Raw genomic sequence first — 72,089 nt, forward strand, 5'->3', positions numbered from 1 at the left:
TAGACATGCAAAACCCTATCTTTAAGCATTTAAATGTGAACGTTGATTTAAGGATTTTGGTATTACGTTATACTCTGCAAAATGTAATATGGGAAAAAGAAAATGACCTCCGACATTGTATTGTTTTGTGTGTTTTTTGTGCACTTATATTTTTTTGTATACCTTTTCTCCTTTTGTTTGTATTATTCGGTGTTAAGTAAAGTTTAGAAGAAATATACAGTAGTATCGCAGCTACTAAAACCCCGAAGCATGCGACCACCGGAAGCTTCATTCTAGATTCCGCCTACATTGGCTGCGTGGATTGGCTAGTTCTCTCTTGTATAACCACATCCGGTAAAAACAGGAAGTAATTAAAGAGTGTTGTTTTTTTTTGTTGGTTGGTAGATCCACGCATTTGTTTTTATGTATTTTATGCCCATTATTTACAACTTGTATCATACATAGGATTAATTTTTAAAAACTTTTTAGGTTTTTGCTAATGCTTTCCAAACGGAAACTGGTAAGTAGCTGGAACTGCTAATGTAAACCTGATACTGTTATCATCTACAACAAATTTTGTATTTGTGCACGGAAGACCCGGCGTTCAGGTGATTTCAGAGTTGTTTTACGCCAGCTTCCTAGTGGAGCATGGATTGAAAACTAATCAGAGAGGATTTATACAGAGGTATTTGTTAGGATGACGTTTTTTTTAGATTTTCGATAAGCAGTATTTTGTTAGTAGCGGTGCCAATGTTGTAGGCTGCCGCTTCCTGTTTAAAGGTCTTTATAGCTGACTAAAAAAAATGATCTACACTACGTGTCGGCATTAGTATATGTTGGTTCCGTGGAATATTTCACATATAGCCTTTTTATAGTTTAATACTGCATTTTCATTACTATTGTATGTTTTTCGTACTTCTGTTAAATACTAGTGTCGACCCTCAAATAATACGATTGTACTATTAGCTACATTACATTCTATAAAACCCCAGTTCTAAAAAATGTCCATGGTAAACTGCTCAATCCTTTTTATGTTATGAAAACTTGTTTGAATGTTTCATTTAAAGTTGTTCAAGTTTCTTCAATCATATGGTTTCATTTTCACAGGCTGTTCTGTTAGTGATAGAAGGTTTCATTTCAAAGTAAATGATTAATGATTTGACTTCCGTTCAAAGGCTACAAATGTCACATTACGTTTCAATAGGAGTCTGTTAATTCTGAAGTATCCAGTGAATCTGACCGTAATAATAAATAGGCATTTAATAATTAATAATGTACGTTTTTTATTAACACTATTAATAATATTGATCTGTTACAGGTTTTAATTTATCATTTGAATTTGCAGACCATACTAAGGTGTTAATTTTACACTTGGAAGTAACTTCTGTCTGTCCATCAAGTCCTTGAAATTAACTTCATGTATATTTAGAAGCTAGCTAATCAGCTGTTTTAAAGGCAGTATTTTGTATAATATCCAAGTTGGTATACTAAATGCATATTCCTTGTCTTGAATCTTGTGATTGCGATATATGCTGCATGTTGGTAACCCTCACAATACGATCTGCCTTCTGTATCCAGGCAGATTGTCATATGTTTTTATATGCACAGTCTTATGTAATAATAAAGGTGTTTTGTGTATTTGAACCCGTGTGGGTATTCCAGTTATTATTCTGGGATGATTCCGATTGAATCCTAATAGCCAAATACCATGTGAATTACTGTTACAATTAGTAAATTGTTCCAGTAAATTCACAGAACTCCTACAGCACCTGCTTTGAATACATTTCAGATGTAGCGATTGTTCAGTTCATGAGGATGATGAAAGTCTTGGCTGTGTCCTTCAAGCCAAGCACATGATGCCTGTCACTGTCAGTGTAGAGTAGCTGGGAGTTCCTAATATTTTGGCCATCAAGTGTGGAATACTTGATTAGAGTGAGAATTATTAGATGACACAGAATGCTTTAAAGAAGATGCAACAAATGAAAATGCATGGATATAAACTGCTCCTTTGATCAGTGTCTAAGTATTATTGTATTTAAACATGATGGATACATGTGTTTAAACATGATGGATGGCATATGTTAATATGTTGCTTTGTATTGACTAGCCTGAATAAATGTAATACTAACATTTCACAGGTCTTCAGGAGGGGTGCTCATCAGGATTAAAATTAACTAAACATTTTCAGCATTGTTCTAAATAACCTAAAAACATTTCAGATGCTTTTGTTTATCAGCTGCCTAAGGGAGATTATTTCCTGTTTTTTTTTGCACAAGAAAATGCAACATGCATTCCTAGTATTGTCTTCATGGTTATAATAAAATATACCCTTTTCTGCTTCAATAACAGTGACCTTCCCTGAAGATTTTTGGACTTGCTCTGAGGAGATACTTGTATTAAACTCTGTGAGACGTGAGGTCAGCAATGGATCACAGGAAAGTGCTGGGTCTTTCACCTTTGCAGGACAAATTGGGGAGTCCTAAGGTTTGTTTTCAGAACTGGTCTTATTCATGAGAACCCATGACAGTTTGATGGTTTTGGGGCAGAAATCGGATGCTTTTTGTTTGAAATGTGGGGTGTTTCTTGTAAATTGTCCTAACTGGTAGTCATACAACAATAGCAAGGTTTTTTGGATGCATCTCTGATAGGCAATATTAAACTACGTTCCTGACACTAGTTTGCAGTTGAGATTGGTTTACGTCATAGTGGTCATTCATTTTCCTGTAACATTTACATCTTATATTACTGAATTCAGCCAAGGGCCAAGTCAGTACATGCACATAAAATAATTTTATTAGTAGGTCTCAAAGTTTATATTTACTGAGACAGTATGCTTTTCAAGGTTTCCTCTCATCGTGTTTGTGTTAATTGTTCTGCTTTAGCCTTTAAAGGGTACAACTAAATTAAAACAAAATGTGAGGAGAAAAAATATTCCCAGCTAAAAATATATAAGGTCATCTTTAAAGCGATACTTGTTCTTTAGAGTGTATGCTTATTATGGAAAGAAAATAGTTTAATTGGAGCAGCGGTTTGGGTTTGTTAAATTTTGTACCATTTAAACTCAAGTATAATTTATAAACAGAAGCCAACATAAATATGATAAAAGTTGTTGTTGCTTAAGTTGTCCCCTAGCTGCTTACTAACAAAAACGATAGTGAGGAAGAATCTATGTAGCGGTGACATATCAGGGACCCCCTCTATATACCTTTCTATCTAGTCTAGATTCATATGTAACAGAAAATGGAAATATCAGGCCTGTGCCCACCATTCTGTTTTTCAGTTGAAAGGGAGTTTCAGGATTCCCAAAAGGAAGTCATCCTCTGACTCTCCGAGCGTGGTGATGCAGTCTCCTCTTTCTCAGACCTCAGGTTCAGGTTACAAAAAGGTTAGTGCAATCTAACTGAATTCCAAGGGGCATCATAAGTATCTTACCCACGGGGAGGAGTCTATTTAAAAGTGGTAAATGATTAACACTTGAATACGTCTTTTTTTGCATTTGACGTTTTCATGTCAAATGCATGTTTTTTTCTGCTCCTTAGGAGAACTGTGATGTTCTGACGTGTAGATCTCAAGCCATATTTTTGTTTCACGTTTTGTTGCTGTAAGGCTTGCAGTCATGACTTTGAAGTAGCAATTAATATTTGTAAATATATAAATAGAGAAGACATGTTATATACAGAGATATTTCAGTCACTGAGCTAATCCATTCCACCTTCATTCTCTAGAAAAATTAAAATCCCGTCCAGAGTACAAACAGTACAGTTTTTTTTTCCTAATAGTCATTTTGTTTTTTAATAGCTACACTGGAGTCAGATTTCTAACAGTGGCAGAAGATCTCAAGCCTTGATTTCTCTCAACCGGCACAACAGCCCAAATGCAGCAGACAGAGAGATGCGAGTATGGTAAGAATCAGGATGGCACCATCAGGATATTTACCAACATTAATATTGAACTGTTGGTGCTTTGAACTAATTTTTCTAAATCAAAATTTCATTACTACTAGTATCGTGGAGTATTTGTGTATATATAAGTTCATGCAAGTTTTTTAAACATATATGTTAGTTGACTGCTGATTTAGTGGTCAGCGCAAAATGAAAACTCCAGTCTAAAATCACCATGTGGTTGGTGTTCTCCTGATATTGGACTGCGATCATCCCTTTTCTCTCTGATTATCGTAAAAGTTCTATCGTTTTTGTTTTTTATTTTTGCCTGGCAGGAGCCTTTCATCCTGTTCATTATGGGTGTACGGTTTTCAAAACACAGTTTTAGTATTATGTACTTTTGTAATTACGTCAGTGTTTATTGTGCTCTGACATTTTGTTAGAACTTGGCTCGCGCATGTTCCAGCACTTGTCGAATCCTGATAGTGTGTGCCTGTACCCCCGCGCAGGTTGAGTTGTGTGATCAGGGGTCCAATGTGGATTCCCCAAGTGGTGACGCACAGTTTGCCTTGCCCGCCAAGAGTATAGTGGGATGACAGGGGCTCCTTAGGCTTTCGGTGACCACTGTGTCCTCCTGGGTGCTTGTAGCCTTGTGGTGCGGCCAGTAAGGCATGTGCCTCATCTCCATTCAGTGCTGGTCCTCCGCTCCTGGGATCTTGCCCGTGCTGCGTTAAAAGATAGGTGGCTCGAAGGTGGGCAGGTCAGAGGTGTCAGCCTGCACTTCCTCATTCTCCTTTGTGCATCGTCTCGGAGTTTGTAGCCGTGAGCCGAGACTCAAAAAACAAACATGCATTTGGCATTTCCAAATTGGCTGGGTAGAACAAAAAATAATTGGCAGTTCTTAACTGATTGTGTTTCTGATTAGTTTGGAACATACATGAAATGTTCATATTTCATTATTCAGAAATTAGAAATCAGAAAGTTACAAATGTAAAATGTGCTCTGATTTTTTGGGCCCCATAGTAGGAACTGTATTCAGGAACAGCTAAACACAGAAACCTTATATGAGGGTGCTGTTTTTTCATCATACACCAGATGGGGCACATCCTCTATTAAATGCAGAAAAGGGCTGTTTATTCTTGCACCTCTCAGAATTTCCAAACAAACGTCAGAGAAGTCCAAGCTCAAGGAGAATGCTGTTTAGGTAGTGATGTGGCAGTTCTGCAGCCAGTTAAGGAAAGTGTCATCAAGGGTGATACTTGCAGACTTGTGACACGTGGGGGGTGGAGAATTTTAATGCAAAATCTGGCATGTATTTATGTCTTATGTTGCGAGATTCTCAGTGCAGTCATATATTATAAAAGCTCATGGTTTAGAGCTACGTAGCAGAAGGTAATCTTGCAAGCAGTGTTACTCTTCATTGCTTTTTGCTAGCTTGAAAAGAAGTCACAGTACTTTATATTTTGATACAAAATGTAAGGTCAAAGTTTAGAAACAGCTGGGATCCATTTTTATGCAGATTGTTGTTTTTCTTGTTTTTAATCCCAACAAATCTCATGTGTAGTCCAGTATCCATATTCCATAGATTATTGAGAAAACTCAAAATGTTGTTTCTGATAAAAATGGTAAGCAAAACATTAAAGGAAATGCTTGATTTTAGTTTACCTTAATTTTTAAGGAAGGTGAAGACTAAATTTCAGTTTACAACTCCTTAGAACAATGAAATAGAATAATATGATGACACAAGTATCTTTCTGTGTCTGGGCCATCCAATTCTTATTTTATTATGAATTAGCAAGATCATACACAACTCGGAGGAGACAGCAATAATTCTTGCACATTACTCCTACTGGGAGGTGGTTAATTAAATGATTCTATCTCTTGTGTTTCTCCATCTCATTTCTGTCTAGTTCCAGTTGGTTTAAGATATCAAAATCACACAGACAAGGCTAGGGCAGGCCTGTTAAGGGCTTGATTTAGTTGCTTGAAGTTGCATTTTTGAATGGCAACTTGAGCCGCATGGGATATAAATGCATGATTGTCAAGCAATATGAATGTGAGCAAGACATTTCTTAATGAAAGATCTCAGTTTCTTAAACATTTAGGTTTGTCTTTGCACATCTGTAATAAACTGCAATGCTTACAGTTTGTCCATACAGTAAGGTCTTGACATCTTCAAATTCCTTCACAAATTTACTTATTCACAATTTGGTCTGGCTGACAGGGTCTTGAAAGGGCAGAGGGAGATGAAACCAAGCTGAAGGCTGAAACCGCAGCTTTCAAATTCACGATGCAACAAACTAGGCTCGCAAGATGAGCTAAGCCTCTCCCTGTCCCCTGCCTGAGTACCCGTGACAAAGAATCAGCATCTCAGTGTGGTCTTGTTCCTGTATTGCAGCGAACGTGCCGAGTTGGTTCTGTGTGGACTGACAAGCTGCAGATGGCTTTACAGGCTCACTGACAGTTATATTGCCCTTGTTAATCACTGAGGCAGAGGGAGAAACTGGGGTTGGACACTGATGAGGAATTCCTGTTGTTTATTTTAACCGATTACTATAAGTTTGTGATTATTATTGTTTGTTTTAAGTTACCAGTGTTATTTTATTTAACGTAAAGCCAATGCATCAGTACTTTCATTATCATATAAGAGAGGGTTACAAATGTCATTTAACTAGACATACTATATGTACTCTAGTACATTATGCGATGGTGTAGAGGTAGACTTGATTAAATGTACATTTTCTCGATGTGTCTCTGCATCAAACACTTGCAAATGTCGAGACAATACTCCATACATTAACAGAATATTACAGTCTAATATTGAATAACCACACACTATCGTGCATCCTGTTCTGGGTCTGTCCATAAGAAAGCTTCATCTTATTCAAAGACAACTCATTCAGCGATCTTTCTCTTGCTCATACTGAGCTGCAGTAGGAAAGAGGTATTCTAAAATTACTTCCACCTTGTATGTGGTTATCTGCCTGGAAGAAACAAAAGATTAGGAGAGAAGAAAATCCTTTTTTATTACTTTTCATAGTAGACTTGGGACAGCTAAATACTACCCAGTATTTTTTAGCATTTGGGCAAAAATGTACTCTTCTGCCCCAAAGCAGTCAGAGCACTCAGTGGGCTGAGTATTTATGCATTTTATAGCCCTTGACCCAGACCTTTTTTTCCATATTTTTTTGCATATTTAAAGAAATAGAACTTAAATCCTTTGAGCCTTTTGTTTATGCTTTTACAGGTCTGGGTCATGCACCATAAAACTCAAATCCCAGCCCTCTGAACAGTGCTTTGGGGTCGAAGAGTACAATCACACTCAAAGGTAAATAAAATACTGGATAGTTTTTAGTAGAACATTAAAAAATTTGGAGGTGGTTAACCTGTTCAATAGCATACTGTCCCACTTCTGTGTTGGGCAGCATCAGTACTGTTAATTGTAACAGGCTGGGAATATTAATGAAAATAAGTAGCAAAGTAATTGGAGCAAATCAGATCACCTTAAATATCCTCTACAAACAAAGGTTATAACGATTTCAGAGAGTGTTATGAAATGTGTAACTCAATGTCTGCCTTGTTGTATTGAACTATGCTGCAAAACAAATTTTCTCCAGAGGATGATAAAGCTTGAATTGACTATCTTAATACAGTAGCATGTAATCATTTTGGATTGGAGTTATTGTCAGACTGTTTTTGATGAGACTGGCTGCTCATGCCCCAGGTTGAAAAAGCTTGCAGCCGGCTGATCTGAAGTTGCTTGTCTGTTTTGCCTTGCACTTTGAATTAATGCACAGACATCATGATGCTGGAGTATGCGCTGTTGCTTTCAGTATACCTGGTGTCCCTCATTTACCCAGATAATTCAATTTTCTGCCAAATAGCTATATGTTCACAAAGTCACCAAACATTTATGCCACTGTTCTGCACAACTGTATCCATATAGCAAGGATGCCAGACTTGTCTTAACGGATGTCTTGAGGACTGAATTAGGACGGGATTATTTAAACCGGGAGAAGGGCAATAAGGAGTCAGACTCTCGAGCACGCCCTACTGCCTCGCGTGAGATTTCGGAACAGAACTCCCTGGCTCTCACACCACATCGGCTAAATTGCCATCTCAGAAGGTAAGTAATACTATGACATGGCCTGCCACTAACTCAGCTGCTTTGCTTGGTAGCTGATTGATGGTTTAATTGCCCTTTGTTCAAGATTTAAAAACTACTCTTGCATTTTAACTTCTTTTAGCAACTAATCCGGTTCTGATGCTAAGACATTTTCCTGCGTCTGTCTTCTAAGGGACGAGATTCAAAGTGGTGTGCAAGAGAGAAAAAGACACTTAACTTTCATCTACGTGTCCTGTACATGCAGTTCCTCAGCTTGACATTGTCAGATTTAACTTACATTAAAATAAGATATCTTGTAAAAAAAAAAAAGGCAAAACTTTTTGCATTGACAGTTTTATGTCTACATCCCTGTCTGCATTTGTAAAAGTGAATGAAGGGACGGAGATATTTCCAAAATAAAAACATGAATGCAGGTAGAATTAGTTTTATGGTTTAAATCCTACCAAGGACAGAGAGAGGCAGGATAGTCCACCTCTCCAAGTTAGTTTGAATGCGTTTTAGAGGTTTTGGTTAACTGGCTTTCTAGATGCTATTAATATTTGAAGGAATAACGACTCCTATATATAACCCTCCTTACACCCCGTGGGAGAGTAAAGTTTGTTTCAGCTGGGAAGATTTTATAAGGCGGAGAACTTGTTTTATTAAGATTACATTTAAAAAATGAAATCCTTCCTTCTCTTTTACAAAGTATCTTGCAGAGGAGAGACAGACATTTCTGGGTCAGTAATGTAGATGAGGAAATGATGAATGTCATGTCATGATTAATGTCATGAAAACCTAAGGATGCAGTTGTGATACGGTAACCTCTTGGATTTCTGCTTAATAAAATGAAGAAGGGTGCTATGGACTAATCTTTCAGCTGCAAGGGTGGTATTTTTGAAATCTATATAAATGTATATTGAAGATGGACTAATTTATCTAAGAGCTCTAGTAGTTTGACACCAACAGTGCTACAGATCTTCATACAATTTGTGACCCAGATTTATAAAGGATCACAGAAAACTTTCGATATACTAAAACTATGATCCTTATTCTAATATTAATTTATCAGTTGAGTGCTGAATCTTTAAGTTATTGTGCTATGGCTATTACATAAGCTTGTGTTTGAGCTTAAGGGGGCATCTGACGCTCCTTTATTTAGATAGATAATACTTTATTAATCCCGTAGGGAAATTGATGTGTTACAGCAGTCCAGCCCAAGACAAGCAAGAACAGACATCAGAACAGTTACAAAACAAAAGACAACAAAATAAATAAAAATAAATAAATAAAAAATAATTACATAGGTGTGTGCAAAATGTGATGATCATAGTCACAGTAAAAACAATAAAATATGTGCAAAATGTGCATAGGTTTATACAGACTGATTGTCCAAAAAGTACAATGGAACAACATGCTGTCCATAGAGGAGCAAATGAAGGGCTAACAGTCCTAGCCTAGGGCAGCGTTATACACCCTGACAGCCGCCGGGAGGAAAGACCTGCGGAAATGTTCCCTTGAGCACCGTAGCTGGAGCAGTCTGTTGCTAAAAGTGCTCCGCTGCCCAGTAACAGTCCCATGAAGCGGATGAGAGGTGTTGTTCATGATGGCTGTGAGCTTGGTCAGCATTCTCCTCTCAGCCACCACCTCCATGGGGTCAAGGCTCATCCCCAACAGAGAGCCAGTCTTCTTGATAAGTTTATTGAGCCTATTTGCATCTTTTGTCATGATGCTGCTGCCCCAGCACACAACAGCGTATAAGATGGCCGCCACCACCACTGATTCATAAAAAACAAATTTATGAGGTAAAAAAAAAAGTTGGAGGTAAAAACATGTTCTCTTTGCAAGCTCTGTCTCCGCACTCATCCTGTAGTCCTGACAGAAACTCAACAGGTAAATTCCTACGCAAATACTCATAACAGAGACATTCATGTTAATAATAATAATAATTGCTTACACTTATATAGCGCTTTTCTGGGCACTCCACTCAAAACTCTTTACAGGTAATGGGGACTCCACCACCACCAGTGTGCAGCCCCACCTGGATGATGTGATGGCAGCCATAGTGTGCCAGAATGCTCACCACACATCAGCTATCAGTGGGGAGGAGAGCAGAGTAATGAAGCCATTACTGGGATTACTGGGAGGCCATGATTGGTAAATGCCAATGGGAATTATGGCTAGGACACCGGGGTTACACCCCTACTCTTTTTGAGAAATGCCCTGGGATTTTTAATGACCACAGAGAGTCGGGACTTCGGTTTTACGTCTCATCCGAAGGACGGCACCTGTTTACAGTATAGTGTCCCCATCACTATACTGGGGCATTAGGACCCACATGGACCACAGGGTGAGCGCCCCCTACTGGCCCCACTAACACCTCTTCCAGCAGCAACCTTAGTTTTTCCCAGGAGTCTCCCATCCAGGTACTGACCAGGCTCACACCTGCTGAGCTTCAGTGGGCTGCTAGTTATGAGTTGCAGAGTGATATGGCTGCTGGCTATGTTCCAGTTCATATGTATTTCTGAACTGTTCAGAAAAGGTTGGATGTCAAGTTTTAGAGTTCTTACATTTCATACTTTGCCTTTTTGCTAAATCTTTATAATATAAAGCATTAGAGTTGTATTAAGTATTTGATGAAATCGTAAGCTCTTTCAATTCAAAGAGCTGATAAGTAGGTTTATATATGGTAAAGGTTTAATTTGCATAGAGGCAACACTTTTAATGCTCCCATTGTTATATTATTCAAGACATCATAGAGTCCTTGTAATGCGATGATGCTGTATAACTGACCTTTGTTTAGCTTCTAGCAGCATCTGGACCTATTTATCGATAATCGTGGATTGTTTAAGTGACATTGAAACATAATTGGAAAAAAAGGATCCAACTGTTTTTCTTTGAGGCTGAGGAAAATATTCTGCAATTAATATTTTCAAATAATTGGACTCTTCAGTTACTATAGTTTTCAGGATAATTTTCATTGTGATTATGATTTACAGTTTTATGCGGCATTTCAAATTTGCATTGGAAGTTTTCAGGAAATTAATTTATATAAATGAGGCTAGCTCTGAAAAGTTGTATATTAGACCAGTGTTAATTTCTAACCTTGGCTTTTCTGCATCAAAGGCATTTGAGCGGGCAGGAAGCCCTCTGTCCACTTCTATTTGACCTTTTCCGTCATATGCTCATTCTCCCTTTGCATGTGTTGAAATCCCAGTTTATAATTTTTCCATGACACACAATTGCTATAGTTAAAAATAGAAAATATGAAATGTTTTCAAGTGCAGTGACTGTTTTCAATTTCAAGTCATTTTTCTACAGTTTATTTTGAGCTTTGAGCTTTTTAATCAGGGGCCGAGAAAAATCTAAAGCTTTTAATATTTGAAGTTTGCTACAGGTTATTGTTCATTTTGTAAATGAGTGTTTTCAAATACAATACTGATAATGTGCTGCAAGAAATGTATAGTTTTGAAATCCACCTTTATGTCCTATGGATTCATATAGGTAAAAGTAGTGGGGAAAAAATGCTAACATCAATGTAAAGTTATTAAATGGGACTTTGGGTCACCACATGTATGACCATGTGTGGGCCACCATATGGCCTGTATGCACTGGAGTTTATAATCTGCCAGCATCTGGAATTGTGCAGGACGGATATACAGCTCCATTCTTCTATGAGAAAGTCGGTTAACTCAGGCCTGGTTGATGGAGTTGAAAAACTTTGTCTCGGGCATTGTTGTAGAATTCTTTAAATGTTCTGTGGGTTCAGATCTGATGACTGAGAAGGCCATGAGATAAGGATAACATCAGTGTCATGCTCATTTAACCATTGGGTGACCACATGTGCCCTGGGGATGAGTGTAGTGCCATCCTGGAAGAGACCCTCCCCTGCAGAAAAGAATATTAATAATAATAAATAATAATAATAATAATAATGACAGAAATAATTCCATACACCTATATAGCGCTTTTCTGGACACTCCGCTCAAAGCTCTTTGCAGGTAATTTCCCTTCGCCATCACCAATGCACAGCCCCTCCTGGATGATATGATGGCAGCCGTAGAGTGCACAGTACACTTACCACGCACCAGCTCTCAGTGGGGAGAGAACAAAGTGATGAAGCCAGATCAGAGATGGGGATTATTAGGAGGCCATGACTGGTAAAGGCCAATGGGTAATTTGGCCTTATTCTTTTCGAGAAACACCCTGGGATTTTTAATGACCAAAGAGTCAGGACCTCGATTTGATGTCTTATCTGAAGGACGCCGTCTTTTTACAGTATACTGTCCCTGTCACTATACTGTGTCATTAGGACTCACACAGGCTGCAGGATGAGCGCTCCCTACTGGCCCCACTAACACTTCTGCAGCAACATGGGGTGAAGAAGATCACTGAGTGCCATTATGTCATGATTAACATTAATCTTGCCCTCTGAGAGAATGAGTGTACCCAAACCATTCCTGGAAAACGCACCTCACTACATTCTGAAAGTGCCTGAATGCAACACAGGTCTGCAGAGTGCTTTAGGTTGGTGACACAGGTGCACTTGTCCGTTTGTCGCGATCATGGTGAAGGCTGATTTATCTTAGATTTCTCCACTGCACAGTAGTTCCTCTTGTGTTGGGAGGCCGGTCTGGGTGCTGACAGCCTGCAGGAGGACCGAAGAAGTCACAGACCCCAAGGCGTCCAGGGGGCCCCATGGGCCCAAAATCTTCTCTTTTAAGAAACGTCTGGATGAAGTTTACATTCACTTTCTTATGCAGGGACCTCTGTGCTTTGAAGCTTAGTTTTTCTCTCAGTTTTCAAGTTATTTTCCTGTTTCTTTTTATGTATTCAATCAGTTGTGGTCTGTTTTTATGGTTTCCTTCGCTTTTAACACTGCACAGCTTGTCCGCACATTTTAGTTTTCTTTTGCCTTTCGAGTAATATTTTGATTAAAAAAACACTTTATACTTTAAAGAAAGACATCTTTCATTTGCCATCCACATCTATTTCATTGTTCTAAGCTGTTGTGCCATTTAAAGGATTTAAAATCTCATGTTTGTCCCATGCATACCTTCCTGTAGTTGTACTGTTATTAAACTATTATGTGTAGTCTCATGTCCTCAACAAGCCAAGCACAGCCTGCAGATTAAACATTTATTTCACTTTGACCTATGAACAGAAGACTGAAAGTACAGTGCCTATAGAGAGTATACACACCCTTTCAAAAGTATAATTTGGTGGAAAGACAGTCTGAAATCAAGATGTATTAAATCAGAATTTATCTTTACACAGGGTAACACGCATCCTCCAAGTGAAACACAAACATTCTGATAGGTGATGACAAATAGAAACTTAGAAATGTGGGCCGGACAGGTGTAAATACTCCTTAGTAAAAACGAATGTAAACTAGCTCTGGTGTAACGAGTTGCCTTCCACATTGCACCAATTCCACATCGATATATGGGTCTGTATGGGGTGGTGGTATGAAGAATGTCTTTACTCAAAAAAGCCTCTGTTGAGTTTTCTTTGAGGCGGGGAAAAAACACTGGAACTGTCGGGGATCCATGGGTTTGGAGCCCAGCTTGCCCACCTTTGCAACAGTTTGGTAGATGTACAGCACAGTTGCAGGAGCAACTGAGCAGGATTCTCAAGACGTGTAGAAAAAGACAGTCGTGGTCCCAGTGAGACCAGGATACACCTTTCTGGCCTAATTGTACAACCATTTCCATTGGCAAAAGCCCGATACAAGATCACCCAACTGACATCCAATTCTTGAAGAGGAGCTGCTGCCCTCTGCAAGGAAGCAGAAATTGGGAAGGACGTTTACTTTTCAACATGAAGGTGGCCCTACGCTCAGAGCCAAACCCAGCAGTGGAGTTGCTATTGAAAAAAGTCAGTGTCTTGGCGTGGCCCTGTCAGAGCCCCGGCTTCAATCTAATTGGCATTCTGTTTAATAACTTGAAGGTTTGCAGTCCATCAGTGGTCCCCTCGCAATTTAATTGAGCTTGAGCAGTTTTCTAAGGAGGAATAGGGAAACAGCCAGATCTAGGTGTGCTACATTGGAACAGACTTATCCAAACAGAAATATGGCCGTAATTCAAGCAAAATGTGCTTCCACCAAGTTCTAATTCAGGCGTGTGTACGGTACACTTATGCAACTAATTTTTCCTGGTTCTCATTTTCAGTTACTTTTCAGAATGATTTTCACATGGAGGTTGTATAGATGCACTGTATATGATGGTCTGCTGATTATTCTGATGCCATTTGATGATTGTTTTGCGTCATAACATAATTTGTTATAAAAAGATAAAGCTGAAATAAAGCTGAGTGAGGGTGGATGCCTGACCCATTCGTTTAAAAAAGTTGTGCATTTGCTCTTCTGCCACATTAGGAGACCGTGTGACCGACTTCTTATGAAGGATATATATTTTTGTACTTTTAGCAAAATTATGTTGCAAATTTTTATTATTGTTTAAAAATTAGGTTTGTTATTTACACCAGTTTTTTTCATGGTTGCTCATGATTCGTGTCGAGACAAACAGACCTTTGCGCGGTGTATTTATTCAGTGTGCTTACTGTGACTGGTGCACAGCCTGGGTGTCTTTGTTTTCGTCGCTGCCCACACGGTGTTTTCTTTCTGTCGTAAGAGTTATCTGTATGCTTTGTTTTTTCCTGTTTCCCTCTTCCTTGCTCCCTTTCCACTAATGAAGTGCTTTGAATAAACTGAGGATCCTTTGTTTCAGTGGGTGGCCCAAGAGAACATCTGATTCTTCGTTGCTGCAGCCGAGTGAGAACTTGACAAAGACCCGTCTTTCTGTGCCCTTGAGGGGAACCGAAGTGGAATCAAAAGGTTAGAACTCAAGTTCCAGCGGATTTACATCTTTAATGCTGTGGCACGCAGTGTCCGTTGAAATTAAAGGATTGATCTTTTTTTTTTTTCCAGGATACTTCAAATGTGTTATGGGCAAGTGGTTGAGTTTTTCATTCGCCTCAGCCATGAAATGTTTTCAGTGTGTAGTACAATTGATGCAGTTGCAGTATATACCAGGAATTTCAAGGATAAGAGTATTATTTAAAATTAGGATCTGTTTGTTTTGCTTTAAAGCCATGAGCTAAAATGATCTGGGAGAAATGAAGACAACTGCACACACAATGGTAGACTTGCACTGCCCAACGTTTGGTTTTGATTTGCATTGCAAAACTAGACCATTTCAAGACATCAGGCCACAGTCCCTGGCTTTCAACTGGCAGCTGGTGGCAACTCCTTGTCCGGCTCTTATTAGCCGCTCTAGAGAATATTTTTCAGTGGTTGATTCTCTGGTGAAAACATCATCTTGTTTTCAGATTCCATGAAAAATATGGAGTGTTGTAATTATGGCATTTTACTTCTGCACACACAATGGATTTGGGGCCATATTAATAAAATGAATACTGTATATAGTGTTACATTTGCAATAATTTTGATAAAAATGTGAAACAGACTCCTAAATTTACAGATCAGAAAGAAAATTTAAACAAGTCTTCAGCGCTCTTGAATTAGTGCTCCGGAAAGTTATATCTGTCACTCATTGATTTGTTTTCTCACTGGAGAAAAATTGAGCATTTTAATGGAGCGATAAAGGCTATATGAACACAGTTGTTATACACTGAAATCTGCACGTGTAAATCTTGTAGGTAGGAAGTTTTCTGAACAAGGTCCCTGTTCAAAGTACATACATTTGTTTTGGGATTTTCAGCAAAACATTTAAAAAAATACAGAACATTTACGCTTTTAAATAATTTCTATGGCAAGATTTTTATAACAAGATGTTGCCCATGACTGGTTATTGTTTCACTTTGTTGAATTAGCACATGACAGCCATACAAACGAAAAAATTCAGTTAGAAAAAAAAAAAAGTGGACCGGAGCCTGACCTAGATAATCAAGTTTTAAATAAAAGGAAATTGTGGTCTATAAAAATCATGTATGAAGCTCATTTATATTGCAAGTGCTTGTTCTTTAGCATATTTTCTGTTTTTGTTGTGCTTGCTTGAGGCGGTTGGCACTTGAGGCACTAACCCTAACCTTCCCCCAGACCTTTTTAAAATGAAATGGAAAGATCCTTGTCATTTTCCTGGCAAACAATCTGAGGTAGCTTGGACAAATTAAGCTTAACTTTATTGACCTGTTAAATCTCAGCAGATCCTGGTTTAATGATGTGTGCTTGTTCTGTGACATGTTGTCGTCCGAGTGATGCATCCCATGTCGCATGAGGTTTTGCACTAAAGCCTTGTCTTGAATTAATTTAATGAAGGAATAATTTTAGCTCATCTCAGATTTGTATCTTTCATCAGCATTAATCAGATATTAGTACAGATAAGTTTAGATATTAAAATCATGTGTTTGCAGAACACATGCCAAGTTTAACATATGAAACCTTAAGCTTTGAAAGAGTTTGAGGTATTCTTTCTACAGGACATGCGAAACCCAGGTCAAAGAGTCATTGTCTTGACATTTGTTGTCTATTATAGGCAGTTTCCATAAGAATAATTGTTACCTTACCTGAACATTAAGCTTTTAAATAAACCTCCTTACTTTAGAATTTAAATTCAGATGTTAAAAATTGGAAAACCCCATTATCTTCTGTGGGCATACTTATTTACACCTTATGTTTTGTATTTTTAAAATATAAATGTAAATTACCCTCTCAGTAGGTTTCCTTCTTTGTAAGTTAGCAAAAGATAATTCTTACCAGATACTCAGAAATAAGACCTTTAATACAAAGGCTGAATGACAATCTGATCTGAGCAGTTCAGTCAGTATTACCTTGCAAAGATCTTATTTCATGTCTTATATTCCCGCTTGGGTTCTCTGATATTTCAAAGTTTAAACATACCATTTGTGATTTTTCAGATTCGCTACCAAGTTGCAGAGTGGCTCGGAGATTGATTGAGAATAATAATAGAATAAAGAATGAGGCACAGGATCCAGCAGACGCAAAAAAGTCCCTCTCGGAGAGCAACAGGAAGAGAAAGACAGGTGTGGAAACGGAGGAGCCCCAGGTAAAGATGTTTGTCAGAGCTAAATCCTAAATATCAGTTACCTTCATAGTTGAAGTTCTTAAAGGAAATTGTGTGAAGTATTTAGTTTTTCATGTCTACCTTTATTTGTTGTCTTCTTTTTTAAACGTTACGTCTCAATAATTCACATTAATACTGTACTGCACATTAGCTACATTAAACTTTGAGGATTAGTTTTCTTTTAAGTATTTTTATTCACATTATAATACATATCCTCATATAGTCTAATACATTCTAAATACATTGATCTCAGATCGCTACCAACATTTCCAGGTTCATGCTACACTTTGGGCTATTCTGCCTGTTTGTGTTTTGGCCTACATCATTTTTTCCCTTGAGGTGCAATTCCTCTTTAGTCACCACTGTCCAAAAATATAACATAACACTTATTTTATAATTTGTCTTTTTGTAGGGGGAGAATAGAAATGATTCTCTAGTACCTCGTGGTGGCAATGAGACCGCAGACAGTATTGAGAACTGCCAGACCCCAGGCAGGAGAGCTGTTCTGGAACAGACATGTCAAGTTTCTAGCTCTGCAAAGAAGCTCTGTCTGCGAAGGTCAGGCAATAGTGTGACTCCTGAAAGCCCAACAGGGCAGAAGACAGATCCCGTACAGAGTAACAGCACAGAGAACAGTACCCAGGCTGGAGAGAAGCCCCCCTGCAGTGACCAGCCTGAGCAGAGGACTGAGGAAAGGGAAATGAGTGTGAGAACACGTCACTCTGCCTCCAGATCAAAGTCCCCGCCTGCTCCCAGCGAGCCAAGTAAGTGCAGGTTGACAGGACAGGCAGGATCTGAAGGAGCTTCAGATTCACGTTCATGGATTAATCGGGAAATTGGTGTGATGAATAGTGTGGGTACTTCCATGCAGTTACTAGTTCTCTTCTAATTAAGAATGTTTGTTGTTTAGGTGTCAAGTTTTCAAATATACATTTCTGAACTGAATGTTACCCTGTAGAGTTACTTGTTTGAGTTATTGAATTTGTATTGAACCCTCATCCTCACAAGGCTCGTTACCAAGTAGACAGGGTGGATGGTGTCTTTAATGTGTATCAGGCACATTATTTGTAGTAGTTTGTGCTTTTTTGTTTGGAGCATCGGTATAATCTTAACAACAAGTCTAATAAAACGTTTCATAGTGGCATGTAATTGGAGCACAATTCGAATATATTGCTTCAATCAAAGTAGAAAAAAATGCGCACAATTGACGTTTTAATCCGAGTCTGTATAAATGTCAGTTTTAAAAGTTACTTGAAGATAATGAAGAAAAATTGTAATTGTTCATGACTGAGCCCTGCTGCTCCTTCCTGCTGTAGATCAGATGTACTACCTCAGGGTGATTGGGATTATTTCCACCTGTGACATTTTCCCAAAGCCCATTAAAGCATCCTGCCGCAGACGGGCACCCTGTGATGCTGTGGCTTGCAGAACATGCCTGCAAAAGTACACATTTCCTCTTGTTGGAGTTGTGGTCTCTACAGAGCAGATGAAGCACAGTACAGAGCTACATCTTGAGCAGAGTTGCTGAATGTGCTGCTTTGTTATCTGGACACCTGCCTTTTTTTAATACATAATAAGGATATAAATATCTTTCATAGATCTGCCACTGTCTAAAATTGGAAGCTGTGTGCCTAAATTCCCTTGTTTGAGCCGTGAATGTGAATAAATAGCATCAAAATAGGTATTTTTGATGTAAGGATTAGTTTAGATTCAAAAAGATTCTAAATTTCACAGTTCTGTAAAAGTTCAAGTTGACCATCTGAGCTACTGAACTGAAAAAGAATAGTTCTATAATTTTTCATATCACTGGTTCCCTTCTTGCATTTCTGTTCCCTTTCGAAATATAACTTTTCTACCTGAATCCCTTCCCCCCCGCCTCCTTGTTTTAAACCTTTCTTACCAGTGTAGAATAAGACCAAATCACAGAACATTTTTAAACACTTAATAGGTTTAATCCATGCTGAATACTTGTTCCTTTGAAGCCTACGCATGTGGACGCAGCTACCCACCTGAACTACATTTTTAAACACTTAATGGACACGGTCCCCCAGTGTGTAAGCGTGCACGTGACTGCAAGGGATCCACATGGTTTCTGCACTAAAAGAGTCTTTCTGTGTGTCTCAGTCGTTCTCTCCAGTGATGAAGAAGAGGGGAACAGCTGCACCCCTGAGTCCACCACCTCTCTGACCCCAGCTACTAAGCAGCTTCGGACAAGTAACAGTGAGATGGAGGAGAAGGAAAGGCAAAAAGACGTCAGAGAGTTGGAGTACCAGGTACACCAATAATCATAAATTGTTTTTTTATATAGCGCCTTTAAAAGTGGCTCTTCGAAGCACTTCGCAGAACAGCAACGAAAAAAAGACATTGAGAGGAGATAGTAGAATGGGGTATGGAATACTTGTAGAAAATCAAAAGGGCACGCAGAACCAGTTAAATTAAATAATGAAATCCCTTATGAAAAAGAAGGTTTTTACAAGACTCCAGTATTGATGCAAGATTCATTACTGTACCAATGGCTGCTGTGAAAAATCCCATTTCCTATGAAACTTAGATGCTAGAAATGATTGTCAGATTGTCAGCTCATTGGCATGTTGCATAGTGCCCCTAGGAACTAGCCCGAGTTAACGGTGTTCTGTCGAGGGTGGGGAGATGATGCTCAAATCACTGGCAAGCCTGGACGTACTTGTAAAGCTTCTAGCAGTGTCTTTCTTGCTTGAAGGCAGTCCCCCATTCAGCTGCCATAGAACACGTTCAACATCAGAAGCCCTTGCACACATAGTATATTGAATTTCAAGAGTGTTTTGTTGAGTTAGAGATGACTTGAATCTTGATCACTGAACTTGGGCTGCAATTAAAAAGTGTTTCACAGTTGTTAGATTAATGGTTATTAATCAAAAACCTGTTTCACTACTTTGTTTTGAAGGTATGCAAGGTTGTAAGCCTTGCAGTTCTTTAAATTGTATTTTATAAAAGTAATTCCCTCTGCTCTATCATATTGGAGTCATCCACAACATCTAAAAAGGTTCATTATTGCAGTACATTTCTGTCTGTATTTAGTAAAAGTGTGTCTCGGAAGTGAGTAGCGGTTTGTATCTGAAGGTACAGGTTGAACTTCTCTATTCCACCTAGAAACAGGTCCTTAGAAACTGACAGGTATAAAATGAGAGAATTAGCAGAACCATGGGAGGTCAGTATTGTAGTGAGCAAACTCTTTTTATTTAATTTTGTTGCGACACTCCTGTATGATGGGATACATCCTCTATAAGCCTACTCTACTCTAGCTGAGGCTTGTCAACATTCTTCATTGCTTTTTGCTGTTACACAGTTTCGGTGTTTTGCCACAAGAACATTTTTTTTGTCCTACCATCTTGCCTGAAATACTAACGCCTTCGTTCTGAGAAAACTTTTCAGTACACTGCTTTTCCTTTCCTTCAATATCTTATGAACTCTCACACTTTTTTTACTTTCGTTTTTGAAAAAATAACTCATTTTGCTCATTCAGATCATCTACTGTACATTGTAACACACTAGGCACATACAGATGTGCCATTTCTGATTTTTGCAGTAAGAAAAAATTGCATTTTTTTTGCTGTATTCATATTGACACATGCTTAAGATTTAGTAACGTTGCCAACACCTTCGCAATCACAAATCACTAATCACATAATGTGCATCTCATTGTGGGAGTCTTGACAGTGTCTTGGCTGTGGTAAAGAGGCAGGTGGCATAGTTAACTAGGGGTGATGTAATTACCGGAGCTTGGTGGAACATGTACCTAATAGTATTCAGCTATTGCTTGTAATTATTCTTTAGTGAGGTAAAAAGGTCTTTGTGCTATAATAAAGGGAGTTGTGTGGAATCAAATAGGATTGGTATTGACACATCTAGAAAGAAAATGTTATAAGTTAATAAATAAAAAGTAGGCAATAAAAATGGTCTTGTGCCCTTTGCACTATCGACAGGATATTATGGTCTCTGAAAGGAGAAGCAGACCTCTGAGGAAAAAAAATAGTTTGAATGAGGGGTGGTGGTATTTGTTTTTGGAGAAAATGTGAACAGCGAAAAGAAATCCTGGTTATCATTCGGACATGCTCCGTCCAAAGATCTATGTCCTGTTTTATATATTTGTTTTAAAAAGCTCTGACACTTTGAATTTCTTGATCTCTGCTTCAGAAATTGGATGAAGAAATTTCCCTGGGTGTGAAGTCTGCAGAGTCGGATGAAAAGGAGAGGGGTCTCTATGTGGAACTGAAGTTTTCTGAATTTCACTTTGGGAAAATAAAAGGAGAGCCCCATGGCTGTCTTCAAGTAAGTGCATTTTTCAGTGACCTGAGCTGCTGTATTGTGAGGCCAGCAGCAAAGGTCATGTTGTGTCCACCACCCCCCTTGATACCACCTGTTGATACCTTCCCCTTTCTTGGAGTGGTAACAGCGAGTTGTAACTATACACAGGTTATAGCTAGAAAATTATCTAGATATTTTATGTAGGTGAATATCTTTTGTGTAGTTTGTTTCAGACACAGAAAACAACCTGAAACTTAAAATTGCATCTATTCACTGTCGGCATGCAAACCCACAGTGCCAAAAGAAAGCTTGTGCACTCCTTAGGATGGTTCATATAACTGTTTATTTAAGACCTAAAATGTAATTATGTTTCTATTCAAAAAGTCTTAATAAAACACAAAACTAACCTGATTAAACATGATTAAACACCATTTAACCAAACTGCAGGCTATTAAAAAATGAATGCACAAAAAGTATGCATTATATAAGCAAGAAAACAGTAGTGTTTTTTTCCAGCCTGTTATATTTTACATAGTATATTCTGTATAACAGGCACAGTCAGATTTCTGTTTATATCACATGGATAAAAACAGTGCAGTAGTTGAAAATTGAACTGAACAGGGTTTCTTCTCTGTTTTGTAGTTCTGTATTTCCATGCCTTCTTCCAGACTTTTTTTATTGCCCAAACGTACAGTTCTTTTGCAGTTTATTTTAATACATGACATCTGTTTTTCCAGTGTTGCTTTATTACGCCCGTATTGGTGCAGGTCTGTGTGTGTATATATATACAGATTCACAGACTGTAGCCTTAAATATGCTAAGCAATAACACATAGTAAATGAAAAATCAAAATAGCTGTTAACATTTTGTCTGTAAAGTGCCAAAACATATTTTACAGTTAAATAAAAACACTCTTAACGGTCTCAGAATTGCACATATTGTTCTGTATAAAAAAATACAGAAACAGCAATGAAGAATCTCAGACCTGGCCACAGCAATCTGGCTGAGAATGCAAGAGGCTGTTTGTCTAGAGATTTTTAAGATTTTTTGGAAAAGCCTATTTTCTTTCTCCTTAGACCATGACGACTTCAAATAAGACTATATTTTCTTTTCTTTTTAATGAGAAGTGAGGAAATACTGCTTACGCAATGAAAAAAGACAGACACATTTTTACAACCTCTTATTGTTATGAACGTCTTTCCAAAACACCTTGCGTTGGGATCTGAACGTTTCTATTTCTAATGCAAAACAGGGATCTGACACTCTCACAATCCGTTTGTAATCTGCCTGTTGTGCCCACAGCTTTAACGCACCAGATTTTGGAGAAATGTTCATAATGCCTTTTGTGTTTGCTGCTTTGTGCGCTAAAGAAAATTCCAGCTAGTAGGTGGTCTACACATCTGAAACTTTTAGGGTTATTGCAGTAGTGGCACTTAAAAAGAGGCTCATTAACACTATTATTCATCTGCTAACCAGCGTCTTGGAGGTGTTCACGAAAGAGCAATGCAGAATTATTGCTGAAATCCCCAGTAATGTTTTTGCATTGCTCTTATGCACATAAGGGCAATTTGTATCTGCTGCGGAATTGCAGAGCAAGGTTCTTCCTATTAGTAAGTAATTTCACATCACGTCTCCTCGCAGTTTTTAGATTTCAGAATCTTTTTTCATATTCTCCTCCCAGACGTAGGTGCTGCCAAAGGGCCTAAAGACATATTCACAGATAATTCAAGCCTTGTACTTCTGCACCTTCTGTACGTCTTGTCAACTACACCTTTGAAGCAAACAAAAGCTCATTCTAATTGGTATCATCTAGATAAAACAGATCATCACAACAGGCGACTTTGTTATACTAAAGAATTAATGGGGGAGCTAAGCAAGGACAAAGTGTTTCCAGCAAATACAGGCTCGGAATGCTATAGTCGGTCGAGAATGAATTCCAAGATGTGCCTTACCTGCTGCACATCAATGCATACCACAGTCCAGAGCAAATCCTTGGCTTGCTCGAAACCCAATTAGACTGATTGATGGTCAGTGTTTCTTACAAGCAGTCACTCCCGTGAGAGCATTGTGCATACTTTTATTCTCCTGGTTCCATTTTCTTTTTATTGCTTATATCCATATTAAATAATACAGAGTTATAAGGGAACTTTGATGCAAGAATGCACCTTCTTCCCTGGCTAATAGTCTCCTGCTGTGATATTTTTTTGTGAGGTTCCCGCACTCATGTTTCCCATATATTTACCCAGTAATCAAGAATCCTATTAAAAATGTAATTATTTTCATGCAGTAGTCATACCAAGTATGGCATTTTTGCTGACTTTATATTTTCTTTTTCTGTTTGTTTTATAGGTTACAGGAGAAAGTATCATAATACCACTGAAAGGTAATCTTTGTAAATTTTACAGTAATTTAACTATTCTAGACTGTAGAAATTTAGTTTGGGTGATCATTGAGTAATCTTTAATAAACATTGCCCAGTTTCTTCACAAACTGAAGTTGCTGGTTAGGACTTCTTGCTGGTCGGCACCAGGCCTCCGCCACAGTGACCAGCTACTGTGTCTTTCAATATGTTATTTATTTTTACTCTTGGTCTTATTGGTTCTCTTTGCTTTTTTCATTTTTGTTCTCAAATTTTAAACCATTTAACAGTTATAGAGCTTATGTATCGTTTGACTGACAAGCAGGAGCTATACTAAACAGGGTAAAATAGTATATTTTCAAAATGAAAAATTCAGATATCTTGTAATTAACCTGTTTGACCTTAGAAAACGTATAACTACTAATAGACAGTACAAAGAGAAAAAGCAAACAGGCAGCAATCATTAATATTTTAGCTAGATGATCCAGTTCAGCTGTACCTTTTAGCAAATGTTTTTTTTGGTGCGCTGTTTTCCAAATTAGAACTTGACTTTACCACAAAACATATGCTTTCGTAAAGCAGTTTGATGAGTAAGAACCTATGTTCACATTTAATTTGTGCTAACAGTAATTCTATTCTAATAATAATTGAATACAGCATAACAGATTTGTTTCATGATATAATCCTTGAGATGCCATAACTGTGCACAGCTCATCAGTGTGCTTCAAAAAGTAGTGTAATATTATAGCATAATTTTTCTGTGTGTATCTCAGTGCCTGGCAAAATCAGCCAGCTACAGTACTGAGACTTAATAAAGAGGAACATGATCTATGCTGTCAGTCTGTGATAATAACAGCATTAATGAGTATATTAGTGACAGGACTCACAAGTAATCATGTGCTGCAGATTTGTTCTTTTATTATCCTTTTTTTACAATGTTGTTACTGTATTAGTTGTGAGATGTTTTTAGTTTCATTGGCTGATTTCAGTCATCTTTAATCTCTCAAATTTAGAGTACGGTTCCTTACATGTTCCCTTTTCACGTTACAGCACAAGAGGAGTTGCTTATCTTGGCATGTTGTATGCTTGTTTTGATATGCAGGGTGGCTGTTAATAAACTAGGATCAACACAAAGAACTGACAATTCCAGATAAGAAAAGAGAGAAAATATTTTGAGTCCTGCATCTCATTTGCCAAAATACATTATCTTTCCAGCACCCCAATTCAGGTTTTTTAAGCACCGTCTTGTTTCACCCCAGACCCAGACAATCGAGGTGAGACCCTCTCTCTGACAGTGGTGCAGTCCGAACTGAGGAGGTACGGTGTGTGGCAGTGCAGCCCCGTGGGCGATGGCAGTGAGGCCTGCACGCTCATCTTTCTGTGGGTTTCCGAGGCTCAAGCACAACTTATCCAGAAGGAGTTATCTCCAGTTTATCCTGTCGAACAGGCAGGTAAGGCTTTGACGAATAACATTTTGCGTTCCATCTGTATTCTTTTTTGTGCAGTTTTTTTTATCTGCATTAGAAGTTAGTTTTTTCTAGGTGCAAAAAGTAATGATTTTAATCAACACAAGAGGAGCAAAAGATTTGACTTTGCCTCTGTTGGGTAATAAACATTACTTTGTGCTATTGGTATAATTGAAAGTAACTGGGCTTTGAGAGACATTGACCAGAGAATGAGAGAAGGTCTGCTTCAGTCATCAAACCAGTCCGGAGAAGCCAAAAAACTGGCTGCATGAGGCATCTGCCACATTGACCCAAGGCCATCTCTTTCATCTTATTCAGCGGCAAAACCATTTACAGACTGCATCAGCTGTTCCATGAGAAATTCCAGGAAGACGTAACTCGCATATCAGTAGACTGACTGTAAACTTGCCATCGTGTCTACATGTTAACATGGGTAACATGGTGGTAACTGAGGTCTTGGCCACTGGTGATGATGGAGGGAACGCTGGAGTATTTTAATCATTTGGCAGACAAAAGGCAATGCTGTCTTCAGAGGGGCAACGGATGGCACTGTGAATCCAGCAGTAACTGGGAAAGGTTTCTCAAAGGTCTGTGTCTGAAAGAGGAGTCCGTGTTCTTACCTTGACAACATCTCAGTACCTTCACAAATCTAGTCCGTTTTTATGACACGGCAAGAAAGAAGCCATTACTGACAACCCGTACTTAAATCTTGTATGGGATACACTGCAGACATGTGGCAGAACATTTTATGGTCAGACAAGACAAAAATTGAACCTTTGGAGGCAGCATCATGTTAGGAGGGTGTCAGCAGGGACCGACTGAGGGAAAGCATCTGGCAATGAGGGATGACTGAGCAAAGTACAGCTGAATTGGAGAGAGAAACCTGCTTGAGTCACCTCAAGAATTCAAAGCTGTGTCGCAAATTTACATTTTATCACGACAATGATCTGACTCACAAGGCAAGAACCAAATTGGAATTGCTTTGGCAAGAAGTAAAGAGTAAATGTTCTTGATTGGCCCAAAGTCCTCCCTTAAATCCAATAGAATGTTCATGACCAGGCATGAAGATTGCCGACCATCAATGATCCCAACATAATTGTTAGAACAGGAGGAATTGTGCCAAGAAGAATGAAGAAAAATCATCCCATTGTGCAAAGCCAGTGCAGACCTATCCAAAAAGATTGAGAGCGGATACTGCCAAAAATGTTTCTACCAAGTACTGACATAGGAGATACAATACTTATGCAATTGGAAAATTGCACTTTTTCTAACTTCTTACAGGTTTTGCTGACATACAGCCTGGTTTGCAAATAAGTCTTCTTTTATCTTGACTGTATATAATAAAAACAGTTCATCTAAACCAAAATGTTACTGGTAATTAATCAAAATGCGATATATGTTGAATATGTGATTAATTTGCACCTCTTTCCTTTGTGTTTTTAGTTGCAAACATATTTAAAACATAACTTTGTTCTCTGTTCAATGCTGTGGGCCAACAGTAGCTCTTTATTTTTGTTCTCATAAACATCTGCCTTGCAATGATATATTGACAATCATTGTTAATCATCAAAAACGAGTTAAGCATCCTAAAGCCAAATCCTGTGTAACATTAGTGCTGAGTGCCTCCTCCTGAATAATAATAAATCATAAATATTATTTTACATAATACCTTTAGAAAGAAAAAGAAAAATGTTTAGTGGACTGTCTAACAAATACTTCAAAACCTTTGCTCACTAATTAATAGCCAGTTCTCCTGTTGTCTTGTGTTCATGTTCCTGTTGGTCAGCTAAAGCCAGCGAGTTTGTGCTGCTGAAGCTGCGTGCAAAGGAAGATGAACAGCATTGCAAACGTCTGGGCAAGCTGATGGGCTGGAGAAACGGGAGCTCGGAGCTGCTGGACCCCCTGTCTCAGTCTGAGGGCCTGTCTCTGCTCAGAAGGTTTGAAAGGAACAGCCCACTCTTGTCTGTCCTGAAACAGTGCGAGGCACAGAGAGCAGAACCAGAGGACCATCGTCCACAGAGCGGTCACACCCGCCATTCCCCAGCCTCTCCACAGGTGACTCCTGGTTTACGGGCTTGCTTTCTTTCTGCTCTTGCCCGTTTTCTTCATGTCTTCCTTTTTTGTCAAGACCAAGGCCCTCCTGCTGAACGTGGCACAAAAAATCGTTGATTTAATTCCTTCCTTCTATTTTCTAAGTGCTTCTTCCAGTTAAGGGTTGCGGGGGAGCCAGCTTGAGGGGGCACATGGCAGGATACATCCTGGACAGGACGTCAGACACAAACACACAAAGACCATTAGATAGATAGATACTTTATTGATCCCGTGAGGGAAATTGCAGTGCAACAGCAGCTTAACACACACAACACAGCCACAGTGTAACGAATTATATAATAATAGTACAATACATACAATACAATACAAGAGTTACTCACAGTCCGGACACACAAGAGGAAACTAGAACAGAACAGTCCACAGAAAATCGTATCACACGTATGAATATAAATATAGATGTAACCATAGATATAAATATAAATATAAATGTATTGCACAGGTCCCTGGCATATATTGCACAAAAGTGGTTGTAAACGGGAAAAAGAAAAAGAAAAAGAAAGAGAACAGATGTAGCAGTAGATGTGTATATGCGTTTAGTCCAGAAACAGGTCACTGTCGCTGTTGCCTCTGCCAAGACGCAAGGTGGATGCGTTGTACAGTCTTATGGCAGACGGCAAGAATGACCTCCTGTAGCGCTCCCTGTCGCACCGTGGATGAATCAGTCTATTGCTGAACGTGCTCTTCATTCATTAACAGCGCGCACAAACACACAAACTCACACCAGTTTCCCCAGAAGCGAACTTACCCACCAGTATGGCTTTGAACCGCGGGAGGAAATTGGAGCACACGAAGGAAACCCACGAGATCGAAATAGAGAACATACAAACTCCACGCAGACAGCACCCCAGGGCTGAATTGAACCCAGGGCCCCAGCACTGCGTGGCAGCCATGCTGACCATTGTGCCACCCTTTGTTTTAGTTGTAAATTTTAATTTTCCATTTCGTAACAGAACATATTTATGGAGGCAAGAGTTTAGAAATGCTTTTGGGTCCTTTTGATTATTGCTGGAATTAATGTTGGTTCTTTTCCCAGCCATCTGGAAAACTGGGATTGGTCCTCATCTATCAGTTAAAATCAGCAGCATCAGCTAGGGAGAAAATATTAACATTCCCTGTTTGATGAAACCAGGGGTAAACACCACTTATTATAAAGCCAGCTGGCACTGAGAAGAATAAGCCACCTCAGCCTGCTCATTAGGAGCTGGCTTTCTTTGTAATCTGTGGTTTGATTTTCTGTGGTCTTCAGGAGAGGCGATCAACAGGCATTAGGCACTAATTACAACAAATACTTTCAAAAGGGATGCAAATTATTGCATAACATTATTTATCCCCTAGTTAAATATAATCTTGCATTTTTAATAGAAATTCTCAAGGAAATAAATTACCATCATTCAGCTAAGGAAAATGTGATTAATAAAATAATCACATTTTATTGAAATTGGTAAAGATATCCTTTCACTTAATGAAAAAAATATTTAGTGCGTTGTTTGCGGATTGTTGTTTTGCAACATGAGCTTGAAGCAGTTGATAGACTTGATAGTGAGGGAACATGAAAAAAATGCTTTGGAAACGTAGTTGAAAGAAATGCATCCATGAAAAACATGCTTTGAATATTTATTTCAAGAAACGACATGGAATCTTTGCATTTCATTAGATAAGAAACCTTTTATGAATGCTAATACAGAAATAATATTTTGTTCTGTTTTGATATAGAAAAATAAATGGTTTATCCATTTTCATTGCCCCATTAGTGATGTCCTGTTATCCAAGGTTCGAGATGTGATAGGGAGGTCATTATTCCACATTTTGGTAAATTGAAGTTACTGAAATGGCTTTGGACCTGAAGGGCTGGCAAATGGGTGAATTCAGGCAAAAAGAGATGTATGAGGAGTTCAGTAGCTTTGTGCTGACGCAGATGTCTGAGGGAGGTGTGGAAATCAGCAGGAAGGTGAAACAAGGACAGTTACTGGAGATAACTGCCAGCATACAAACCTAAATATGTCTTTTTGAGTAGAGAGTAAAAGAATTCCAAGTGAATTGCAGCTTAAATGGTTATGAAATGAAAATTCAAAACATTATTTGAGGTGGGAGTGAAACCTTGTGCTTGTGTACCTACAGGAGGGTGCCAGTCTGCCCAAGCCCTGCTATACCCTTTGTCACAACAGGGTAAATGACTCCTATTCAGTGTCTGTAGCTGCAAAGCCAGACAAGTGCTGGAGCCAACACAGTTACAGAGGACCACCTACAAGGTGAGATCGTCACTCGGAAAAGCTGAAAGTCTCTGCAAAGATCATGCCACCACCTTTCTCAGTGTAATCAAAGTCCTCGTAGTCACTTGGTGTGAAATGTTAATTTAGGGATAGGTTCTATTTTTAATGCTGAACCTTTTGATTTGGGAATGCAGTATGATTTGGAGTTTAAAATGATTTGAATTGCTACCTCTTACTGTGTATCACGTGAGTATTAAAACCGACCTAAGAAGTTGAAAGATGTATGATTTCCCTGTAACGGTCATAATACGGGTTACAGCTAATACTAACTGAAAAAAAAAACATCCTTTACCACTGTGTCTATCTATCTATCAATAGAAAGAAAATGTTTTATATGACTTTTTTATGTATTTATCTTCTTGTCATTGCTGTAGGTTTTATTTTAAAATAATTTATATGAATGCACAAGGCCTGTCGTCCCTTTGGCAGGTTAATTCTTTACCCTCCACCCCCATCCAAAGGAGGGATTGCTGTCACCTCTGAGGATCTAGAATGCCTGGACAACGGAGAGTTTCTGAATGACGTCATAATCGACTTTTATCTCAAGTAAATACAACACAGTTTCCAAGAGCGTTCTTTTTCTGTGGTGCATCACTGACTTGATGACTCCACAGAAATATGTTTGATTCAGAGATCAGGTCAATTTGAATATTCTTATCTTCCTTTCATCTATACAGAAGCTGTTCTTTGTAAGTCTTTATCTTAAAACAACAAGTTTGCATGAATCAGTTTGCCACCCTAGACGTCTTACAAAAAGAGTTGAAGCCTTTCAATAAGTGCATATGAAAATATATGTGAGGGTCAGTACAAAAATAATATTTTTTATTTTAACGATAATTAAGTAGAGCAAAAGGTATTGCCTTGGTTTTAACCCTTATACATCCAGTTTTAAGGGGATATATTGTATGTATGTTATTTATCTGTGTTCTAGAACTACTACATCTTTTCACAGAATTGAAACTGGATTCATTTTTGCTGTTGTACTGTTTGTAACATCTTTGAGTTTGGGTGTGATTGCATATATTTCTTCCTTCTTGTCAGATATTTAATGCTTGAGAAGGCACCAAAAGAGGTGACAGGGCGTGCGCACGTCTTTAGCAGTTTCTTCTACAAGCAGCTCACCCGGAAAGACACCCCCAATGAAGAGATGGCCAACATTTCGTAAGCAGGAGACCCCAACTTCTCAGCTTTGAGGAGCTGGTTTTTCTATATCAAGTGCTTGAGCTACTTCCTTGTACAGTTGCTCATAAATATGTGTATCTGCGTATTGCACAAGAATGCATATATAAAATGTATGTAAACATTGTGTAGCTAGGACATTGTAGGTGTAGGTAGGAGCATCTAACTTACTCACTAGAGAGCTGTTTGGTGATACCCTGAGATGGGCTAAAAGGGTGATTAAGAGACATGAGAGTCTGATGAACGTTCTCCTGCTGGCTGCTGGAAAAATCTGGCTCTTTATTAAATTTGTATTTATCTTGGGACTCAGCAGGGAAAACCGTCAAATATTGTTAAAGGAATTTGTTTTCACTGTTGTGTTCTTGGCTATCACTACCTCTTTAGTTTGAGTGTTTATTCTAATAGAAGTCAGTGGCATATGGTGAAAAGGTATACAGTTCATAACTGATTGCTTAATAAAAAAACTTGGATTCTTTCAGAAAGGTGTGGAGATTGCTCTGATTGACTAACAGCTGAAACCACACTGGGAATACGTGGTATCAGTTTAGCCAATTTGGCCACTCATGTAGTTACCACACAGTCCACTATTGGCGCAGATGTAGGCAGACACCTGCACTGACATATAGCGTACTAATATGCAGGATTTATAATACAAGTGTTTTAATATTTGATAAGTCGTCATGTTTCATAGTTGTGAAATCAGATAGGTCATTTAAATTAAAGGATCGTTTGAAAAAAGCATGTGTATAATTGGAATTATATTATCTGTGGAGTTTTAAATGTGTTTAGGCCAGCCTGATCATATTTGATGTTTCTTTTCAGTAACATTGCTTTGACCTTCTTAGTCGTCTTTGCATTCAGTGTAAGAATCACTACTGCTGGCTGTAGTTCTGATGTTTGATGCAGTTCAGTTAATTGAAAGGGTAATCTTGATTGTAAATCACAAATCTGGTCTGCAGCTAATCCTCTTCCTTAAATGTACAGTTTAATTACAGGTATATACTGTTTTTCTCCAGGGCTCAGCACCGGAGACACCACAGAGTTAAGACTTGGACTCGGCATATTGACATCTTCACCAAAGATTTTTTGTTTGTGCCCGTCAATCAAAAGTAAGTATTTCTTCTTTGAAGCCGTGTACAGAGACAGTACATAATCTGTCAGTTGTGAGAGCTAAAATAGTATAGCATCTAGAATGGTGAATTTCAGCTCTGCTGCTCTATGTCATAGCTGGAAAGAGAACAGTTACATGTGTTTCTCCTTGTTCATTCTTAACATACAATGAAGAGGTGAAGCTGGAACCCTGTAGCACAATATCATCATTTTTATTTTGTTTTTCAAATTTCCGTGAAATGTGTTCCATCTTACTTATTTATTTTAGTTATTTATTATTTAGCTTGTTGATCTGGCTATCTCATCCAGCCCTTTTGTTCAGGATGAGAGGGAAGCTGCTTTAACAGAATAGCTTTTACAGAATGTTTTCCAAGATCCTGTTCTACTATTGTACTTAGGATAGTTCTCTAGGGTGTGTGATTTTAAATATTCTCAGGTAAGAATGTAATATATGACTACAGTTGCTAACATGTTTTGATACATTCCATCTCCATCAGTTTTCTTTGCACATTTATTAAGAATTGTATTAGTTGCTGATCTTCTTTTATGACATTTTGTCTCTTCTTATTGAATCCTTGTTCACTTCGGACAGTGGTAATTTGTGGTCAATCAATTAGTTTAAGACAGTGTGAATACTAATCTCTGTAAGGGGAAGTAAATAAAACCATCACAAACCTATACACATACATGCAAACCAGTGGCAATATTGATCTTGAAAACATTTGCGAAAACATGACAAACGGCCATTGTCTGGGTTTTGGGTTCGGTGTGCTGAGTTTCTGGTGCTGATGCTTTCAGGGCTCACTGGTACCTGGCTGTGATCTGCTTCCCTTGGCTAGAGGAGCTGCGACACGAGGACTGGAAAGGTCAGGCAGCCCACACGACTGGAGTGAACAGAACCTGCCGGGCCCGGACCGGGCCACATACATCTGTGGCTCACAGGATAAACGGCTTCTCAAACACAGCCTCCGTGGAGGGCAGCAAAGACTGTGAAGAGGAAAAAGGTAGGAAGTCGACAGTTCTTTTCTATTCCACTGTATTTGTTCATCAGCTGTGTCCATCACATGTTTTTAGGTTTGTCATGACCCCTGTCTTAACCTCTATATATATATAGGATACACATATAAGGTAAATACAGAAGACTGGGATACATAATGAATATACAAATATTTTGATTTACGAATTCCTAAATTATTAGTGTTGGAAAGAGCGGTAGTCTTGTATTGTACTGGATTGAGTGTAGTTGTTAACTTTGTAAATATAGACATGGCCTCATTTCTGCATAGTAAAGTGCTGTGTGTTCGGAAATCAGTGAATGGGATTTTTTTATTGGAGTATTAAGAGACTTCCAACAGCTGGATTCACTTGAATCTTTACTTTTTATTGTTCTTTTGGCGTGGCACATGTTCTTCCTGCGTTAAAGCTTGTAAAAGAGGTCGTTCTGTACTGTTCTGTAGGTATTGACAAAGAAACAGTGTTGAAAGAACAATATACACTAGGAATTAAGAAATGTTTTTTTTATGTTTAAAGATGGATAAAAATGACTCAATCAGTAAATTCTGTAATGGTTCTAACAATATTACATTTCTTGTTTTATATACAGTGAAAACATTGAGAACACAAAAAAGTCATTAAAAGTATAGATACCAGAAAACTATTGCCAAATTAAAAGAGACAACTGAGATAAGTTTGGTATGAGTTATTTCCAGCCTGTTGATCTTTACATGTAGGATTTTTATAAGATATTGTTGCATGTTTCTGTTTTCACATTTATTATAGTTATCCCTTCAGATAAGTGTTATTTATTTTGTAGTCAGTTTTGTCTTGCATACTTCATTAGACATTTCAGTCATATTTTTATAAAATGTTTCTCCTTTATTGTACTTAAAGATTGTCATAGACAGGTCCAGTCAGAAAATGTCTCTTGTAACAAGACAGCCCTTATCACAAGTCACTTACATTTGAAACCTGGCTAGAATTTGGCACCAATGAGAAAAGACCATTTTTACTGGAGCAATGCGTTTCTTTCCCTGCTCGAAACTTGTCACTTACAGAGACCGAACTATTTCAGAAGCTATTAAAATATATGTTATTTATCTTGTATTTTCAAATAAAGATTGCAATATTCTAGATGTTCAAGGGAAAAGACGACCAAAATAATGCTGAGAGTCTTTGTTTCAGTATGTTAGTTAAGAAACAGATTATGGTAAAATTATTTTAAAAAGCTACCGGGAAATGTTATGATTTAATTTGACTGGCTAAATAAGGTTAGAATTCCCTAGCAACATTCAAAAAAGTTGTAGTTGTGAATTTATTTAGAAAGGCCTTATGTCTGAATCGTTTATCCATTAAAAAGCTTGTAACCAGAACATGAGTAAAGGCTTAACCATAAACTTGAATCTGAAAACAAATAGTTTGTTTTTGTTGCTGACTTTTTGTTTTTGCAGGTAAAACAGAAATTTACAAAAGAGGATTGTCAGCTTCATGTTTGCAAAATCTTCACCGTCTTCCGGTAATGCTTAACCTCTGTGTGTTTATAGAATTTATAGTTCACATTTGTTTAATTCACTAATATTCCATATTATACTATTTATGAAAATATACTATAAACATAGTATTAAATAAATAACAATGCATTGAAACAGATAAGATTGTAAGTTAATTCTCATATACAGTGTATCAAGTTTATTGGTTTAAAGGGTTACTGTTACTGCCAAATGGAAATAACAGTGAAGTAAATCTTCAAAAATTCCCTGTAACGTATAATTTTTGAAGGGACTAGATAAAATACTCTTGTGGTTTTGTGTTTTTCTGCCCTGTGATGAATTACAATTTTAAGAAACCCATTGTTTTGTGTTCTTGTCTGTTTTGTAGGAGTGTACGCAAAAGACCTGTCAAAGAGATAAAGTGTGTAGGAGGTGAGAAAAAAGGTTTACATCCTAATAATAAATTGAGATCATATATTGAGTACCAGTATAAGAGCCTCCTAATATTTTGTAATTATTGTAAGCTTTTGTTTTTGATTTTCAGTGGGAATGAATTAAAGATGCGATTCAAAATGTTCCCCACATCAAAATTAAACATCTTATTGTACATCTGAATTGTACAAACAACGATCTTGTAACTGGTTGCTTAAATGTTTTTAATAACACTAAATTGACATAGAAGGTTTGCAAATTAGGTGAAAAACAGCAAACTAGTAACTAGTACAAGCAGGAATACCACTACAGTACATGCTAATGTTATTGAAAGAAATTTGTCAGACTTGATTACATTACAGTTGTATTTATATTCCATTTTAATTTCCACCATTTTGTTTTTTTTTGTTGGAATTTAATCCTTAATAGGAAAGGCAATGTGGAATGTGGTTATTTTTAGTGAATGTTTTATTTTTAGACGTGCTCTTCGATGTCTCAGAACTGCAAAAATGTCTCTTCTGCATTTATCATTTAGACCTTGCATTCTTATTATGGATTCTCTGAAGCTGTCGTCACACGATCGCACGGTGAAACTCTTGCAAGAGTGAGTACGCTTCATGTTGTCCCAAAAAAGGAAAATTTGAAAAAAAAAGTTTTTAAACAATGTACATTCTCACTTTTTTTAGGAAAAACTCGGTGGGTTGTTGCTTGTTAATTAAGTCAGTTATTTTCTGTCTGTTCTCATGCTGCAGGAGCAGATTGACTTGCGTCTAAGATGATTTAATTTGTATTGACAAGAATGATCTCTTCCAGCATCCTTGTCCTTACGTTTGTCCTGGAGAGCCTCAGTTCAGCAAGTCTTGTCAGTCCCCCATGTCTAGTGGTCTTTTCAGCAAGATTTAACAGAACTCTGGTCCTCTGTGGGTAGTTTCTGTTGTAGTGATTTCTAAATCCTAACGTTGATCCAGATCACAGTTAAATTGTTCTGTGTTTTTTTAAAACTAATGATTTAATGTCGGTCTATAAACCTTGCTGGATTAGGGTTCTCCAGGAGCTGAATTAGAGACCCCTGTCCTAAAATGGACCTGAATTAAATGCTTTGGTTCAGATTGTTGCTCTACATGAAAAGCAATAAAACATCAGTATGATGCAGGTAAATGTGGAGGATGAGATTGGAACTTAATTAAATTGTTTTTGTTTTTACTTGAGATTTGGTGGCTCTTTCTCTGTTTGTTTACTGTGATCAACAAGATGATACAAGGTAGTCAATATTCAGCCTATCTAAAGCTGAGGAACTTTGTTCAAGCTGAGAATCTTTGTTCAAGATGTCATTGTTACATTTCCAAAGGGAGCGAATGCTACTTTAGTGCTTGTCTAGATTGAGATGTTCTTATTTATTAAGAAATATTCAGTCTTTCCATGTTCTAACAGTAGACCTTGAATATTGAATCAAGTCTGGTCATTTACTGCAGTGAAGCTGTTAATACACCTGTGTAGATTTCCTTATTCCAGCTATTTGGGAAAGCTGAAAAGACAAGCGGTCTGGAGTTGATTTTTCTTTTCTTCAGCTCCGTTGTGAACTCTATTCTGTGTCTGCTCTGTGTCAGGTACCTGCAGGTAGAGTGGGAGGTGAGGAGAGGCACGCCCAGGGAGTTCACCTCGCAGGTGGAGGGCTGCCACTGCAGCGTTCCATTGCAGAACAACAGCAGCGACTGCGGCATTTACCTGCTTCAGTACGTGGAGAGCTTCCTCCAGGTAATCTCAGGCTTCACTGTGCGGAAGCTACCGCTAACTGATTAGTTAGAGCAAGAACCATCTTGTACTCCTCTTGGAGGGAGCTCTAATTTTGTATGAAATACTTTCTAGGGGCTAGACAGCAGCTTCTTCAACTCATTCACTGCCTGCCAGGATAAAAGTTAGCCAATGTCTGAGTGCCCTGCACTATGCTTGGCGATTTTTGTCAGCAGAACACGCATGCTTTATGAATTGTAGATCTTATATCAAATCAGTTGTTGCAAGTGTTTACCATTTATATAAATATGCTGGAGCATTGAAATCTTCTATTTTCTTGTAACTCACATGATCGCTGGTAAAGGGATATGTCACAGTCTTATGAATTTAAATGATGGCGTCTGTAATGATGAAATGTGAAATTTCACTGAGCAGAAATTTTATTGCATGTGCAGTTCAGCCTTGTTACAACACTACTGCGGGGATCAAAGTGTTTTGTGAGATATTATATAGCAACATGTGTGGCACAGGAAGTAGAAATGACAACTGCAGTCCTGCAAAATCTTGCCCAGTGCATACACACCTGCCCACTAGTGTAGGCTTCTTACACTGTCATTTAAGTTTTCAAAAGTGGATTGACATCTGCTACTTGATTTTAATAATGTGAAATGCTGATATCCTGCAAAATCTTGCCCAGTGCATACACACCTGCCCACTAGTGTAGGCTTCTTACACTGTCATTTAAGTTTTCAAAAGTGGATTGACATCTGCTACTTGATTTTAATAATGTGAAATGCTGATAATAAACATTGTTTAAGAAAATTGTTTTGGTGGTCAGTATATCTAGCCCCTTTGAAAGTGGTGGTTGCAGTCAAGAATAAAATATTTTACCTATATTGAAACTGCATTTTTCACATTGCAATTTAAGTGGGCAGTTGCTAACTTTCAAAAGTTAGCTACATATTTGCAAAACAGAATGGAACATCCGGCACATAATGACTTCCATGAAGTTCTGAAAGCCACCCCGTGTGTCACATCAGTGTTAATCGAAGTCTGTACTTTTGCTCCCAGGATCCTGTAGTCCACTTTGATTTCCCTCTACTGCTGGAGCAGTGGTTTCCTCGCCAGGAGGTGAACAGGAAGCGGGATGAGATTAGAGACTTGGTACTGCAGCTGTACAGCCAGCAGAAGAACGTCAGCCAGTGACCTCTGCAGCAGACGCTCACACAGACAGAGCACAGGGCTACAAGGAAGCTACTGTGCAAATACAACCCAGTGCAAAACAGGAAAATACTGTGGCCTCCAATAAGCTTAAAGTGGAACCAAAATCAAACCTAAATGATCCCAAACTGCAGTTCAGAATGCTTTAACTTATTGTGTTAATATTGTACATATCAAACCATTTTTCTCACTGGATTTTCCTTTTAAACTCTTTTTTTCTCAGCTAAAATGATTGTCTTCATTTTGTTTTAATGTTTTTGTTACATTTTAAGTTAAAAGGCGCTGTAGTCGTTTAAAATATGTCCTACATTTAAATAAAAATGTAGATAAAATCCCAGTGGGTTCTTTGAAATGTGAAAGTTCTCATTCACTGGCTCATAATATACTGGGTGGAATTTGTACAATGGGAGCTATATGATGTGTGAATATGAGTGTTTTTTTCATTGGTATTATAATTATTTTTCCTAAGGTAGGTTCCCTAGTGCTCCAATGACAATTCCCAGAAATACTGGTATAATTAGAAACTGATCTGAACAAAAGGAAGCTACCTAGTGATAAATGAAAAGTGTCTAGGTATCCAGTCATGAAAGTATCCAGTACGTTGATAGAGAAATGAAGTGCTGGTGCTGACTGAATTGACATAACCACTTATTTGCGTTGAATGTTAAGAAGTGCCAACCACTATTTCCATTGCCTGAGTATGTTTTAGATTCACTGTTATTAGAGATCCTACCTGCTGTCAATAAAACGGATGGTAGGTTTCTATCAATGAAGTTCATTTTTTAAATGTCCATAAAAAAAATAGAAAAGCTTTTGAACTAAGCACTTCTGAAAATTCAGTAGGTCAGGATTTTTAAATCAAGTTGAGAGGATCTTACTGTACAATGACCAGGGGTTAACAGTCCCCTTTAACAATTTGCCTGTGACTTTATAGAGTACAGTATATGCTCTGTATATTAATGCACAAAAATAGTTTTAACATTAATTTTAAATGAGTACATAAAAAAATCATTGGCACAAAGATTTCATCTATGAAGTTCTTTGTGCTAAAGAACATCTCCCCATATCATCGAACTTCCAGCACCCCATCGGTTGGCTTGATCAACACAACACTCAGCGTAACACTGCCCAGCGCATCTCTTCACATCTGCCAGGGGCACAGCATTCACCAGTGACCGGAACCACAAGAGTGTCAGCCACTTCAGGCACTGGGACTCTTGGGGAAGGGACTCAAACTGGAGCTACTGAGGCAAACTGTAGTGTTTTCTCTAGGATAATATGTATTGTTTTATAGTTTAAATTTTACATTCACTGCATGTAATGCCTAGAAGCATACCTTTTGCTGTTCTGGGAAGTAAAACAAAGTGAAATAAATACCAGTCCAAACGTGGAAAGACGTTCAGCCCTGTAGAGTTTACGTTGGTACGGAACTTGATGCACAACTTGGGGATTCGGATATTCTGTGAAATTGCTTAGGCATCGCTTGCTAACCGGACACAAAAAGCACAATCCTCAGATTACATCCGTCTGCCAGTTTGAATTCCACCTCCTTCTGAGGCTGGCAGCTTCTTTGGATGGATTAATTCTGAGCTACAGCTAAAATGTACATTTTCACAAAAAAAAGACGAAAGTCTAGGTTGTGGTTTCTAAGGACGTTCTGTTTACTAACTTGAAGCAACCTACAGTATGAGTTGAATCTTTTAAGTAATGAACCTAAGAATACCCCTGATGATTTATCGGTTTCAGAATCTGAGCTTCGTAACAGTTCCTGCTGTTCCCCAGCTACGGCTTGCCAATATATAGACAAGAGTGTGAATGGTCTTGGCCTTAATTGTTCCACTTTCTAAAGAATAACCTCTTCTTATAGTAAAATAACCTTAAGAGGGAGTGAAACAGATCTGTTCTGGTTACCATGGTATATCGACAAACTTTTCTTGAGTCAAAGTGTGTATTAAAAAATCTTTAAAATGTGTCACTAATGAATGAAACAATGGAAGTCGGAAAAATCGCAGGATAACAGCACTGGTTTGTAAGGCTTGCAGATGGTAAAATTTACTTTCTCAGAGACCTGAAGTAGAAGGCTAATGTTATGTGCCTTGGCTGTCAACAAAGATGAATCACAGAGAAGGAGCATATGGGCCCCAGTGAGAGGATTGGAGACAGATTTGCTGTTTTCCTCCCTCTCCAATCAAAAGGAATGTCAAACAAAGCATTTGTATCGGAGATAACAATATTAAGGCATTAGAGTTCATAAGATTACAACCCAGTACCCGCTGGCTGCGGTTGATCTCAAAATGCTGTGCAGAATTTTTACAAATTGTATCCACGGCTGCAGAAATGTTGTTTTTTCTCATTTGTAACTACAGGTCTGTTCAAATTTTTTAGTAAAACTCTTCTACAGGCAATATACCATGATATACTGTGAGGGAAGTGTTTGCAACAGCAATTTAAAACCATGCTAAAATATCCTTACAGCTTGGTAAGAACTTGAAAAACGTATGGTAAGGAGCTAGATTTGATCAATAAAATAGTGTACATGCACTACAAATATTGAAAGCAAGCAATAAACACTGTTACATAAATGCACTACTACCCTGAAATGTTACATTTAATAGAGAAATTTGTATTTTTTCTGTATATAGAGTGCCTTACAAAAGTTTTCAGACTCTTCCAATGGTGTCCCATTATGTGTGATTACAAAATCATCATCTACACAATATTGTGTTCAAAACGTGAATGTTCAAATTGAAGATTCCTAAGAGTAAGATACATTACAATAATAAGTCATCACAAGCTACAGTGGAAAAACTGCAAAATGTTGTTTGGACGAGCATTCAGATCCATGATTTCAGTATTTTGGTAGAAGCAGTCTTTTTGGGTGAATCTGTACCAACCTTTCACGCCAGCTTGGTATCGTGGATGTCCATTCCTCTTGGCAGGTTTGCTCAAGCTCTCTCAAATTGTTTGTCTCAATAGGATTCACGTCAGGACTTTGACTGAACCACAGACATTCCCCTTCTTTTCCTTATGCCAGTTCCTGAGGTAAGATCAACTCGAGCATGGCTTGGGCCTTGTGATTCAGATCATTCTCCTACTGAAAGGGAATTTTCTGTCCCTAGCACATTTTCTGGTAAGGTTTGAAAATAATTTGACTCCACCTATTTTCCCCATCGGTCTTGACAAGCTTCTCATTTCCTGCTGATGCCAAGCTCAACTATAACTTACTGCTGCCTTTGCCATGCTTGACAACAGGGCTAGTGTTGTCTAAGTAATGCGCTTTGTCAGGTTCGCGTCAGACGTAACACTTAGCATTTAGACCAAAAAGGTCATATTTTGTCTCTTGTGACCAGAATGTTTTCTCACGTTCGTCATGCAGTATTGTAGGTGTTTCCTTGCGATCCCCGTGCTGGATATGAGATTTTCTTTTGAGTTCGACACAAGCCTGTAGCGAACAGTTCTTTCCGGACCCTATGCGGACGACACAGTCCGACGGAGTGGGGAAACACTGGGGAAACGTCATGCAGGAATACGGGGCTGAAGACAGGGGGGCGTGTCCAAGGTGCGCTGGTGCACGGGGGAGGTGTGGCCGAGGCGAACGATCCAAGAGTAATCCATAGAGTATCCAAAACGCAAGGGTAAGTCCAAAACCAGGAGATCCATCCGACGAAGGAATAAAAAACCACGAAGGCCGGGTCGGAACCGGCAGACAGGGACAAGGAACAGGAACAGGGGGGTTAAAACCTTAACGGGACCAGGCGCTTCCTGGTCCCGGACTCGCACGATATGGAAATCAGATGCAGAGCCCGGAAGAGCGTCAGCGCCTGGCTTATAAGGTGGGCAGGGAATAGGGCGCAGGTGCATGGAATGAAGTCTTTAGTGAAAGGGCTGGAGCACCCTTAAGGAGGGGGGACTATAGTCGTGACAGTACGCCCCTCCTTTTCAGGGCGGCTCCGAAGCCCTAAGAAAAAAAAGGGAGAGAAAAAAAACGATGGAATCCAGGCTGCCAGGGTGCCGTCCGCGGGGTCCAGGTGTAGGCTCTGCATTCTGTAGCGAACAGTTCTTTCCGGACCCTATGCGGACGACACAGTCCGACGGAGTGGGGAAACACTGGGGAAACGTCATGCAGGAATACGGGGCTGAAGACAGGGGGGCGTGTCCAAGGTGCGCTGGTGCACGGGGGAGGTGTGGCCGAGGCGAACGATCCAAGAGTAATCCATAGAGTATCCAAAACGCAAGGGTAAGTCCAAAACCAGGAGATCCATCCGACGAAGGAATAAAAAACCACGAAGGCCGGGTCGGAACCGGCAGACAGGGACAAGGAACAGGAACAGGGGGGTTAAAACCTTAACGGGACCAGGCGCTTCCTGGTCCCGGACTCGCACGATATGGAAATCAGATGCAGAGCCCGGAAGAGCGTCAGCGCCTGGCTTATAAGGTGGGCAGGGAATAGGGCGCAGGTGCATGGAATGAAGTCTTTAGTGAAAGGGCTGGAGCACCCTTAAGGAGGGGGGACTATAGTCGTGACAAAGCCCCCATTGTTGTGTGACTGGGATGTTGTTGACTCGTGGACATTTTCTCACATCTCAACCACAGAACTATGTAACTCTTTCAAAGTCATTGTTGGCCTCATGGTGGCATACCTAAACAGTTTCTTCCTTTGCAGGCTGCTCAGTTTGAAGATACAGCCTGATCTAGGCTGTGTTTGGGTGCCTTCCATATAATAATTGACTTAACCATGCTCAAAGAGATCGTAAGGGTCTTTGAAATGGTTTTATACCCTTCTCCTCACATGTTCTTTTATGCAAATATATCCCTGAGTTGTTTTGAAAGATCCGTGGTCTTCATGACAGAATCATTTCTTCAAATTCACTACCTGACTTAGAAACTTTACAGAGACAGTTGAATGTATTCTGAAATCATGTAATCTGCTGTAATTCTAAATAATGTATTCCATACAGAGACCACTCTACTAAATGTGTGCTGCCTTAGATAATTTTGTGCTCCTATATTAATTTAGGTTTGTCACAGCAAAGAATTTAAATACTTATGCAATCACAACTTTTCCATTTCTCTTTCATATTAATCTCTTTACTTTGTTCTTGTTGTTTTTTACTTGGAATGTTTGGAATAGGTTCTACAATGCACACAAATATTCATTCTATTTCAACTCATTATTAGTGCAAGCCCTAAAGTTGAGAGCATCTTGGCCCTAAAAAATGCATCACAACCTGATTTTTTTAAATTGGAAGAGTTAATTGCTTATCATCTATTAAACATGCCACCAGAGAAATTATTCCTGACTTTGAATTGCAGCCTTCATATTTGTTTAAAACCACACCAAAAAAACAGATGCATGGAATTAAAAACGTACTAAACGCTATGTCTAGAAGAACTTCCTATGAAGAAAACATCATTTCATATTTGAAAAGTTTATATTCCTGTGATATTCATTGTGAGATTTCTGCCCCTTTTCAACCTGCACGTTGGATAAAAACAGGAGAGCCTAGCAATTTTTCACTACCGGAAAAAGAGAAATTTATGTCAAAATAGTGCAGACTACCAGGACTACCTTGAAATATTTTATAGTGTGGTGTGGAGAATTATCAAGGCCAATATCCATTAAATTCTTCAGGAATGGCCCCTGCTAGCATTGTATTATGTTACAGTGACATGGTTAATCTGCTCTCTGAGCTGTACCGTAAGATTAGTCTTCTTACAATCTTAATGAAGATAAGATTGCTCCTCCTCGGCCTCTTGTTAATCCCCAGCCATCTCATTGTTCACAATGGCCACCGGACCCCTGGGCATTAGGAGAATGCTTGAAAAGGGGATCCTGAAGAAAGGTGTCTTGCAAAACCTGGTCACCATCCCTCATAACTTCACTATATTTGTAAAGAAATACAAAACAGCTTCATTGTTTCAAATTCATCTTCCAAAGTTCTAAAACATCTGATCAAAAGGCTGCTACCACTAACGGCAGCAGAGATCTGGATATTCTTAAGAAACAAGTACACGATGTGTAATCACCACTTCATTTTGGCAAAGAGCTTGGCTACTATTGGAAAATACAGTGAAAGAAGAAGAATCGCCAGGCTTTAATGAGAGCTACTCAGAAGTATGTACATTCTTGGCTCCTAAACTGAGCTGTTTCAAGTCCATGTGAAAAATATAGAGCAACTAGTAATTATTCTGATTTCCCTTTATCGTCAAATACTGTAGTTCAACTTTTTTAAACATTGACTTTGGGCAAATACACTCATCTGAAATGATACTGACTTGAACCTTCACTGTTGACTTAAACGCAGAAGCAGGCAGACTTTAATTCAAAATGGGCTAGATGATCCGAATAGCCTCATCTGATTTGTAACTGTTTTATGTTTTTAACTTCACTGATATTGAGCTGTAAAAGATCAAAGTACTGTAACAATGTGCATGGCAGCTTGTAATTTGTTTGACTATCTGAGAATAAGACAAAGACACTAAAATTCTCAGGGACAATTTCCCTATAATTTTAAGTGACATTATACAGCGAAAGGACCAGTTTTGGTATTCGTTCAAACTTATAAGTGACAGGTTTTGTTTTTAATTCTTATATACACAGTTTTATGTTTCTGTTAGTAATTTAGTTTTTAGCATAGGTTTAAACGAAGAACATAAATTCTGTTGTTTATTGAAGGCATAACCTTCAATAAAAAGCATATTTGCTTTACAAACCAGTAAAAGTTCACTGTGTTTTTATTACTGAAGGCACTGGGTTAAGGTGCATATAACCTTCGTCATGGCGAAGGCCACTGGATGTCTTTAAGTGCAAAGTTCTTACTTTTAAAAGCTAAATGGCCTGTAAAACCATAGCAAGTCAATGGGCTTTCACGGGCGTGTCTCTTTGAAACTCACGTCAAAACTGTACAATGTCATTTGACATTTTGAGAATGTTACTTCCTGACTGAGAGGTGCTGTTGTCTCTAATGTCAGGGTAATCCATTCATAGACTTCTGGGAAACGTTGACCCATGAAAATGGTACAATACAGACAATAACTATGAAGAACTGGATTAGTTAAGAACTAAGTTGGTCTGAAAGCCTTTAGATACAGCAGCTGTCTGGTAGAGGTGTATTTCTGGAAAGGAACACAGCAAAGAGGACCATTCAGTCATCCCTCAGCCTGCTTACTAGGGTGTTGCAGCTGCTTCTCTGTCTGTCCAACTCTTCACCCTTTGTCCAGCTGAACAGCCAGTCTCCAGAGACATGTTCCTCACAGGGTGCCAATATTTTGCATGGGGGAAATAATAATTTTCCCGAGCACCGGAAAGTGTCGGACCAGTCGTTTTTTTATGTCTCAATTCTGTCTTCACTCCGCAGAGCCCTGCGCTTGCTGAACTCATGAATCATGTGAGATATGTGAATGAGCCCCAGGTACAAGAACAGGCTGGATTCTGTCATGGTGTAGAGGTCCACGTATATAAAAAATAAAGCAAAAAAACGAATCTCGCAGCAAAACGGCGTTACGAATGGGTTATATCTGAGTTAATATTTGATACTTTTTCACAAATATACTCAAATATATGTAAGAGCCAGGCTAGAATCAAGGACAAAGCTCGTCTCTCGCCACATGTCATTTTTTTTCTTTGCTGCAAGCCACTTGAGCAGATTTCCAATGGGACTTAATACTATTAGTTGTGGCTACTGGGGTCAGATAAGGGTCTGCCATATTAATCCTGCTTTATGCAATGCGTTAACCATACATATTGCTCTTTTCAACACACTAGCTGAATATATAACATTCACATAATTTGCAACCACCTCATACCAATATAATGGCGTAGTATTCTTTTGAGACCGATAACAGGCGTGTTTAATGCGGCTTGCTCAGATCCGACAGATGAGATTGAACTGCGAAAAATCAACTGTTTATTTTACTGTGAAATAAAGATTTGCTCTTCGAAACAAAGTCCCGCTAGGTCACCGTTATTAGGTCAACTGTAATTACAACGAGACTGACTGCTTTACCAATTTCTGAGTCGACAGTAAGTCAGTAACTTACATAACTAATTACATGTTCACTAATTACCTACAGTAACAGCCGATCCATTTCCTTTTTTCACCCAACTGTAGCAGGAGATAAACGAAGCTGTTTCCTGAAGAGGCTTCCAAACAATATTTTTTGGTGGTTTTGCTTTTGAAAGAGTAAATTAATCCTATAAATGATGCTAATACCATCACATTCTCTTGAAAATAATTTTGAACATTTCTTTCTTACAACAAATTCGAAGATTCATAACATGATATCTACAGTGTAGTTCACACTCTGCAGATACTCGTGATGTCTTGAATTTCAAACTGCTTTTATTGTTTCATCCATCATCTAGGCAGGGCAACTTTATAATCATTGGTTTAATGCATTTGAAATGTATTATTATTATTTAAATTAAAACTGGCAAAACGATGGAGCATCAAAGACATACTCTCTTATGGCAAAGAGTAGTCCCCACCTTGTCTTCACTGAGATAACGGACTTCTGATATAGCAGTGTAAATTGACCGTGTGCGTATGGGTTTGTGTGTGTAGACTGTTTTTGATGTGACTGGAACGCATGAAAATTTAGTCTGAATTCACACAAGCAGTACTTTCAGAACTCGATGAGTGGAATTGTAAGCGACCTTGTACAGTCTTACTAACTGCATGACGAGCTGCTCTAAAGGGTTTAGCAAATAGGATTAGTGCAAAAAAGATCTGGACAAGTCCCCATCTGCTTACCTGGACGCGGAGCTGTCTTCAGCACCTCCCCAGTTAAATTGCTTTTACCATCCATCTGGGGGAAACATCCTCCAATCAGGAAAACTATCTGGACTCTGGGCCTTTGCACGTTTGTGATCTGTGTGCGCATATTACCAAGCTGGGATCCGATATGAAAATAATTTCAATTGTGTTCTAAAAGTTCGAAACTAAAAATACAGAACTAAAAATGTTGGGTTTGTCTTGGAAATATTTCCTGTGCTTTCTTGTTTTCACATCTATGAAAGGACGTCTAGAAATAAGTACAGGTATATGTCTGTATGTCTCTGTGTTTTGTGTTTCTGTTTCTGATTTATTCTGTGTCTGATTTATTTTGGCGTTCTAACGTAGTCGTGGGCCAGCAAATTAAGACACCAATTTACTCTCGTTACAGTTTCCAGTCCAGTGGTTGATACCGAAGGGTTACAGTCACAAAGTGGACAAGACAAGACTTGGAGGAATGAAAGGATTTTATTTAGTCAATCTTTTTTTCAAAGAACCGTTCCATCACCTGTCTTTAAAACTCTAGACGAGCATAAAGGAGCGATTCCTAGAAGAAAACGCAACGTGTTGTTCCCCAGTGGAGTTAAAGTTTGTCCGCAGGAGACGATTCAACAAGCGATCGCAAATCATTTGAAGTACTTCAGTCTGCGAGGTAAGATGGATATCCTAATTATTATATATGCCTTCAGTGAATCCACGATTTGGTAATGCACACTTTAATGACGTAAAACTGTGTACTGGACGTGCGGGACACCAAACTGTATGTGTGTAGTGTGAAATTAACGTTTGTTCATTGTTTATAGTTTTAATAATAATAAAAAGTAAAACATAACGACATTTTTTTTTTACCAATAAAGATCGGTCTGATGACTTGGTAATTAAACTATAACTAAGAAGAAAGGAAGAGGCACCCTATTTATGTCGTATAAACCAGTAAAAGTACAATAAAATGTAGCAGGGCACAGTTAAATCATAGTAAAGCATAGTATGATAAAGCAGAGAAATATAGTAAAATATTATATAAATCGCTCAGAGCAGGGCAAAAGTACGGGGAAGAAAAAACTCAAACTGAAATCTTTTCATAAATCCAGTTACAATACAATGATGTCAACCAAAGAACATTAAGTACAAACAAAAGGTTGAATTTCTGACTTGCACAGATAATGTGATTGTTGTTCTAAACTGAACCAGTGTAATAAAGGAATCATGAGAACACTGCGACTGCGAGTGGACACTGATGGGCTACGTACTGGGAGCAGCTGGGGCACAAAATCCTACCTAAAGCGTGAGCACAGACCGGGGGCTCCAGAGCCCCAGAGTTTCTCATCTCCTGAAGCCAGTCTTGGCACAGATTTCACTCACAGGGGGATGGAACATGTGCCCCAAAAAACTAACAAAATAAAAGCTTCTCTTGAGTATGTTCAGCACATCACAGAACATGTGCTGGGGGTCAGGCTGTGCCCAGACTGAGTGTCGTCTGTCATTTAGTACCATAATGAACATCATTCTTAGCTTGGCAATAAATGCAACACATACATTGCATTGTTGACATGATTAAAAAAAAAATCTTTACTTCTTTAATACCATTTTGCTCAATTACGCTGTAGAGGCTCCTACTCAAAGCAAAAAAGTATTGTGGTTTTATATCCCGTTTAAAAATGGTGAATTATACTTTGTAAGAGAAATAGACATGGTATTTCATCTACTTAATAATAGCTCAATGGCTGCTTAGATATATATATATATATCCATAAATGTGTTTTCATCTGTGCTATACTTGAGGCCTTTTCTACAACAAGCAACGAGCACAATTTTATGACCATTATTTTTTTATAGTTTTCATTTCTGGCTGCGCACTGATTTTAATCTTTGTTTTGTCTTGTTCTGCGAGTCCCCACAAAAGTGCTTGACTATGTCCATTCGTATTATGTAATTACTCAGGTGAAGCATTGCAGGACGTTTCCTCGTTTTAAAAAAAATATTGCAGTGTGTTTCCTCTTTTTAATTTCACTGACTGGCCAAGTGGAAAGCCTTCATTCATTCCAAGACGTTCCCCTTTTTGGATTTCTGTCACGTTTCGTTGTCTGAGCCTAGCTTCAATAAGAAACTTAAATAAAGTTGTCATTTTGGAGAACTCGTTGGAAACAACTTGAGGAAATGTGGGAGCTCACGACATACTGCCTCAACATCAAGATAAGAAGTTTTGTTAGTACAACTGTGTAGTGGAAGCTGGAAAGTAAGAGCTATGACACACATGCCACGTGTTTTTCTATAGATTAAGACTGAATCCAGCTCAAAGTGTAATGTCCTCAAATTGAATCTCTTCACTACTCTAAATAGCAGGTCTGGTCATGAAGCATGAGATGAAACATTGTGCCACATGAATATGTAAACCTTCCACAATATCCATTCAATTTTGAGGTAGAAAATCCCACACCTAGTTTTTTTTCAGGCCTGTCTGAACCTTTCAGGCCTGTGAACCTTCTTCTTTGCATGGAATACATAAATGGTGATGCTGCATAGCCAAATTTTATCCAGGAGATAACTATACAGTAAATAGATCAATAACCTTTTGTGTATCAGATGCATAATGATGCCTAGAGCAAAAGTTTTGTTTTAAAACTATCTTCCTGGAATTATGGTTCCAACTTTGTCTATCTGAGAGTCAGACTCACCGACACTGAAATAGCACAACTGCTGCTTTTATCTTTATTTTATACTTTAATAGTTTTGTTGGTAAAAGCTTAGAAAAAAAAACTGTTTAATTTTATCCTTGTAAATACGAGTAATCAAACGCAGAACTATGAAAATCTTTCAGCTCATACATGTCCCTGGTATTGTGTTAAGTTTTTACTGGCCCAAAAAAGTATAATCAATTTTGATTTTATTAAATGAAACAAAATAATTCAAAATGAAATACTGACATTGTCACAGATGTTTTCAATTTGACAAATGTTTTAAAAATTAATTTCTAAATTTTGCAATCCGTACTCTTCATTTTTTCTTTTTCATATTAAACTTTATAAAATCAAGAACTTAACATTTTCCACAGTACAGTACGTAAATGCAGCAATGTAAATGTCTGTTGTATGTAATCACTGCCCATTTAGCTGACACAAACCTTTGGTGTTGAATTGACCCATCATAGATGATAGAATTGCAGCTCATTCCGGTCACAGATCCTTTCTTAATAAGTCTCATGACTTGTGTTTAGTGACATCCTTTTGCAATGATAGTGGCTATCCCGCGCAGAGACACGTTAATTCATAGTAACTGTCCAGAGTGTGGCTTGTGTCACATGACTTGTGGTTCCTTGTCTTTGCAATGACCATTGAATATTGACAGCTGAAGGATCTTCAGATCTCAAGATTCTCAAGACAGAAAGAAATCTGCCTATCAATGTCAGTGTCAATGTTCAGATTTTGGCAGCGATGTTTATGAATGATTGTGTAACAGTTAACACTGTCCATGTAACAAAAATTGAGAGTCAGGATATGCCAATTATACTATGGTCTTGGCTATAAACATCATTATATCATGTGTAACTCTAAACTTCAATCTTGTATAAAAGCACTTTTCCTTTAGCTGTTAATTTTCAGTGTTAATGTTAAAAACGTTTGTGAGTCAACAGCTTAATTGAGTTTTTGCAAAAAGCTCTGCTAATGTAAGGAGGAAATTTTGAAAGATAGTTCATTAAAATATTTTCTGAGATTCTGCAATAAATTTACATTGTGTGATTTTTTTTGCTTATAAGAAATGAAACCTTATTAGGTAAAGATAGAGAATAAGTTGATCCAATTAGAGATAGGAATGGTTTATTTTAAGCTAGACTGCAGCATTTCTAATTCGGCTCAGCAATGCCATTTTTCTGTGGTGACACACAATAACATTTTCCAAGAGACAGAAGATAATGCAAAAGAAATATAAGGAGATAGTAACGAGTCAGAAAGAGAAACAATCCTAACGGAACTTTAGATCTAAATGGATTAAACCACTACATTTCCAAGATGTTTTATTTACATTTGTGAAATATGTTATGCCAAGGATCAAAATAAACTTTTCATTCTGTTTATACTTGTATGGCTAAAAAACAAAGTGTGTAGATTCTTGTTATTTATTAGATGTTGCAGTTTCATTTAATCCACTGTGCTTAATTGATGATTCATGACTGACAGTGATACCCATGACTAATGATGACTGCACGGCTGTCGCTTAATCGGTGGGAGAGTTGATTGGTGAAAGGAAAGAAAGAAAACCCAAAAGAAACCAATATACCTTGCCTATCAAGAGAACAGCTTCATGTCATCAGCGCAGTCAGAGCCATCCTCAGTGGGGGTGTCAGGAATTTCTAACCTGGCATGATGATATAGTCACAAACATAGTCCAATAATCATAGACCAGGATCAATCAATCAATCGAGGTTTATTTATCAATCCACAAACAGTACTGCATACAGCAATGAAATGCTTTATCCGCGAGCTGGTTAAGAGGGATAGAAGAGTAGAAGGACAGAAGCTTATAGGGATTAGGTTAAGGTTGCTGTACAATAAATTATACAATTTATATACAATTGCTATTTACAATACAATTGCAGATTGTGTGATCACTTCACCAGGTGAGTCACAGCATCTCACCAAGACTGTATAGGGAGACCAAAGTGTCATGATCTGGCTGGAGTGTCTACTCACTTCAGAACTACCCTTGGGATTTGTGGCGAGCTGACTGGGCACATCGATGAGGTCTTGGAACCTCACCTAGCCCTCCTGCAAGCTTATCCTACCCTGACAATATACAAGATAGACAGTGCATCTCCTTATGCTGTCCGTGTGACAACTTTCCTGTGAGAGGGGATGTTAAAGTTATTGTGCGGGTTGCAATACCGACCTGCAAGAGTCGGGTCTCATGAGCATTTGTGGGAGGAGCTGGGATGATCAGAGATCAGAGATGGGCTCAGAGACCAGCGAACAGACACGAGTTTATCTATGATCTGTAACAGAAAGGAGAAAAAATTCCACAAGATCCGACACCTGATACAAAGCATGTGTTGCAGGTGGACAGTTTGACTTGCTTCCAAGAGTGTCCAAACGTTAATCTACAACATACAATGAATATCCTGTATATTCAGTAAAAGCTGTTACAAAAAGATTTTACCATTATCCAGATTATAACTTTGTGAACTTCTTGCAGATACAAGAACCACATTTCTTTTGATGTTAAATGTATTTAAATGTATTTTAAATAGGGTAGCAAGGTGCCATAACAAGGTGGTTGGCATGCCTCTCTTGTGTCCCTGGGGCCCTGGGATGAATTCCTGGGGTGCTATCTGTGTGGTTTGTGTGGTCTCCCCATAATTACATGGGTTTCCTGCTGGTGCTCCAATTTCTTCCCACAGTCCAAAGACATGCTGGGAGGTTAATTGGCTTCTGGGAAACGTGGCTCTGGTGTGAGTGTGTGCGTGTCTGTGTGTACCCTGCGATGGACTGGTGTCTCGTTCAGGGTGTACCCTACCTTGTGCCCATTGCTTGTCAGAAACACCTCCGGCCCCCCTGCTGCCCTGTATCAGATAAAGGTTAGAGATTGGATGGATGAATATATACAAATTTATTTCAGATGCACAAAATGTGCAACTTTTTTGACTTAACCTCCCAGTGCTGAATGCTTTTCCTGTTGTTTAGTGTGCCAAGAAACAATCTGGGAGGCATTTAAGATCTTTTGGGATCGCCTTCCTGACCGAGAGGAGTATGTGGGCTGGATGAAGCTCTGTCAGGAAGGAACCATGAGCGTTTTGGAAATCGGCAGAAACTTCAGCCAGTCAGATGAGCATCACCTCCTGGTACAGAATGTAAGTGATGTCACCATGGAGCTGTCACAGACTTCCTGGCCAGACCACTTATGGGTCAACAGCTAACATTATGTACTTGTTTGTTTAGCAACCACGGGTAAGAAATTAGAAAAGAAAATGTAGTCAATAAGGAAAATGCCCTTGTGTTTATTTTATTAAATACAAAATATTTATGAACATTAAGAGCCTAAAGCTAAACTCAGTGGCTTTTGACAACTTTTTAATGTTGTGATAAGTTTGACTCATTAAGTTCTGCCAAGATATAAAGGGTTTTTTTCTGAAGTGAGCTGCCACACTTTTGGCTAAACTGGCTACTGAGCTCGTATTTTCCATGCTCAGAGGGGCTCAGACTTAGGCAGGAAAAATCCAAGTCAATTAGTTCGCAATATCGTATGATCTCCTTGGTGAAACAGTGAAAGGGCAAGAATGTTTCGGCTTTCCTGTGAAAAAGGCCAAGTACAACATTTAAAAGAAATAGACTTTTGACCCTGGTATTACATTACTATCCGTTTTTGTTTTAAAATGCATTTAAAACAATCTACTGATGTAAAAATAAATATACCAAACAGTTTCTAGCAAAGTTAGGAATGTTTGCTGACAGGTATAAACAGTGTGATTTCTTGGGCACAAATAAAAAGGTGTAGTAATTGTGGACAGCAATCATTTAGCATGAAGAATATCATGTTTTCTCTTTTTCAGAGAATATCCCTGGCATCACTGAAAAGGTAAGCATAAAATTCTTTGAAATATTTAGATCGATTGGATTCTTTTTGAGAAAAAGGCGAGTTAAAGTTATGAGCAATGTTCCCTGGAAGCTGTGCGTGTGTGCGCGTGCACACAGGTCATGAAATCAGCACACATAAGAAATTGAACTACCCACAAAAAATGTAATTCCCCCCAAAGTATGATAATTATAAAACAAAAGAGGTCGTCAATTGAAAAATACTATATTGACCATACGAGACTGGCTGGGAGAGGCCCAACTGTCACGCCCCACACTCTCCCTCGCAAACGACGTTACATTCCCGGAACCTCTGCTTCCCAATCTCATTCCTGATTGAACCCAGCACATTCTCACATGCATCAGATTCCTCAAATTCTCACTCCCTAACCAATCATCCAATCACACCCCTTTCCTTTCAGTATTTAAACCCCCTTCGCACACCTTCCTATTCTCACTATTGAGAAGCCTTTCTTAGTATTCTCCAGTGTGTGTTTCCTAACCTTTTGACTGATCTCCCGTTATGAGTCTTCTGTTTCCGCCTCTTGACCTCGCCTTCTGGATTTTGCCTTTGTATTGTTTTGAATATCTCTTGTTACCGGATTCTCTGCCTCCCTTATTGACCCAGCCTTTGGATTTTGTCTTTTGGATTGTCCCTTTGCTACTCTGTGCCCTGTGGGATTCCGGTCATGCATAAGGATCCTCCTATTCCACATATAGGTTCCGTGACACCAACTTGGCTGTGGGCATTATTATTGCTACTTGATCATCGATATCTATGCTCTTGTAGACTCATACCTCCCTGCACCTGCTCGCTCCACACGCAGTCTCTATGACTGGGCTTGTGGAATCGTTGTCCCGGTCTTTTGGACCACTATGCTTCTATGAGAATGACTATATTAACAAAATAATTTCCGTTTGTATAGTTTTACATACACTCAATTTAGTGCGCACAAGTTTTTGTCACTGGGGAACATTGGTTCTGAGGCCAGATTAATCTCCAATCTTCACATGTAGCACTCAAGCATGTGTGCTGATTAATGATTATTGCTGAAGCCTATATACCAGAATAAGGAAATGTAATCACAATTATGATTTTTATGCTATATAAGCATAGACAAAATATAACAAGTAGAATATTAAAATAGGATATAATTCAATGAAACTCATCTTTCAGACATTTCAATGTCAGGATGAAACAACTCAACAACAGCTTCTGTCTCATTCTAGCTTTTAATAGCCTTTTATGTCAAGCAAATGTGGGCATTAGAGAATAGAAAAATGTTAATTCTCTTGCGAACAAATGCGTTTATAATCCTTGCTGTTTCTGCTGTCCTTATGCAATCTCCAGTGAACCCACCAACTCATGGCTGCACTTGTGCAGGTAGGAACAATAAGGCACACAGAGCTTTAGCAGATCTGCTTTTCTGTATAGAATCTTAAGAGACACCCACCTCTTAAAGCTGCAGAAGGCTTCTGTAGTGTGGCAGAGTTGTAGTTACAGTGGGATCCTTTTATGGTAGAATACTCACCCATCTTCCATTGATCAACCATTAGGGGCTGTAAGAAAGAACAGCAGGCAAGCTGAGGACAGACTGTGGAAAGTTCTGTGTGTGAAAGTTGTTGGAAACACTTAGTTTTGACACTCAGGACAGACTGGAGAAACAGATTAAAAGTCTATGCCAGGGTTGGGGAACTACTATTCTAAGGCTCAGCATTTATAGTTTGATGTACTCACAACAAGAAAAAAACCTCAAAAAGCTTTAAAAAGAACTAACATAGTATAATTAAAGCTTCCTTCTAAAAACATTTGTTCATTCTGTAAAACAGCTTTGATTTGCATTAATTGTGATTTGCGTTTATTGTGTGGTTTGGTTATGGAATGGATAAAGCACTGATACAATATATGGTAAACTTTAGGTATTGTAAAACAAGTTAAAACTCACGTGATAGAATATGTTTTCAAGCTCTGATATGAAAAAGTAAGAAAGTAGATGACAGTTTAAGAATGGCTGACTTTTTAATAACCTATGCATCCTGAATGACAGCATTTCTCCTTTTCAGCTCACACACAACAGCAGCTCCTGCAGAACCTGACATCATCACAACAAGCAGAGGTCTGTGTTACGTCTTTCTGTTTGCACAGGATGGTTTAGTGCAGCTGGGTCTTCCATGGAGACAGGATGTGGGCAGAAAGAAAGAAAACATTCCAGAACATTTTTGTTTGTTTATGACCTACGATGCACATGTTAGAACAATGTGAAGAAGGATGTCATCCCTGTGTTTTTTACTGTTTACCCTCCCTCGCCTTAGTCCATAGGCACAGAACTCCAGTCCCTGAGGCCCTAAATCCTGCAGGTTTTCTAGGTCTCTTTAAATCACCAGCAATTGAAGACTTCTGAGAAGTGTTAAACCAGTCCTGTTAAGCTATTGATCAGTTCAATTAGGTGAATAGGAGCTGAAGAGGCATAAAAGCCCACAGGCACTGCAGCCCTCAGTGACTGCAGTTGTGCACCACTTCCTCATCCTAAATCCCTAATGGTCCCTCACCACAACATTATGACACTATGACTGTGTCTCCGCATCTAACCAATTCCTATATAAGCCATATTCTGTTTGCTTATCCTTCCTTAACCATGTTGCAAACATTATTATATCTCATTCACAATAGGAATATGGGTCTGTGCCTTTTATGGTCTTAGTTTCATGGACGAGTCATCACTGTCACCTTCTTGTGTGATTTTCTGATTGGCGGCACAAATGACCAGTACTCATCTCTGAGTCCTTGCACGCTCAGGTCAGGTGGTCCAGTCCCGGCTGTTTGCATGTAGACTAAAGTATGTTGTGATTGCCTGGTGGTCTTGCATTTTCATTAAGATGGTGTATTGTTAATATGATGCCATATCTGACCCTGGATTGCTTACCAGAAACATTCTGAAAGCTCCCTTTTCTCTTTGAAGCACGACCAAGTTATTCCAAAGTACTGTAAATGCTCACGTGGTTTGGCTGCCATCTTGTTTTTACCATAGAAAGACTTCTCAAACCAAGAGGCTGGATACAACACAAACATGAGCTCTTTTGCTTTAGTAGGCTTATTTACAAAAATGGCTTTGCCATGACCACAGACCAATCCTAGCCATATGCAAAGGGATTTGATTATATTGAAACAAGTACAGGGAGCCATATTTGCTCTGTCAAAAAATGCCCAACCTTTGACCTCCTCCTGCAAAACGCAAATGTTAAACATTCTAAAAAACAAAAATGAGTTACTTTGCTTTTGGTGACCAATGCTGTCATCTTGAAGCTATGTTTATCATTATTATTGTAGGAAAAGGTAAACCAGACCTTTACCCATTAGAGGCAGGTGTGAGTTATAGGATCTTTTGAAGAGTATTTGAGAGCTCTTCTCTGCAGGGATCATATCCTAACTGGACTTCTCTCTCTGGTGCTGCTGGATTGTCTGGTTCTCAGCACATATGTCACATTTAAAATAGTTCTTAATCCAGATTAGATACACTTCGGCTGTTGATGCTACATGACTGACCTCCTGAGAAAGGGTGACCGGTTTGATTCCTTCTAAGCAGTGACAATTATGAGACACAGCTCTGTGAGGTCAACTCTGAGTGAACTCTGAGAGCATGAGTTACAGACAGATAAAGGAAATACAAAAGCTTCCTAGCAGGTCAAGCCAATAGTTGCAGTTGTACTTTGCCTCAAAAATACTTTGAAGTAACCCCACACCCCCATATTTTCTCCATTTTCCCATTAGTCTTACACTTCATTAGCTGCTGTATAAACATGATCTGCTCTATTTGTATACTTGGAAATTTGGACGGATCATTTTCTAAAACACTTTTTCTGATTAGTTGAGTTAATTTCTACTGGAACATTACCAAGTATTTTGTTTTTATGTTTCCCAGGTTATGGCTTTCAAACCACTTATGTCTGTTTACATTCTGAACATCAGAGGGAATTTTGTACTCTGTGCATGTCCAGTATGTTTCTTTCCATTCGGACTCAAAAGTTATTTTTATTATACCCACCCTACTTTTAGTCATCTTATATGATGTTTTCTCACTTCTTGGCTCAAACCTATGATCCTCTCGACCACACAGGAAAGACTGAGGAAGTGTGAGTAGGTTCCTCCAAGCTGACCAACCTTCTTAACACATCACAGGCACCACAGCCCCATACGTTTTTTAATATAGATATAGGGATAGATCACTTCTGATGGATGTCACTGAGTGTGATGTAGAATAGTACACTAAGTGTTGTGTCCATAAAATGTGTAATAAAAAATAAAAAGTTGATTGTGATGCTCAGTCGGTAGATAAAGATTAAAAATATATGATAAAAAAACTATGAAAACATTTAGTACATGATTATGTAGTCTTTGTTTTCTATTTGAAACTGCTTAAAAGGATCATGATTTTGTTGTTGAACAAAAGCATTTCATGCCAAGCTTTCCTATTTACATGTGGCAAGTGTGCATCTAACTTTCTATAGTGAGACAAGCGAGGAACCTCACTTGGAAACAGCTGTGCTTTTTAAATCAGAGCCCCTCAGATCTTATGCCAGGATATGCTGTAGACCTGGTGCTCTATACACCAGCACTTTCCTCTAAATAAGAAACACTCTTCTCTCCTTGGAATCAATACAAAACTACTAATTTCTCCTGACTGTCAGCCCATTCCTTACCCTTCTGTCTTTGCAGATGAGACTGCCAGCGTCTCCCAGTCACACATGGTCACTGTGCATGTCACTCCTGCTGGTGAGGACAGTGAGAATGAGGAAACAGAAGGCAGTGTAAGTGGGGATGTGGTTGACCTCCTATATTGGTTCAGTTCCTCAGTATGCTCCATGGTGTCATTCATGGAAGATGTAATGCAAAAATAATCTATAGGATCTTATCCAAAAATTGTTGTTCCTTATTAGTAATTTGCAGCTGTACATCTAAACTTCTGAAGTACAAAGGTGAACAGAAACAGGAGTTGTTGCGAGAATATTCTGACGCATAAAAGAAAAGCCACTCTCAAGTCTAATGCTTTTAAATAAAATCACAGAATATATGACCAAAAATACTAATCAAAGAGTCACCATATGATTTCATCCAGAATCTAAACATATTGTGAAAATGAAAACAATTAATACCGGGTATGACCGTGATCTTCGTAGCATTGCTGCATACACCCCAGACAGCTTCTGAACAGTGTGCTGTACAGTTTCCACTGTGCAGTTTCTGAGCAGCTTCAGCTAGCTTCAGCCAGCTGTCAAAGACAGGTTGGTCATGATTTTCTCCTGTTGATGGAATTGGAGAGATGGTTCCAATCAGGTCAGGGGAAAAAGATGGTCATGGCAAGACCTTAGAATTGTGTTCTTGAATTGGCACTTTTATAGTTCCAGAAACATTGTCCTACTGGATATTCTACACTTCTGTATTAGCTTTGAGGAACAGGAACTCTCTGTCAGTATAGCAAAGAGGAGTAGGGTTGCAGCCAGTCTGCAGAATAGACATTCTTGTGTTAAAGGAGATTCCTCCCCAGATCATCACACTTCTGTTGGTTGGCTTGGGCAATGCATCAGTCAGTATAATGCTCACAAGGTAATTTCCACATATTCCACTGTGTCTGACAGGTTCAAAATGTGAATGTCTCTGATGCCACCTCATCTCTCTCATTCTCTGACAGATTCATTCAATCTCTCAGCTGTCAATGTGTTAGCACTCAGTGGTTTCAGGTCTCTTTAAACCTGCTGCTCCTGAAGATCTGGGAGAAGCTGATGAAGTGGTTTGGTTAAGCAAGAAAACAGCTGATGTAGCTTATTAAAGATTGAGCTGGAGTGAAAACACCATAGACACACTGTCTCTCCAGGATCAGGATTAGACAGACTCGATATATGGAAAGCTAGAATCATTCTGCTGATGTGCAAGTTAATTATTCTCGGAATGTCTTGTGCATCTATTACAGTCTAAAAAATTACACAAAAGAATCAGACAGATATGATGATCTTGGAATTGTATTTTGCCCCTTTGCCTTCCATGTACTCTTCATCACACTGATTCCTGGTTTAACTGGATCTGTCTTCCGTGTCCTGTACATCAGATGGTTTCCCGGTTTTTCTCTGTTCTTTAAAGTCATGTCTTGTCTTTTTGAGTGCCATTTATGTGGATTCCTGACCAGCTCTTTTTGACAATTTTAACTCAAACCAAATAACAAATCTGATGTGTTCCTGAAATCACATGAAGTGAACTCAACATCAACATGAAGTAAACTGAATATATTCTTGTCCTCCAAAAACATAACCATCAGAGACCTCTCTGGTCATCATTTAAAATGTAAACATTATTACATATGAACTCAATGAAACTTTAATATAAAATAAGGTGTTGTTATGTTGATATTAGATATTAGGTATATTAGGTGTTTTCATTGTGTAATTGTGTATTGTAATCCTTTTCTTTGTGTTTCTGTCAAATTCTGAACCAAAGCTTTGTGGATCTCACTCGATCACAAATTATGTTCAAATCAGATGTTTCACAAAACCTGCTGTTCTAGCTTAGCTTGAGAGATTTTCACATTTATCTATAAATTAATAATGTTTTAAAAATGATAAATAATGAGAACCGTGCCTTGATATAGATCAGGACTTCAGGACGATCAACAAGTGGTACAACTTTATATGTTGTGTTGAACTGAAGAAATCCCTTATTCACTTCAGTCAATTGAAATCTGAATAGATAATAATAATAATAATAATAATAATAATAATAATAATAATAATAATAATAATAATAATAATAATAATAATAAACTTTATTTTATATAGCGCCTTTAAAGGTGGCTTCTCAAAGCACTTTACAGGATGACAATAACAATAAATAAGAAGAATACAACAATAAATAAGAAGAATACACAAGATAAGACACGATTACAATATATAAAGGAGACCGTGGAAGGTGGTATTAAGAAGAGCAGAGGGGTGAAGAATGGAACCAGTTCAGTAAAGGCTTTTCTGAAGAAGAGGGTTTTGAGTTAAGGGAAGGTGACTTTCTGGTATCCTTGGGCAAACAGATAGACAGATATGACTTAGGTACGTGGAAATTAATCATGAGACTGTCTTGTAACCTCTTATTCCAACTTTCTACACATTAAGGTTAAGGTTAGCAGCAATACCCAGCTGTGGTGCCCTTTGACATGGACACATTCTTGTTTGTTAAAACTTCACACCCTTAACTGGGGGTTTGTTGATTTAAGAGAGTTTGATGTCATCTGGAAACCGTTCTAATTTCAGCCTTGTTGTGGTCTTTTCTTTTCAGATTACCAATGAAATCGAGCTTGACATTACAGAGAGGCCAGTCAGGCTGATATCAGAACAGGTTGTGGAGCTCAGCATTCAGCTAACAGGAGAGACGTACAGTGAGGACCTGAGAGATCCTGTTAGCTCTCGCTACCAACTCCTGGCCCAGCAATTCATTGAGAAGGTAAGGCACAGTTACACACACACAAAGGGAGAAATATTGTCTCATTTTAACACATCTGTGACAGTAATCAAATAACAAAGAGGGGTAACAGCATGAAATGGCACAACAGAGTTATAGCTTTTGGGAAAAGACACGGAATTTTAAGATTTCATCTCACATAAAAAGCATTGGTTCTGAATTTTATTCTACATTAAAAGTTTGCAAGGTTTTCCTTCAATAAAAATGTCAGTTTGACTTGACAATTCTGTAAATCTTAAATACTCGGCCTATATTTAATTTGTCCTTTGCCTCCTTGCCTGGGTAGGACTCCCAGTGTCAAAATCTCAGGCATTTGCATTATACTGTATTTTATTGGCTGTCTCGAGTTTGTCTCGAGTTTGTCCAGAATATTATGATATAAGTTCTATTCTGTTGTTTTTATGGTGTATAGTCTAAAGCAGAGAGATTGTGGTGGGTAGATTGGAGGGTTCTGATGTTGTGTACAGGAAATGTGAATCATCACAAAGTCAACAATTTAACTAGAGAAAGCCATTTCACTAGCATGTTGCTTATTAGTATGATTCCATTGCTTACAGAACTCCCTTCTCTATAGCATCTGGTTGGAAACATAAATTGAACCCCATGTTGTAATATGAAACAAAATAACACAGATATACTGCATATGGCATTAAAACCTTTCATCTACACTGCATGAGTTAAATAACCTGCAGCTCACCAGGTCAAATCCAGACTCTGCCACTTGTGTACAGAGCAAAAACTAACCCTGACCACTGCCACTATGAGCTTGTCATCTGGAGGATCGGCAGAGTACATACTACGAGCATTGCCATTAATTTCTACTAGTAATAACCTGATTCTGCAGCACAATTCACAATAGAAGTTGTTAGATTAAACAAGTAACATTGGTTTATTCTGAAAAAAAAGCTATTTTCTGTGCTGTGAAAACTTTCCATACCATATCCTGTGCTGTCCCTTGGCGATCTTAGCATTCATTGTACTTTAAGAAGGTTCGCATGTGTCCAGTGAATGAGAGCTCTCCCAGATCTTGAATCAGCTCTCCCTTAAGGACGAGCAGGAGAGTCTGGAATATGGAGCGCCTTAAAACAAACAATAATCGCATCAGTATGCTTCTGTCTGTCCGTCCCAGCTGATAGGATGATGAAAAGCCTTGGACAGAGAAAACACACAGGAGACTTAGAGAGAAAAACACACTGAACTACATTTCTGGCATAATATATTAAGTCCCACAGGTCTTTTTGCTCATTTCTTTGCGTCATAGGGTATTATAGTGTAACTTACAAAAAATAGTAAATTCTGTGATATGAAATTGGGAGCCTGTTTGCTCTGGAGACAGTATTGCTACACATCTGCTAAAGATAAAAACATATTTTTAGATTTCATTCAGTTTCCTTATACATATACCATATCTGGCCAGGAGGTATTATCTATTATGTAGCATAACAGAGGTTTTGTTTGGACAATGCATTAAAAGTAAAATATAATACGTTAATTTTTTTCTCTCCCATTTAATAGATTGAGGATGCATTTGAAAGGCTGCCAGGATTCAAGGCTGTTGATGTAATTGAATTCAGGTGAGAGTCTTCCAATATTTTTCCAGGAAAAGTAAGGATGACATAAGCTTCTACTTCTACACTGCAGCAGACTAGTTTTTATAAAAGACAATTTCTAGTAGCTTAACTAGATGTAATGTATATGTCAAACAATAATGCATGCTTTATAAGACAGAATAATTGTGCAATAATAAACAAATTTACTGTTATTAGTCTTTTGCACTTTTGATGCTTTTTTGCAATCAATAACAATTTTGTTTTGTTCAAATTTTTTGGTGTATAGGCAGCAAAAGGACTCCAGGGGGTAAGGACCTCATAACCTTTACTGAGACACATTTACAGCAAATTATTTGCTTGTTGGAATGCATATTTAGACACAGGCTGTGGGAGGAGGCCAACAGAATATGTTTTAAAAATATTTGCACGTTTTTCATGGTACATTTTACATTTTTAGAATTTGTCTGAAGTTGACATTGATAGATCACGATCTACGGAACACTGTCCCCTCCAAAAATATTTTGGTCCCAGCACTGTAGTCAAAGCTGCAGCTCGTCCAGAAAGAAGAAATGAGCAGATGGTGAAGTTTTTGCTGTCTGTAGGAATTGTTAAATACACAGTATATATATATAAACTTCTCTGTGCCTAAAGGAAATTGGAAGAGGTGTCTGGAAAGATATAGTTTCTGTTTTAGGTAGCATGGGAAGTTTGGTCCTCTTTTCCCATGACTTGCCCCATAACCAGCATACTGTACTTTACACACTGGCTTTTCACAGGCTGGGCTGACAGACAAGTCCAGCTGGTACAGAATACAGGATAATCTGGCCGGGCTAACAACCAAATCAATTTGCTCTTCTGTCAACTGTCAGTACAGTCCAGTTTTTGTTACGGTCTCCTAATGGTTCCCAGGCATTCTGAAGATACTAATTGGGTTACGTTTAAATGCACATGATGAGTTAACTTAGCCTTTTACAGCATGCATTTCTCTACATCGTGTGTACATAGATACATCTTGAAACACCACAACAAGTCTTTAAATAGGACAGTTTTTCACTGCTCCTACATTTCCAATTAATTCGGCCTTTCTATTGCTCTTGACATCAGTTTCATTGTAGCGAGTCGTGATTTTTCTTATAAGATTACAAAAAAATCACACAAAACTGACTCACTTGTCTTCATGTCTTCGTGTGTTGAACAAAAAATCCCCACATGCTAACTGTGTGCTTGTGCTGCCCCCCCCCAGAGGTAACGCTGTGGTTGCACACTACACTGTGACCTTTGAAGCGGGTATGGGTGGGATAAGCAACGAGACCATGGATTTCATCAACCTGAAGTCCAATATGGTGGAAGCATCCTACCCAGAGCTAGACGAGAGCCCCACTGTGGTTTACACCATCACAGACTTCCGCAACTACATCACAGAAGCCCTGCACAAGGAATCCTTTGTGGGAAACACCTCCTTGACCGTCGACCCTGACTCTCTCCAGCTGGCAAAAGGTAAAGAATAAGTCTTACTCTCAGGCCATTTTTGACCCTTTCTTCAGGAGATGGGGGAAGGGCGGGCCTGTGATAGTTCAGGTTTTCTACATTACATCAGAAACAAGTACATAACTCATATTTTTTGGTCCAAGGTTTTTTTCTCCATTTCCTGAACGTGCCAAAACTGTTTAAAACTCACTGTACACTGAATACACCAAGCGAAGCCAATTACCTTGTTTTGTAAGTAATGGAACAGAATTACTACAGCTGGACAGTAATGACCCTTGGATGTGCCGTTCTGCTGAATTTCAAGGTCTTTCATCATTTCTTTCCAGCCTACATTAGTAAATAACCTCCTTTCAGACACACTTAAGAATGATGAAATAAATGTTTTTTTCTATCAAAAAAGTTGCTCTCAGGAATACCAATTGTCTTATTACTTCTTATTAATTCTGTATATACGGTATAGTGGGAACATTTAAAGGTAGCTGTGCAGGTGTTTATAACTGCTTTTATGTAGAGTATTGGCACGATAAACTATATGACAAATGGATGTTGTGAAAGAAGCCTTTAAAGGTTAATCTAGTGTTACTGCTTGTGCTAGAAGTCAATGCCTTTGATGTGGTGAAGCCCATGGCACGTGTTCTTGTGCCTTCCAGCTGAAAGTGTCCTGACAGGGAAGCCCAGCCAGGGAAGTCTCAGGCCAACCCGCGGCCCAGCTGACCCTCCGGACAGTATGGTGAGTGAGTTCCCTGGCAGGCTCCGCCAAAACATGCTGGGACCACGACTGGAACGGGAATGAAGACTCCACGCTGCAATCATTTCCACCAAACGCTTTCGTGTTATTCTAACGCAAAGAAAAACAGCCGAGCTTTACCCTGGGGAGGTATTAATAAGAAGGCTATGCTCTGTGCCTAATTAAGTAGTTTCGCTAAGCCTCACACAGATGTTGGAAGAAAATCTGCACAATTTGCTTTTCAATTAGATAATGCAGTGTAAAGGGGTTTTGCCATAGAAAAGGAAAAAGCATACATGGAATGTGGTGTGGTATATAGTCCTGGTTTCATCATACTTGAGAAAATGAAGCAAAGTACCACGGGTTTGCAAACTCTTCGAGACAGAACCATTTTTAAAAGTGGTCATGTGCGCTGAGGTCATTTATGGTCGCATCACCAAGGAATAAAATAAAAGAAAAACATCTGCTTTCAGTCTGAATACTAAGAATATCAACAAACGACAACAACAAACAATTAGAAACCCTGGCAAAGTCCCTGAAACAACTTGTAACAGCCTTTCGATTGAAGTGATTTGTTGTTTCCATCAGCCTGGGCTGGACTGGACTTTCCACATCTCTCATGAAACTGATGTTCGGAACAAAAATAATGATGTTCGTTATTCCACTTTCAGGTGAACCGTTTGTCTGGTGAATTTCAGAGATTGTCTTTACAGTACTGTATGCGCTGTGCAGTACAATCCACTCTGCGGCAGACATCTGGGTTCAATTAACTTTAAATCTAGCAAAGTTTAAGGCAGTATCACAGAACGATAATCATTATCCTCCTGTCATAGGAGAGACTTGCAATTTGGGTTTGTCTGATGTTCCAGTTTACAAATCTAATCATTTCAGTTCCTCAAGTGAATCATCCAGGCAACTTTAAACACTGTTTTCACAGGTCAGTGTTTTTCATTCTTTAGCTACATATCCTTATACTTAGATTTAGATTTACTTCGATTTGTGTTATTTTCTGTTTATCATAACTGGGGTATGAAGTAATAGAACAATCGAATAGTTACAATTCTAAAGTTTTTAACCTTGTTTTAAATCATGAATGGTAATTTTTTTATTCTTGTTATACCCCCCACCACCCCCACAAAACAAACACGTAATGTGGTGTTGCCGATTGTTAAAAAACACTCCATCTCTATTCTAGCATGAGCTGTGGTGGACGGTGTTCTAGGTACCATTTTCGAACCACTTCATCCGATTCAGGGTCACTAGGGAGTCAGTGCTTATCCCAACATGCGATGGGTGAAAGGCAGGGTACAACTCTTCATGAGATGCCAGTCCATTGCAGAGCCAGTTTTCCCGCAAGCCAACCCTCCAGTAGTCCCTGGACTATGGGAGGAAACTGGATGCACCGGGACGAATCCAACATGAACACAGGGTGAAGACACAAACCTCAAGCAGATAGCATCCCAGGGTTGGGTTTGAGCACAGGGCCCCAGAACTGTGAGGCAGCAGTGTTAAGCACTCTGTTGCAGCTCTTTTACCCCTTAATTTGAAATAAGGGGTTGTCAGAGCCATCTGCTATTTTCCATGCTAACAGTCCCACGGTGTCAACAGTCACTGACAACCGGGAAGTCAACAAGTCCAGTGTCACCCACTCCTGCCAATTGGACATTACTGCGCCACCACAGATAAATAGTGATGTAGTCTGGACTGGAGCTACTGGATCTGACTACAAGGCTCAACCAGTGTTTCGTCTGTTTTTAACCGAACAAGATATCAGCACTATGCCTGAAATAGTACATGAAATAAAAAATAGCTTTCTTGCCGGGTTTGAGCTTGCTTATATCATCACATCTAGCAATCTAGCACTGGTGTGAATAGAAACATCAGGACGTTCTTCATTGTAATCCGATGAACAGATATGACTTCCCCTCATTTTGTCATTGTCTGTCTCTACTTGTTCGGATTAGGTATGAACACGAGTGGTTAGCCCATTGCAGGAAGGGAATGAGGTGACATATAATAACACCAGATTGAAATTAGATTTGCCCTAGGGCTTATAGGGTCTTCAAAGGGCAAGAAGCAAAAACGCTAATTTAGTCTCTTTCAGCTGCTTATAAGAAACAACTTATAAAAACAGTAAGTTTTTGCAACATGGATTTTCTAAGTGTTTTATCCCATTCACTGTCATATTCATATTTTCATTGTTTTATGGAAAAATGCATTTGGACTTCTTGTTATTTCATCAAAGCCATTACATTTTGAATTTCATTACATAGCCAGGCTGGTCAGTTGAATTCTTTCATTTTTAGATACAAATGTGTGACAGTCTCTTTTTTCAGTTGCCCTCATCCCATGATCCTTAAAGTAAATTGTCATTCCTCAAATAAAATAAATGTTCCAGCGTTTATCTGAGGCAAAGTTTATTACCTGCTCAGTCTCCTAGCGAGAAGGAAAGAACTAAACATGTTTAGCGTTTAGCTCCTGTAATGCTTCAGGGTGGATTACTGGCAGAGCTTTTGCCGAGTACGGGAAAGACCTTCCAGAATAACCCAGTGTCCTGACTCAATGTTGGACTCAAGTCCTTAATCTTGCCATTCATTGAGAAGGGTAGTGCTGGAAAGGGGATAAAGGTTGGACCAGAATGCTTAGAGTATATATCCAATAAAAGCAATAATGCATGCACATTCCTATCCCATTCATATTCAGTGTATACAGTGGAACAACAAAGTAATAAGAAAGTAAAAATATTGTAAGAACGGTGTAATTAACGAACCCTGTGTCTCCAGGTGAGATCTGGTAGCTGAGGTATCCAAGGCGTGCGACGAGGTAGAGTGGTCGGTTATTCCAGGCTGGGTCAAGTCCAGGTCGTAGGCAAGAAGAGAGGCAAACAAATCCGATAGGGGCGAGGCAAGAGAAATCCCCAAATCAAAGAGTCGACGTTGAGGGAGTCCAGACGAGGTAGAAAAGGTACTGAGGAGGAAAGGGCGAGGCAAGCTCAGGAGGCAGAAGAGATCCTAAAACCGAGCAATGTTACAGGGTGAACTGAGGGTTTAAATAGTGAAGGAAGGGGTGCGTAAGGGAAATTGGACAATGAGGGGTTAATTGAGACCAGCTGTCCAGCTATCCATTGTTATAAATCAGAGAACAGAGATTTACAGGGCCATTCATGAAAAATGTCCTGGTGCAGCTTGGATTCAAGCATTCACAGTGTCCGAAATTAGCCTCAAAATTGATTGATCTTAGGATCAAGTGAGCACCTGTGACAAATGGTGATATTAACTGGTCTGTTTTCCAAAAAATGGACTGTTCTCTCAGTATTCGTTTGTAGACACGTGTAGTATTCATATAGTGTTGAATGGCTTTTTAACTCTTTTGTACACTTGCACAAAAACCCTAACTGCCAAAAAATGAACTGAAGACAATTTTAAGTGTCAAAACATCACTTGATATTTTGTGTAGTTGATCTTAACCCTTCTGCTTCTTTGCTGTTATAGGACAATATTCTGGCATCAGAAAAACCACCTGATACACCTTCCGAGGACCTGACCAACAATGACATCTTCATCAGTGGCTCCATAAAAGAAAATTTTAATCTTGACACTGTGCATCCTAATGACTTGTGGCCAGGGACTCTGAGCCCTCCAGCTAAGGAGAATGATGTTATAGTGCTGGAGGAGAGCCCTACTCCAGTGTCTCCTCACCTGTCAGATTTGGTCCTTGACTTGAGACCTGAGTCTACGGTGGAATCAGATAGATCCATCAGTACGTTCTCACCTGACATTGAAGGTGAGTAACTATGCCAGCAGCTGGGTCTCTAAGTTCAATGCACAGCATGAACACATCATGTCTCTGATGAACAAGGTGCTTGAATGACTAACTGTTGACATTAGAGGCTGTGCCTGTACTCTAGTCAATACAAAGTTCCTCTGTGGTTGTTATACATTACTTTTTTGATAAAGTGTCTGAAAGTACATTTAGACGATACCATTAATGCACCTTTGGCTCCATCTAGTTTGACGTATTGAGTGCAGAAATAAGGCAGGCAGCATACAAATAGGAATCAACAGCTTGTTGTATAATACAAAAAAGGAAATGTAATCGATTTTGAATCTCATCTAAATGTTAACTCTTTTGCTTCCCTTCTGCTGTGTAGATAATGGAAATGTTGAAGAGGAAGGCTTCTTTTTCAGTAACACAGTAGCTCCAAAGCCAGTGCCAACAGACAGCCCAAAAATAGCAACTACACACGTTGCTCCTGATATGGACCTTCCAACCACCCTGCCATCCTTGTCAATGGACATCACAGCTGAAGATTCAGGAGTGCCCAGATCTACAGCAGTGCCTCCCACATCTGGCCAAGCTGAAGATTCAGGAGTGCCCAGATCTACAACAGTGCCTCCCACATCTGGCCGAGCTGAAGAATCTGAAAGGGCAAGTTCCTCCTCAAAATCACTTGTTCCAACTGAGGCACCAAAGCTTTTGAAAACAACAGAAACCGTGATTTCCACCTTACCTGATACACAGTCTGAAGGAACGTTGCCATATGGTTTGATTCTTACAAAGAGCGACATGAATACACCAGCCATGATGTCTCCAACTCACAGTTCTCCCACTTCCTCCTCACTTGATAAATTGCTGATGACGGCAACCGGAAAGCCACTAGTAGTGTCTCCTTCCCAATATCCCTCTACCCCGTCTGCATCTGATGTAGCTTTTACATCAAATGCTGCTTCAGAGAGTACGACAGAGAAGCTTACTGACGTGTTTGACCTGGGCTCTGGTTCAGGGTTCTTCATCTCTGGACAAGAGCAAGGGCCTGATGTGTGGCCATGGTTACCTGTAACATCTGACTCCAGTTACTATCAAGAGGCACAGACAAGCCCAGACATGAATTCACATTCACCACTGAGTACAACTCCAGAACATACTGAGGAGTCCGTACCTCATGTCATGACTGATTCTCCAGATGTTTTAAATGAGGAGATTACTTTATCTGAGGATTATTTTTATTCTAAAAATGCAAACACGACACCTGTGGAGGATAAAGAATCTGGGATAGACTTGGAGACACAGGAAACATTTTTGAATAGAGTGCTTGTTACCGAAGATATACGAAATGTACCTCACTATACCACTACAGATGAAGCCCCTGTTTTCTGGACAATGGAGACATTAACAGTCGAACTTTCCATGCTAACCTCTGAGGCCTCTGGCATGTATTATGATTATTATACAAGTGAGTCATCTACTACGGTGTCACCGGTCACTGATTATTCTCTTCCTGATATGAACACGGATGAGAGCACCACTGTAGCCCCTGTCTTAGAAGGACCAATGACAACAGCACAACAATCTGAGGATCAGGAAACTGGGGGAAATTCATTTGATAAGGAGAGCATATTTGAAGTTGTTTCAACTAAAGAGTCAATGACCACAGATTCATTTGAGATGGGACAATTTCCAGCATATCCCGTGACCTTCACCAACCTTATACATGGAGACACAGGATCATTGAAAACAACCCTGGATGAATCCAGTGTTGAATTAGCCACAAAAAATGAACCTGTCGCAGAAGTAGGCACTCAGGAGCAGCCCGTCATTACGTCTTTCACCGAGGAACCTCCGTTTTTGGAAAACAGAGACAAGAGTCAAGGGGATAAAGCAACTGATGTCTCGAAAGAGAAGGTTACACACACCCTGACCACAGACATGCCTGCAACTTTGATTCCAGTGGAGGACATTGCTGATGAAGAAATTTTAACCGTTGACTTGACAACCAAAGGCCCAGCATTAGTCACGGAATCCTTAAGTACTGCATATCCTCTCACACAGTCTCCTGAAGAAGAATTTACTTTGACTAAATCCTCTGCTGCTCTGCCTCTGGAAATAGAATCTGACACTTTGCATCCGGCGCTGTCAGAGCAAATAATAACTGTTCCATATTTACCGGATGAAACTTCCTCTAAGGAAGTCAGTGTAGATGCAAGTCTGACCCCAGATGTAACAGACACATATAATAGTCCCATAACATTTGCTTCCACAAGTATTGACACTCAAAGTGAAGTTTACTCATTAGCTACAATGCCTCCATTGATTCAGTCGAACACCAACGGACCAACAGACAGCTTTATGGTCACTACAATGTCATCTGGCAGGAAACCTCAGGACATTAGCACCACACAAAGGCCAACTGTACCAGCTCCCACAAAGCCATACCAACCAACCATCCACGTGGACAATGATGTCATCAGTACAACATTGCTAGAAGGAGAAGCCTATATACCCCAAAATCCCAACATTACAGATTTTGACTTATCCATTCAAGAATATCACCACACAAGGGGGAATAACACTGAGCAGGAAAGCAGTGGTTACACATCTGTGAATGAACATGCTACAGACATGGCCAGCATAGCCATGCCTACCAATGGAAATTTCACTACACCTACAAGGGCACTGGTAGTTTTCTTCAGCCTGCGGGTGACCAACATGATGTTCTCTGAGGACCTATTCAATAAAAGCTCGGCTGAATACAAAGCTTTGGAGCAAAGGTTTCTGGAGCTTGTAAGTTGACAGACTACATTTTTGTTTTTATTCATCATTGTCCTTTTATAGATAGCGTTTACTGGCTTTAATGTAGCTGCAGATTTAAGTGTGTCTCACTTAGAGATAAAAAAAGCTTTTCTTTGTCTTTTAGCTTGTCCCTTACCTGCAATCCAACCTATCGAACTTCCAGAACCTTGAAATACTCAACTTCAGGAATGGTAGCATTAAAGTGAACAGCAGAATGAAGTTTGCCAAACCTGTGCCCCGTGATGTTACTAATGCAGTCTACCTCATTCTTGAAGACTTCTGTAATACTGCCTACCAAACGATGAACCTTGCCATTGACAAATACTCTCTGGACGTGGAGTCAGGTAACACTTTTATACACCTTATTATGACTAGGATACAGAGGTGTGACCACCTTTTTTTCTAAATAAGTATGCACAGCTACAGGACCATACCGATTAATTACTAATAGAATTAATGTGTTTCCTAATTACTAGTTTGTTTAGGTTTCATATCACTAAGTTAAAGGTTTGAGTAACAAAGTGATTTCAAATTCTAAAATGTGGAAAGGAAGGTGTATCTAGAGCAGGAAGATTTTTGTTGAAAAGTGAGGCTATAGAGGTATGGTGATAATTACACATAAGAGAATTTGGTTTTTAAAGAGGACAACATGTTCTTATACAAAGGGTTATGGGGTCTGGAGCAAACTGCCCAGCCAGGGTAATTCCCTGGAATCCTGCAAGAAACAGCTGGATAAGATCCTCAAATCAATAAACATCTAGCAAAATAAGCAAGCTGTGTCTAATTGCCTCCTCTCGCTTGTAATCATTTATTAGTTATTATACAGTGAGAGGAGATCTAAAATGTCAGGCTGCGCTTGCACACGTAAAAAAATGTACTAAAGGTTTCTGGCTGCACAATACAATAGCCTCTTCAAAAGCCACAATACTGCCTCAGTGTTATTCCCATCCCTTTGTAAAGTAAATTCTACCTTGTATGACCCTACCATTTTTATTTAAATGTATCAGGCACAGTGAATTTAATGCACTTTACATTGTTATGCTAAACATATTTTAATCTTGGGAGTCTAGGATCTGAGTAAGGGTGAGAATCACACCAATCTGCAGCTGGTAGTTCGAGTAGTTCTAGTTTTTTTCAGCTACCACAAATCTGCTTGCCATGTTATACAAGTCTGAATACTGTTAATATCGCAGCCTTGTAGTAATCCCAAGTCTCCTTGTTTCCTGGTAGTTTTGTCATATACTGTTGAAGCATTGACTC

At 38.8% G+C, this 72,089-nt stretch overlaps 2 protein-coding genes across 8 annotated transcripts in view; both read left to right on the forward strand.

Moving 5' to 3' along the window:
- Window positions 1-329: 329 nt before the first annotated feature.
- LOC148675823 (sentrin-specific protease 7-like) lies at window positions 330-37,996 on the forward strand. Of its 6 annotated transcripts, none has more exons than XM_088648330.1 (24): window positions 331-499; window positions 2,329-2,463; window positions 3,260-3,364; window positions 3,778-3,881; window positions 7,108-7,188; window positions 7,807-7,986; window positions 14,694-14,800; window positions 16,843-16,991; window positions 17,422-17,773; window positions 19,134-19,282; window positions 21,183-21,317; window positions 23,643-23,676; window positions 24,912-25,103; window positions 26,905-27,173; window positions 29,349-29,479; window positions 29,930-30,046; window positions 30,542-30,661; window positions 31,696-31,788; window positions 32,588-32,793; window positions 34,237-34,301; window positions 34,664-34,707; window positions 35,243-35,311; window positions 36,315-36,462; window positions 37,510-37,996. In XM_088648330.1, the coding sequence occupies exons 2-24, from the start codon at window positions 2,404-2,406 to the stop codon at window positions 37,642-37,644; spliced, it is 3,045 nt and encodes a 1,014-aa protein (XP_088504456.1). In that variant the 5' UTR covers window positions 331-499; window positions 2,329-2,403; the 3' UTR covers window positions 37,645-37,996. The 6 variants fall into 6 exon arrangements, 5 of the variants coding, with proteins under 5 accessions (XP_088504496.1, XP_088504456.1, XP_088504475.1 ...); XM_088648340.1 differs by lacking the exon at window positions 331-499 and adding an exon at window positions 562-664; XM_088648349.1 differs by lacking the exon at window positions 7,108-7,188.
- Window positions 37,997-46,413: 8,417 nt separating this feature from the next.
- Window positions 46,414-72,089, forward strand: part of LOC148675824 (interphotoreceptor matrix proteoglycan 2-like) — a 37,174-nt gene continuing 11,498 nt past the window's right edge. For both annotated transcript variants that reach the window (XR_015941660.1, XM_088648381.1), the window contains exons 1-15: window positions 46,414-46,699; window positions 46,825-47,085; window positions 52,109-52,275; window positions 52,975-53,000; window positions 54,348-54,380; window positions 55,061-55,113; window positions 57,711-57,802; window positions 60,312-60,476; window positions 62,010-62,068; window positions 62,331-62,351; window positions 63,288-63,541; window positions 64,183-64,262; window positions 67,751-68,042; window positions 68,410-70,820; window positions 70,954-71,173. Coding sequence is in view for 1 of the 2 variants with exons in the window: in XM_088648381.1 (XP_088504507.1) it covers window positions 46,621-46,699; window positions 46,825-47,085; window positions 52,109-52,275; window positions 52,975-53,000; window positions 54,348-54,380; window positions 55,061-55,113; window positions 57,711-57,802; window positions 60,312-60,476; window positions 62,010-62,068; window positions 62,331-62,351; window positions 63,288-63,541; window positions 64,183-64,262; window positions 67,751-68,042; window positions 68,410-70,820; window positions 70,954-71,173 (4,213 nt within the window). In the remaining variant the exon portion in view is untranslated. The remainder of the gene's footprint in view (window positions 46,700-46,824; window positions 47,086-52,108; window positions 52,276-52,974; window positions 53,001-54,347; window positions 54,381-55,060; window positions 55,114-57,710; window positions 57,803-60,311; window positions 60,477-62,009; window positions 62,069-62,330; window positions 62,352-63,287; window positions 63,542-64,182; window positions 64,263-67,750; window positions 68,043-68,409; window positions 70,821-70,953; window positions 71,174-72,089) is intronic.

The sequence above is a fragment of the Lepisosteus platostomus genome, chromosome 2, assembly GCF_059453375.1.
Source record: "Lepisosteus platostomus isolate fLepPlt1 chromosome 2, fLepPlt1.hap1, whole genome shotgun sequence".
NCBI classification, from domain to species: Eukaryota; Metazoa; Chordata; class Actinopteri; order Semionotiformes; family Lepisosteidae; genus Lepisosteus; species Lepisosteus platostomus.

Bases quoted from the DNA above. Each gene is read 5' to 3' on its own strand.
- LOC148675823 (XM_088648330.1), top strand. From the start codon at position 2,404: ATGGATCACAGGAAAGTGCTGGGTCTTTCACCTTTGCAGGACAAATTG. The intron at 34,708-35,242 runs GTGAGAAAAAAG...TTTATCATTTAG, and splicing joins AGAGATAAAGTGTGTAGGAG to ACCTTGCATTCTTATTATGG. The intron at 36,463-37,509 runs GTAATCTCAGGC...TTTTGCTCCCAG, and splicing joins ACGTGGAGAGCTTCCTCCAG to GATCCTGTAGTCCACTTTGA.